Here is a 61,351-nt window from a genome sequence, read left to right on the forward strand (position 1 = left end):
TATCAATCAGTTTAACAGCCAAGCAACAAAATTCAAATTCAAAGCAGGACAACAAGAACAGCAAATTTCGGCCAGATCCCTCTCACGGCTTTCTTCCAATTTCTCTCCACTATCAAGCCAATAACAAGCTATAATTCACATAAACAACAATAATCAAGCAATAACCTCAAGTCAGCTACCTCATAGGTCACCTCGAGGTCACTAGCTTAGAATATAAAATAAGATAAAAGTTTCCTCAAGTCCACTAGCCTAGAATCTTGATTAGGGTTTCAAACCCATGAAATCCAACCTATAATCTTGGTAAAATTTGAAGAGCAAAGGAGGGATGAAGTGGTTACCTTTGAAGCTCTTAAACCTTAGATGAAGGTAAGACTTTCACCAATTTTTCACCAAGAAACAGCACAAGCTTACATCTTTCTTTTAGCTAGAGCCAAATTTCAAGAGGTTTGATGGTTAGATGAAGAACTTGAGCAAGATTGGAACAAGAAGATGAAGCTTTCTCTTCCCCTTTTCTTTCCTTAGGTTCGGCCGAGCATGAGGGAGAGTGAGGGAGTGAATTGTGTTGTGAATCTTGTGGAGGAAGAATGAAGAAAAAGTAACCATAAGTGTTGTGCAAAAAGTCAACTTTCAATAGTGCTCAATAGTGTCGTGCACTACCACTTTCCCTCTTGTTTGATACACTTATATACTAATCCTCCAAGATAACTCCTCTAACACTGTAATCACTCATACTTACAAGTCTAGTATTAAATTTTTAAATCTCCAATTAGTCGTATCAGCGCGACTTTCGAGAAACTTTCGACGCGAACGCGATAAAGTGAAATCTAAGGGAAATTCATGCAATGCTAGTATAATTAAATAACACTAAGGCAAATAATAATAAAAATGACTAAATTAAGAATAAAAACATGAGTCCTCACAGTCAAGACATTGGCTGCTAACACCGTGCAACTCTAGCAAAACACCTAGTAATTCTAGCAAAATACCTTGCAGTTCCAACCAAAGACAGAGGCGAGTATACAAGATCTGAAAAATCAGATGACTCAGATGGCCTCTGCGATAAATCATCTGGAATCCCGAGGGAAAGGAACAATTTCTTTTCAACCTGAGATAAATCCAAAGAATGTCAGTGCCATGACCCTCAGAAGTGGGACGAATATTGAAGGACCAAAATTCATAATTCCAAGGGATAAAAGTGACTATCAAATTGAAAAGGAGATGAAAAAAGAGGGATTCATCAAAGCAACTTCTGAGATAACTTCCAATCCTGTGATTCAAATTAAATTTAATCTGACTCCCTTTCCTAACAGGTTAGAGAAATCGAAGAAACAAGATGAAAAGAGGGAGATTCTGGAAGTGCTTCAGAAGGTGGCAATCAATATCTCTTTGTTGGACGCGATCAAAGAAGTGTCAAAGTATACTAAATTTTTGAAGAGCTTCTGTGTCAACAAGAAGAAATTGAGAGCCGATGAGAGAGTTATGATTGGGGAGAATGTATCAGTAGTGTTACAAAAGAAACTTCCACCCAAATGTGGAGATCCAAGTATATTTTCTATCCCCTGTCAAATAAGAAACACTAAGATTAAAATGGCTATGATATATTTAAGAGCCTCCATTAATGTGTTGCCCAAGAGTATTTATACCTCTTTGAGTCTAGGACCACTAAAGGAAACTGGTATCATAATTCAATTAGCTGATTATACAAATGCATATCCCAACAGGTTAGTTGAAGATATTTTGGTCCAAGTTAATGAATTAGTGTTTTCTATTGACTTCTATATTCTTGACATGAATGATGAACGCTCTCTTAATTCATCACTTATTATATTAGGAAGACCCTTTTTTAGTATAGCTCGCACAAAAATGATGTTAGTAAGGGTACTTTGACAATGGAATTTGATGGAGAAGTAGCTCATTTTAATATTTTTGATGAAATGAAAAATCCTGTTAACTCTCATTCTGTGTTTGCGATTCATGTTGTTAATCCCTCTGTGTGAGAATTTTCTGAGTTTGATTCTAGGAGTCAGTTGGAAGTTGATGCAAACAAGTAGTATGGGTTGAAAACAACATATAATGTGAAAGCAACAAAGTTGAAGAAGAGGGTTACACTCAATGGCAATTTGGATCCTGGAGGAATGGCAATTTGGATCCTGGATGGTTCACGTCCAGCCAAAGATGTTAAAGAAATGTGCTTATTGGGAGGCAATCCAATTCAATTTTTTTTTTGTTCATTTTTATTATGTGTTTCATTATATTTATCTTAGGTTTTTCATATTTTGTGTGTGTAATTTCCATTTTCAATGTTTCAATGGTTAGAAGACTTCCTCCCGACAAAACATGCCCACGTCTTAAGGGCACATTATAATGCGCAAATACCCAACTCCACCATCAAAAGACTACCACCCAACATGACGTACCCACGCCTAACTGACTAGAGAATTCATGTTCAATTTCAGAAATTTTAGCAGACAACTAGGCAACAAGACATGCTCACGTCTTAAGGGCACGTTGTAACGCGAAAATATCCAACTACACGATCAGAAAACTACGAACCAACAAGACATGCCTACGTCTTGTTCTAACGAGGAGGAAGTAAAAAAAAAAAATTTTTTAAATGACAAAAGATTTTTTTCTTTCTTTCGTTATCGTTTTTTTTTCTTTCTTTTTCCTTTCTTTATTCTTTTCTTCTTCTTTTTCTTTCCTTTTCTCTTTCTTTTTCTTTCTTTTTCCTTTCTTTATTTCTTTCTTTCTTTTTTTCTTTTTCTTCATTCTTTCTTTCTCCCTTTTTTCTTCTCGTTCTCCTGCCGCACGACACACTCAACTGCAGCTTAGGGTTTCTGCTTCTATTTCTGTCACTGCTGTCCCTCTGCTGCCGTTTCTTGATTGTGTTTCCCCTTTGCCCCACTTTCCTGAGGACATTAGCTTTGCCGAAGTGGCTGTCATCATCTCTGTCCATCGTTTGACGCCGCTCCATCTTCCGTTCCTCTATCGTACTAAAATGGCCACCACCACAAATCGTCACCACTGCTGCCGTTTTGTGATTAGGGTTCCGTTGTCGCTGACTGCTCGCTAACTCACGGCTCTATGCCAATACCTCTGCTCACCATCGTTAATGGAGACCGGCTGACCATCATCGGCTCTAAGCTAGCTGAAACCTATCACCATAGTGCCACCACTGTTCGGACGGCAGCATTTGCTAGGTTAGCAATCATGAATTTTTGGTCGTTTCTGGTATTTAAGCCCTAATTTTCTGATTATCATTTTAGGACATTCCGGCCAACATTTTCAATTTGATAATTAATTTGATGGTTGGTTAATACTGATTACAAGGGCCGTTGGTATTGAGCTTCGCACTGGTCTTCTTGACTAATTCACTGTTGCTGGGGGAATTGAATGTTGTTTTTCCCTTGGGTTTGTTTGGATTGGCTTGATTTCAAATAAAAAAATTTACTTCACAAATTTCAACCATCTTTTTATCTTCCTAACCACCTTTTTATCTCACGTACATCACATCATAAAAAGTGCTACAGTAATTATCTCAAATAAATCATGCAAATAAACTCTTATCCAAACAAGCTCATTGATTGAGATTACTTGACTACCTGTATTTAGCCTTTGCTAGCCCGAACTTGTTAAGCATTGGTGCTTGTTAAATTACTGAATGACATCGTGACTTCTAAGTCTATTTTTATTGTCTATAATGGGTATTGTTGGTCAGTGTCAGGTCTCTTGGTTCATTATTATTAAAATTTGTTTTGAGATTGCTTGGTTGTCTTGCATAGTTGGGAGTCCATTGAACAACTATTTATAGCCATTGAGTGTGAAACCATTAACAATTATTGTTTATTGCTGTTCTCAATTGAGGGGTGCTTGTTTCATAGACTGGAATCGAAAATGGAAATGGAATCATAGACTCTGATTTGGGAATTAAATTTTTCATTCCAATATCTAACTTGGTTCACACATTGGAATTAGCATCATTCCAATTCCTGATGCTTGGTTTGATGAGTGTTTCAAAATTAAATGCAATTAAATTCCAAATTTAATCCTGATATAATAATTCTTATAAAATAAAAGAATAACACATACGACAAATTAATATCTCTATAATTGTAACTACAATAGTTATTAACTTTTTGATAAAACATAAGAAAATCATAAACCATAAAAAAAATTAATATCAGAAAATAAATATAGTAGCTGCATTAACAATGAGTAAATTCTCAAAAAAAGAGAGTTTTTAAACTAACTTCTCAAAGGGTGGCGATTTTTGAGTCTCTTCCCAAAGGGTGAAAAACGCATCAAAGGAATGCGTTCTTCTAAATAAAAACACAACTTTCAAATATGTAATTTTAATTTTCATAAATTTGTTTAAATATGAAAAATTGGTTAAATAGCGCATAACATACCAGCTTTTTATGGAAAACTGGCATGTTTAATAGTATGTTTTGTACCAACTCTTTATGGGAAACATACCAGCTCTTTATGGAAAAAATTGGTTAAATAGCTTCGAAAGGAAAACTAGTATGTTTTGTATTTAATATAAATTGAATATGTGAAAGTTAAAATAAAAAAAAAAAAAAGAAATTGCCCATAACATACTAGCTGTTTATGGGAAACTGGCAGGTTTTGTATTTAATGCGCTATTTAACCAATTTTTCATATTTAAACAAATTTACAAAAATTAAAATAACAATTTACATTCTGGAACCCAATCTTTTTGTTTACCACCATTTTACTTCTTTCTTATTTTTTTTTACTGTGGCTTCTCCAATGGAAACTGCTAACCATTCTGGTGAAGATAAGGATTGTTGTGTGAAAGTCGCAGTCCATATTAGGCTACTTATAGGAGATGAAAGGCTCTAGGGTTGCAAAGATTGTGTAACAGTGGTCCTTGGAAAGCCTTAGGTACAGTCACACACAGTAATGTGGTTGCTGCTCTCTGAGTACTCTGGACTGAATTGTTGAAAAATCAAGATTTTCTGTAATTGGAAACTTTAGGTGATGATTGGAATGCATCGTGAGATCAGCTTCTTTTTTTCAAGAAATTTTGGATAACAGATGAAGATTATATGATGAAGAAGAAGAGATAGGAAATCTGATGAAGAAAAAGAACAGAAGGTGCGGCGTATGATGGAGAGAAAGAGAGGGTAGGTCTGTCATAAATGTTGTCTAAGGGAATAAGTTGAGGGTTTTGTCCAAAACCTCTCAATTTACTCGAGAATGGAATAAGGCCGATTTTTTAGAAATGATTCCAAAAATTGCATTTCAATAAGCTTAACCCAAGTAACAAATAAGGGATTTATTCCATTCTGTAATTCCCAAACTTTTTAATCAAGCAGCCCCTGAGTGTGTCAATGGCCAAGGAAAAGACACCTACTAAGTTTAAGACCACCCGTCTACATCCACACCTCCCCCACCATCATTTTTTGATGTTGAGTTGCAGCACCTCTGCAGGCAATTTGACCAAATGATGGCTGATTGGCCAATATCAAACTCCACATGTCCAAGATGACACAGAATTTAGCAGCATAGTTTTAACATATGGGCTTCACGCCTTTTTTTGCCCCTCATCCATAGCTGTCCATAGCGTTCCCGCATCTTTCAGGAAAGTTTCGTTATCCCCATTTCTTTTTTTTTATTCTTTATTTTTTATATTGGGAACACTGTAATATTTAGGTGTAAGAGGGTAATATATTGAAAAAATGCAAGTGTAGGCATTTTTGTTGAAATTTTTTTGTTCGACTTTGTCACATTTTATCCGATTTTTGTCACTTTCTATACATTTTTATGGTTATTCCTGATAAAGGATGACTAGATTTTCAAATTTGACTATTGTCAAGGTTTATTATCTTAATGAGTCAAGTATGACATGATTAGGTCTAAGGCTATCTCTTTGATGAATATTTGAGATTTTATGACCTTCGCAATTTTGGTTAGCTTGTCTAGTATAACGACCCCCCCTTTCCTTAGAGCATATTCTAAAGGTTAACGGACCGCCTGTCTGACTCGCGCCAGGGTTCATTCACTTATATTAATTTCAGAGATAACATTTCTCATTAAACATCCAAAACATTTATTCTTAATACTTCTCCAACTAGTAAGACAAAATCTTTGTCCATTACAAAATACAAAAGCAAATCTTAACAGTGATATATATACAATATTGGACCTCCCAAAACATTCTAACCCAACTTGATCATTCTTCAAACTTCAACTCCTGTAAGAAAAACAAAACTAAAAGATTGAGCTAAAGCTTAGTGAGCTTCAAAAAGTGTAAAATCAAATAACAATATAAGACATTCCTTAAACATAACCAATCAAGAGAACAAATTCGAAAAGGCAAACATTCACTTAAAAGGATACGAATTCTTCTCACTCCACCATTCTTTCCCCTTATAATCTCCAAAACAATAAACAATCTCCGACATTCAATAAACAGTTCATTGATCTCCAATCTTCAAGGTCAAACTCGACTATACCATTTGATTGCTCAAGGTAGTCGACCTAATCGACCATGTCCTTTACCGGCTTGACTAGATCAACTTGCCAAGGCTTAGGGCCCGATTTGGCTGATGTGATAAAGTATACAACGGCTTACAATCATTCATGCACAATCCAGTCAATAATCACTATGATATACATTGCAGTTCATTGAGGCAGTAGCGGTAAAGTACGCTCTAGTTTTTTATCAGTAATTTCAAAACCAAGCAAAGTCTCAAGTCATTCATTCAATTCGCATCATTTAATAGTACACAAACAAGTCACCAAATAAACAAGTATAAACAGCTTAAGAACACTCACCCTAGCCAATATAAGTTACACTTGAATCTCGGAGTTGCTTCTTGACTCACCGCTATCTCCCGAGACAAGTTCATAAATAATTATTGAACTACTCTTTTGGTGAAGTTTTTAAAATAAAAACAGCATTTTCACTCCACTTCTTTTATAGCTTTAGATTTAATGCACTAAAACTCAACATTAAATTTTAGTAACGTAAGTTTTAGAAGTAACTACCTTTAAGGTATTTTCTTGTCCCATAAACCCCTTTTTATTAATTAAGATCATGAGCAAAACTAGTTTATTACTCTAAGGTGAATATACAATTCGTATAAAGCCACTTAAATAATCTTTTAGTTGAATATCTTTTCATATAAGTTTTAAGCCTCTCTAGACTCCTATAGTTGATATAGCAACCTTTCCCCTCCATTTTAACCATTTAACTTTATTTCTGGCCATAATCACTCACCAATTTAAGGTTTAAATTACTAGAAACCAAGTTCTTTAGCTTATCAAACAAGAGGTGAAATTCTAGCAAACCTTTCTTACATTTCTCTTCAAGATTCATCAAGTTTATCTACTCAAAACAAGGGAAATATACACATACCCCAAAATTAAGGTCTTGTGAGGTATCTAAGCTAAGATTAAACCATTTTCAACCCAAAATTTAAAGATTAAGGCTAGTAATTTTTCATTTCTTCCCTCTAGGCCAAACCAGATTCCAGTCAGCTTATTGTTTAATTTTTTTTTCACAAATTTCACCAGCTTTTCAAGTGTTAAAATCAATAAAATGTACATGAAAAACAAGGACAAGATGTTATAAGATGTTTTACTTGAGATTATAGCCAGTTATCATGGAATTTTTCAAAAATAACATGAAAGTTTCAGCCCCCACTCTCTCCGCCAGCAAAACAGATTTTCCAGCAATGTTACTTCAAAATTTTCAACAAAGTTCCCATCTTTTGCTCGCTTAAAACACCAAACACACAACATACATTCTATCCATCATGAAATAAAGTAAATAGCATATAATTTCAGCAAATTATTCCACCAAGAAACCTCAAATAAATCCGTCATCAGCTAAACATAATTTCCAGCAATTGGCAGTTTAAAATACGAAAATTTCTCTACAATCTCTTCATTTTTTTTTATACTCAAACTCAGCATGCAGATGGTGATTATCATGCTATGAGCTATTTTAAGCTGCAATAGAAAATTTGTAGCCAAGGATTCAAAGAGAAAAACTGGACAATGCTCTATTTCCCTCTCTCAGCTAAAGCTGGAAATTTCCAGCAGCTTTCTTTTAACATTTCCAACTAAAACTGCCTATATGAGTTTCACAGCTAATGATCTTATAAAACTTGAAATGGATATATTTCATGCGTCTGCTAATATTATTCTCCACGGAAATTTTGGTAACAAGCTAAAATTCCCGCTCCATTCCCTTGGTTATCCCAGAATTTCTTCCAGCACTTAGTCAGTCATTAATCTAGATTTTCTTCAGCCAAATCTCTTTATTTTGTACTCAAATCTAACATGCAGCTTAAGTATTCAAGTATACTTGATAAGTAAGAGATTGTTGTAGAATTTTACCTCCCTTTTCCCTTAGAATCTGTAATTGCAAACTGCACTTTATTTTCTGCTTCGGTTCCTCAAAATTTTTGCACCAAACTCTCTCTCTCTTCTACCTTGCTTCACTCTCTCTCTCGGTTGAGGCTGGTAGGGAAAGAATGGAACCAGAGATGCTCTCACTCTCTCACGGCTTTTTTGAATGAAGAAGGAAGAAAGCTTCGGTTCCTCAGTCACTCTGTTTCCTTTCCTTTTGTTTCCTCTCGGTTGAGGACATCTAAATGGCAGAGATTTTCTTTCTCCTTTTTCCGGTTTTAACTCAGACAAGTTTAGTTATTAGGTTGTATGGTAAATCCAAATAAGTTCTAGGGTTAAATGGTCATTTGGTTTTTAGTTTTATTTACTTTCCAAGGAGTTGCACTTGTATTAATTTCATGTATTGTCTCGAAACTTTTTCTTGTTCTAATTGGCATACCCCTATAAGAATTTTCATGCATTAATCTAGGGTATCTCCTTACATTCAATTATTAAAAGTCAATTAAACATATAGATTGATCGACAATATGGTATATGCAATATCTTTGATAATATACGAAGATAAAAATAATATATATATATATATGTAATTTCTCGAGCTCTCACATCTCTAGGCATTGTAAATATTTGTCTAACATTTTTAAATGTAAATTTGTTCAACTATTAATCTTAGTTCTCCATGTTTGGGAAATGAAGCGAGCTTGTGTGGTCTTTAATTTTTATTTTGATACTTATTTGTAAAGAGTATTTGGTTATACTCCGGTAGTTATCGCTACCTAGTAATTGGGGATTTTCACCAAAAGTATCAACTTTCACGTCAAAAAGTAGTGATAGCTATGAGTATATAATTCTAAGGTGGTGAGAGTTGAGTAATCGGATTCCTTCATTTGGTTGATGTTGGAGTTCGCGGCAAAGGGCTTGAATGGCTAAGGACTAGGCATTTTCTCAAAAAAAAAAATGAAAAAAGAGAAAAAATTGAAGGAGAGAAAAATTGTACTAATAGTGAAAAAAACGAAAAATGTGCAAGTGTGTGACTGGTTGTATTAGCCTACTGATCCATAGGTTTAATGTTAAGATTTTGTTTAATAGTTGAACCATTTACTGACAAATGCTGGTTGAATATTTTATGTCCTTAGATTAGTTAGTTAGGAGTTGGAAAAGTTCTTGATTTTAAAAGTTAATTGGAGAGATATTTCTTGAACTTAACCACTAATACTTGACTTTTTTTTAATTGCATGTTGGCAATAGAAAACTAGAGTAATAGCCATTGTTGAACTTAATTGTTTGATATGTTATTTCTCATACTTGAGGACAAGCATGGCTTAGGTGCGGGGGAATTAATAGGTTCCAATTTGTTGCTAAATTTATCATTATTTTTTCTTTAATTTTAGCCAAATATTATTTTAATTGATTGATTCTATTTATATTTGGTTAATGGTGCCAATTATAGGAAAATGAGCGAAATATGATAAAAGGGCAATTTTCCAATATGTCAAGAATTAATTTGGTTGTGACACATTCGGGATCTGTTTTCAAATCCAAAAAATTCGGAAATTTACTGTACATGGAGGTTTCCTAATTTGAGTCAAACTCTGGATATCCTTTGGTGGAAGATTTGGAAATAATCTTTATTATATTATAGAAATTAATTAGGAAACATGGACATTATCTTTTGTAATTTCCTTTTCATTTAGGAGTTTATTATTAAGTAGTATGCACGAAGTACGAAACAGAGGAGGGGAAGTCGGCTTAATCCCGTGTGATTAGTACTTCGGCAAGCGGCAAGACAGAGATACCGGGACTCTTTGCATTGAAAAAAAAAAAAAAAAAGGCAGCCGCTAGGTTCTTTTTTTTTCTTGGGTTTTTCGTCGCGAGACTGGAAAATCACTTCAATGAATTTGTGCGACTCTTTCCCAATAATTCGCGACTAAATTTTTATTGTCTAGCCGAGAAATAACAAAGAATTTGGTTCATCTATATCTGTGAGATCTAATTGTTTTTATTAATTTCTTTATTCATTAGTATTCGTATGTTTTCTAATTTAATTTCTCATGGTTATTTTGTTGTTTGAATATCAATGACCCGATATTTAATTTAACCTAACAAACTAATGCCAGTTAAGATAGTTAAATCCATAATTGTTTAATTGCCTTAAATTAGTGGCGACCAGCGTGATCGGTTTCATATTAGGAAAACATATGATCTAATTTAAATAAACCCTGGTAGTATGTTTATTAATTAGAACAAGGTTTTTTTAGTTTCTAATGCAATCAAGAAATTAAATTTTACAGGCTTATCTAGGGTTATTTCTTGGTTAGGGAAGTAGTTAATGGACATACCTTAACTATCAAAACGGTAAGAAAAAATTGGTTGTAATCACTTTTTTGGAAACTATAACCTGTTTATTAACAAATAGATGAAATAATTATTGCGTCAATGATCAGTTGTATAAATCACTTCCAAAATTATATCTTTGTCTAGAGCTTGTTAATCCTTGATTTAATTTAATTTACTTTCGTTTAATTATTTTTTATTTTCATTAAATATTTTATTTTAATCTTAGTTCTCTAAAACCCCCCTAATTGGCTTCGCTTGGAAAGAAACAGATTTATCCCGTAATCCCTGTGGAGATGATCCTACTTACCATTATACTCGAATAAATATTCTTGTGAATATGATATATTATTACACAAATTTGACACCTGTCAATTTTGTTGACATTTTTTTAGATAATTGTTAGGTGGATATTTTGTTACTTGTAATCATTATAAATCCAAAAGAAGAAGTTCATTGCAAGGCTAATCATCAGTTTCAGAGTTTCTTACAAGAGTCTTGTCTAAAACAAGATTCAAAAATTTGAGAAGACAATTCAAAATCTACAGCAAAAGTGGCAAGGAGGAGTGTTGAGATATACTAACTTTTCCTACAAAATTTACTAGATTATGTTTGGTATCAACATAATTTAGTTAGTAGAAGAATAAGGATATTTGTTGACCAAAGATTATATTAGTTTGTTAACAAATATTTTAGCTAAGATTTGCTAGTAGAAGATTATGTTTTGTTGATAATTATTAGGTGAATATTTTGTTACTTTGTTGCTTTAATCATTATAAATAGTGAATTGATGAATGAATAATATAAATTTATTTTCAGTTTCAATACAAGTGTCTTATAAGATTTTTTTTCACAATATTCAGGTGTTGTTTTTTAGTTTATGCCCCAAAAAAATCAACAGTAGCATCCGCTAATTAAAGGACACAGCTCCTTGACTAAAGGATGCAGCTGAGAAAAGGAATCATAAACCTTATCTAAGGCAAGAGTTTTTTTTTCTTTTTTTTAAGGAGTTAGGTGTACGATTCCCTTATAAAAGCAAAACTATCATCTATGAAATGAAGGAAACCTAACTTACCTAATGTAACATAGTTTTTTTTTTAAGTGTAAATGGGAAAACCTAACTTATCTAATGCAGCATCCCCTAACTAAAGGACGTAACCTAACTTATCTAATGTAACATTGTTCTTTTTTTTAAGTGTAAGGGGAAAACCTAAATTACATAATGTAACATCCCCTGATTAAAGGATGTACCTGAGAAAAGGAATCATGTACCTTATCTAAGATAGGAGTTAATATTTTTTCTTTTAGGTGTAAATGAGAGGTCTCGAACCCGGGACATCTTATTTACAATTTGTTCCCCTGTATCACCCAACCAACTCTTCTTCCCTCCTAACTAGTTGTATTTACTACAAAATAAACTAAAACCAGTGTTTTGAAAATCGGACTGGACCGACCGGTTCGATCAGTTGAACTGCGAACCGGCCATGGGCACCGGTCCGATTCTATGTTAGAGTTGACTTTGTCAGAAAATCGATCAAAACCGGTCAACCCGTGAAAAACCACTGAACCGGATTGAACCGGTGGTTTCCGGTTTTCAAGTTTCCCCTCTTTTTTTTTTTTTTTTAAGTTTTGCTAAATGCAGCTATCAAGATTCAAACTCAAGACCTTTGTAATAGAAAACCAATGTAGTAACCATTGCACCATCACATCTTATTAGTTTTTTTTTATAACTTATTTATATAAAACAAATACTCATATTTCTTTTTTCCATTTTTTTTTTACAAAATCTCATCTTCTCATGACTCTTTCTTTTTAATCTTCAACTCTCTCTCTCTCTTTCTCTATATCTCTCTCTCCTCTTTTCTTTTGTCACTCCCTTTTTAATCAAACCTCTTTAGTTTTAATTTATTGATGTTTTCTTCCATCTTTTAATTTTTTTTTTATCCATTAAATTGAAAAAAGTTAAAAAATAATTATTTTTCTTTAACCCAAATTATTTAATGCCACAACCACTTACTTTTATTTCATTTTTTGTTTCTTATCAAATTTACATTTCTATTTTTGATTCTCTTGACTTCCTTCAAACTCCAAACTTCCTTTTTCAAATTGCAATCTCTAAATCTCAAAAACATAAATTAAAATTTAAGTTCACAATGTCTAAATTCTCATAGACGTGAATTTTGTATAATTTCAAAATATTGTGATATTTTTGGGTTGGATTTAAGATTTTTTTGGTAGATATAATTGAAATTGAGATGAAATTTATTTGTTTCAACTTATAATTTAAAAAATTTATTTTTGAAAATCCATGTTATTCAAAAATAGTAAACTTTTCATCATATAAAGTTTTAAATTAGTCCATTGAATGTCTTATTTTGTGCATATATATATTTATATAATTTATTTTTAAAAAAATTTATTGAACCGGGGTTGAACTGATCCGACCGATTGAATCTCGACCCTTTCATTTCACCGGTTCAATTGACATTCCGGGTTTTAAAACATTGACTAAAACTGAAACTATAGCAAACACTATTTTGTTGCCCCTAGTTTTGCAAGTAGTGCCAAGTTGGTCATTGCACATAAATTTGTACCTTGCTTTACCTAATTACCTTGGATTAAGAATATCTTCAATCAAGCTTCAGCAATCATACATAATAAAGGCTGGCTTCCATGACTAGCAAAAATCAGCCTTTAACTGTTTCGAGACTTAATTTAGCATACTGATCTGATAAGAATTTTTATAAATTAAGCTATTTGTATTTCTTTAATTCAATATCTTTTCATGAGTGGTTGATTACGTGCATCTAAAATCCCAGTAAATGAACCAAACTACCCTCCAAAGATTTCTCACCCTTCGAAGCAAAACCATGTCCATATATATTGGCATTGGCAAAACCATTTTCAAATACAGTCAATAAGCTTGAAATATTTTTCTCCCACAAAACATCTTTTTAATTGCATCACAAATTCCTCTTGTCATCGGTAATACATGATGGTTCTGTACTATTTCCTCATTGGGTTATCACTTGAAAGTTCTACAATTGCCATTCCTCTGCGACTCTGTAACTGCAGTGGCACACCTAGGATAATTTTGCAGAGAAGGCATAAATAAGAAGAAGTAGTGACAAATGAATTTAGGGATAATTTCAGAAACCTCTCTTGAGCTTTTTCATAATATTACTTAGCACCTTTAAAGTTTTTAAAATTTTACTTGGCTCCCTTAAATTGACATTTTCTACTACAGTTTAGCCCCTATTGGGAAAAAGCAAGAGAGATACAATTTTACTTCCAATACTGCCCTGTTTACTAAACTTACATCAATAATAAAAATTAAAATAAAGATAAAAGTAAAGCTGAAAATTATCTAGAAATTCCTTGTGTTATTTTTACAAAAAAAATCATAGGCAATTTGTTGATATGATAATTTATCATGAGATCATTTTTTATTAATCTTTTTAATACTGGCTTATTTAAAAAAAATTATATAACTGGGCTTTACCTGCAAACCATGCATATAAAAATGATTATTTTAATTTTAGGTACAACTTGAATTACATCATGTATTAAAATCTATTTCCTAAAAAAAATTGCTTGACTTCCTTAAATCTGTCTTGCAAAATTTTCTAAGGGGTAAATTACATATCAAAATCATTTTAACTGGTTGTCATTACTAAATTTAACTTAACCAATTCTTTTGTTGCCCCACTACCAACTAGATACATAGAAATATGGACTACTATCGGATGGTTATTTGGTTATTTTGGGTTAAAAATTCTCTTTTTATTTGGGACTTTTGGTTTAATAATTATTAAGAATGCAAAAGTAATATCATCAATTTGTGACCATTGAAAGAGGCATCTAGTCTTGTTAAGCTAATAGGGGAAGTAAGTGATATTTTATAAATTTTTAGAGTGTTAAGTGATATTAAGAGAAACTTTAGGGGAGGTTTCAAAAATTATCCCAAAAGAAATAGTCCTTTTTGTTTTTGCAATTTGCAGAAATGTCAACACCCCATAGTGGCAATGTTTTAAAACCCGGACCGTCAATTAAACCGGTGAGGTGAAAGGGTCAAGGTTCAACCGGTCAGACCGGTTCAATCCCAGTTCAATGAATTTTTTTAAAAATAATTTATATAAATATATATATGCACAAAATAAGACATGCAATGGACTAATTTAAAACTTTATATGATGAAAAGTTCACTATTTTTGAATAATTTGGATTTTCAAAAATAAATTTTTTAAATTATAAGTTAAAACAAATAAATTTCATCTCAATTTCAATTATATCTACCAAAAAAATCTTAAATCCAATCCAAAAATATCACAATATTTTGAAATTATACAAAATTCACGTCTATGAGAATTTGACATTGTGAACTTAAATTTTAATTTACGTCTTTGAGATTTAAAGATTGTAATTTAAAAAAGAAAGTTTGGAGTTTGAAAGAAGTTAAGAGAATTGAAAATAGAACTGTAAACTTGATAAGAAACAAAAAATGAGATAAAAGTGAGTGGTTGTGGTATTAAATAATTTGGGTTGAAGAAAAATAATTCTTTTTTAACTTTTTCCAATTTAATGGGCAAAAACAAAATTAAAAGATAGAAGAAAACATTAATAAATTAAAACTAATGAGGTTTGATTAGGGATGGCAATGGGGGCGGGTGCCCGCGGGCAACCGCCCCGCGGGGGGCTCTCGGGGCGGGGGTTGGGGCGGGGGATGGGGCGGGGGCGGGGGGGAATTTTTTCCCCCCGTTTAGAAACGGGGCGGGGGGCGGGGGAGTATACCCCCGCCCCATCCCCTGCCCCGTCCCCCGCAAAAAAAAAAATATATATATATATATATAATTAATACACAGAAGTAAGTGTAAGTCAAGTAACAAAATCCCTAATTATCTATCCCCATTCGGCCATTCCCCCATTCGGCCGTTCCCATTTTTCCCTTCTTCGCAGAATGGCAGCCACTGCTGTCACCTCCAATTCCCCTCAATTCTAAGCAGTAATCAGTCACTACTCACTCAACTAAACCCATTCTCTGTCTAAATCCTTCTAACATTTTACCCAATCGAGAATCCCAGATCGAGCAGAGCTCATCTCTTCGTCGGCAAGTGAGAAGAAACTGATTGACAAGTTGGAAGTTTCCAATTCCAGGTTCTACGTAATTTTCTGTTGATTTGTTCCTTTGCTTTGACCAAATCTCCACTACTGGGCTAAATATTTTCCTGCATGACTTTTCAATTTGTGTCAAATACGGTCATCGTATCAAGTGTGTAGAAGGAAACCTTCTTACCTCCCCAAACCAAAAAAAAAAAAAAAAAAGTATGGAGTAGGAAATTCAAGGTTGATGATGCGGAAAATTGTGTATATATTTGCCCTTAAATTAGTGCACCAAAGCTTGCAATTACAGATTACGGCAGGGGATAATAACTGGTCGTCCAGTCTTTTTCTTTCTTTTTTGTTTTTTTTTTGGGGTTGGGTAATAATCGTCCAGTCCAATTAAGCTGCCATAGAACTATAGGATTTGTCCTCGTGTGTCTTGATGCTGTTGTCTATAGTTGAATATAAATTTCAAATGGTTGATGCATACACGAATCTGCTCATCATTGCTTGTGTTATTTATGATAAGTTAATTTCCTTTTTCGCGGGGGACCGCGGTGGCAACGGGGCGGGGCGGGGGATGGGGGGCAAGGGGCGGGGGACGGGGGGAGTTATTTGACAATGGGACGGGGGACGGGGGAAGGATCCCCCGTCCCACCCCCGCCCCATTGCCATCCCTAGGTTTGATTACAAATGGAATGACAAAAGAAAAGATGAGAGAGAAAGAAAGAGTTGAAGATTAAAAAGAAAGAGTCATGAGAGGATGAGATTTTGTAAGAAAAATGGAAAAATGAAATATAGATATTTGTTTTATATAAATAAGTTATCAAAAATAAATAAATAAGATGTGATGGTGCAATGGTTACTACATTGGTCTTCTATTGCATAGATTTTGAGTTCGAATCTTGATAGAAGCATTTTGCAAAAAATTAAAAAAAATAAAAAATAAAAAAAAAAAGAAAAACTCAAAAACCGGTTCAATACGGTTCACCGGTTTTCACGGTTTTGACCGGTTCTTTGGCAAAGTCAACCAAAGCATAGAACCATTACAAAGGTTTTGAGTTCGAATCTTGATAGAAGCATTTTGCAAAAAGTAAAAAAAAAAAAAAAAAAAAGGAAAACTCAAAAACCGATTCAATCCGGTTCAATACGATTCACCGGTTTTCACGATTTTGACCGGATTTGACCGGTTCTCTGGCAAAGTCAATCAAAGCATAGAATCGGACCGGCGCACCGGTCGGGTTTTCAAAACATTGCATAGTGGTTAAGATACTGACTTGGTGATAATTGAGTAGTTGCGCGGACCTAAAATGACTTTGGTTGTCACGGGAGTTCAAATTTTCTTGTGTCAGCAAGTCAGCTGGCTCATCTGCAAGTCCGTCATTTATTATCATGAGCATGGATAATCTGATAAACAAGCCATTTAAAATAAATCATTGTGGATAGCTGTTGATCGTTGATCCAAATTGGTCCTCTTGTCAAAAAAAAAAAAACTCAAATTTAAGACTGAAATCCTTCATCTTTGCTTCCTCTATTCTTTTTTTTTTTTTAACTAATTTATGTTATCAATTTATTAATGACAGTAAGAGAACTGTTTTAAAGGCCAACTTGAGACAAAACCACTTCCATTAAATTTTTTACTTTTGAAAACTTATAAGTAGTCTTAAGTAGGGGTGTGCAAAATCGAAAAATTTTGATTTACTGACCGAATTTGAATTGAATTCGGAATTTTGAATTCGGTAATTAGGAATGGAAATCGGAATATCCGATTTCGAATTGGTCGAATTCGGTTATGAGATTTTTCAAATCGAAAATTTCGATTTCGAATTCACAATTCAAAATCGAAATCGAAATCGAAATTGAATTCGGAATTCCTATTTCGATTTCAAATCTGTTTTTCATATATATATATAATATATATAATATAACATTTATATTATAATAATAATTTTTATATTCATGAATTCGGTGAAATTAGAATTCTTATTTCGATTTCAATTTCGTTTTCACACATATATATAATATTTATATATATATGTAATATAATATTTATATAATAATAATAATAATTTTTATATTCATGAATTCGGTGAAATCGGAATTTACCAAATTCCGAATTGAATTTGGAACGAATTCGAATACGGAATTGGTGAATTCGAAATCGAAATCGGTCGAAAATTCTGATACCAAAATTTCGATTTTAAAGTTCCGAATTACCGATTTCGATTTCGATTCACACCCCTAGTCTTAAGCCCTAGTTAAGCGAGGTTCAAAGTTTTAATATTTCAAAGAAAAAATCAAATTAAATCAAGATTGATAATGAATGTAAAGGGGCAATAGGTATTTATTTATTTTTAAAATGCTTAATAAGGAAATAAACCATGAGTGAAATTCAATTAAAGAATGGGAAATTTGCACCAAGCATCCCTTGCCTATTGTATATATGAAATTTTAGTCCTCGGGAATGAAAATGAATAGCTTCAGTCCCTATCATAAAAAATATGCTCGTCTTTTTATTCTTCGACGGCTTTTGAGGCCAATTGTAGCCAAACTGAATCGCGGGCCCATTCGCGATTAGACAACACCGACATGACGCGTCATTTTTTCAACAGCCTGAATCAGACTTTTGTTGTTTTATAAACCTAATCCCAGAATTAACCTCAAAAGCCGGCAAATAGAAGAGAAAGCCGATGAAGATGGACAATAAAGATGAGAAATGTAAATTGCAGGCTCAAGTGATTTAGGGTAACAAAAGTTTTTATCGACTGAAAGGTGGATCATTAGGGACAGAGGACTGGAAGAAGATAATGTGGAACTGTTGACTAGGAATTGAAGCGAGAAAATTTCCCTCTAGAAAATTATAATAAAAAATTAAAGAGAAAAAAACATATTATTACTAGATAGGATAGTCTTAGACTTGTACATCTGATCTATGTGGAATGAGGACTGAAAGGTGGATCATTGGGGACAGAGGACTGGAAGGAGATATGTGCAACTGTTGACTAGGAATTGAAGCGAGAAAATTTCCCTCTAGAAAATTATAATAAAAAATTAAAGAGAAAAAAACATTACTAGATAGGATAGTCTTAGACTTATACATCTGATCTATGTGGAATGAGGCTGTTGGATCTAGTCCCATATCATTGTGATTAATTTTAACTATAAGAAGAGTAAATTTTATAAACAATGTCAGTGTATATACTATCATGATTGAATAGATGACATATAAACAAATTTTAAATTTTAAATTCAAATTTTGCGCATGTGTCATATATCTAATGGTGATAGTGTATACACTGACAGTGTATATAAGATTAATCTATATAAGAAAGAGTAAATTTTATATATACTGTCAGTACTTATAATCTTTTTCTACATCCAAAGAAAATATTATTTCAATATTTAGCTATCAATTTACAGGGTACACAAATATGGTTTGACTTGAAACATACACAATTAAGCCTCTTTACTTAGAAAATGGTAGATGAGTATTAATTTCTTGAGAACCTATTTGTCTCTTGAGTTTTTCTAATAGATATTTAATGAGCTCTCATTAACATATTTAAATCCCACCCAATTTATCGTGTAAATACATGCACTATTAATTATTATCCTCATTTGCATTTAAATAATTTTTTATTAAAATTATTATTCTTCGTTGCATTTATATACTTTTTCTAATTAACTTTACTTTTTTAAAAATTTAACACCTAAAATATATTTTAACGGTTGTCTGTCGGACACCAGTTTAACAGACCCTTATTTTTTCTATCACAATCCATTTAGATTAGTGTAAACTAGCAATTATAGTTTATGTAAATGTTTCCTTTAATAAATATCTTAAATTCCTAATACCTATATCTTTTTAAATTGCTTACACTACATATCTTTAGAGATTTTTTTTTTTATCTACTAACTTCTTTGTTTTGTATTTTTATTCTGATCTCCACATAATAAAAATATCTAAGCAAATGACTATATCCAAAATGACTGGTACAATCCTATGTGCGTAATTTGTAATTTTTTTTGTAAGTGGCTCCTATTTTCAATCCCTCGTTCCTTACCGTTCAATCTAACCTTCCCCAATATAACATGTAAGTCATTGTACATTATATGAAGTGAGGACGTATTCAAATAATACTCAAAGAAACGAATTGAATTCTTGTGCAAATGAATTTAAAGATACTAATTGTTTGTTTGGATGGCGATATTAAAACCATTTTTTCAAGTTAAGGGATCAAATTGAGACATATTTTCAATTAATTACCCCAATAAAAATGTTCTAAGATAGTCAAAGTAAAAGAAAGAATGATAAGTGGACGACCAAAATGGGGAAAAAAGGAATGAGAATGTGTTGTATAGATATTAAGACATTGGACAATCATTTATTCTTCCTAGACATAACTCTCCTTTCTATATGTTTTTCTTATACAAAGTCGAACCCAAATCATATGGGATGGATACATAAAAAGAGGTGCATTAAGTGTTAATTTTTTTGAAAAGTTAAATAAGAAAGAGACGTAATTAAATGCAAGGCTCGATGAAAGGCAAGGAACAGGAAAGCTTTTGATGAAAAAGATGCAGATCCAAGGAAGTCAGATAGAAGCCCAAAAAGATATAGCTGGAGAGTTCATTCAACGACAACAAACTCAAGCAGAAGAGAGAAATGGTATCCACCATCAGGAGGACTGATAAAGATCAATTCTGATGCTGCTTTTTCACAAAATATGGGAAGGACTGGCATAGGTGCTGTGGCTAGAAACGCAGAAGGAAAACTGATGAAAGCATGGGTAAGAGCGGAACAAAAAACAAGCGAGCCACAGGTGGAGGAAGCAGCAGCAATTCAAATCGGAATGCAAATGGCCCAAGAAGCTAACTGGAAGGCAGTAGAGTTCCAATCTGACTGCAAGGCGGTGGTGGACATGATCAACAAGGAAAATGAGCAGGACATCAGAGTAGATACCATCCTTGAGGACATTGCAAGTATGAGATGTTTGTTTGAAAAATGTACTTTCTCTTTCGTCCATAGAGCTGGAAACAGTTGTGCACATAGCTTAGCAAAGTTTGCGGTAAAGCTAACTAAAAATGTTGAATGGAAAGAGTGCTTTCCCATGTGGCTCCATGAGAGTGCACAAAATGATTACAAAGGAAGAAATTCTGATGTATCCAATCTTGTAATATCAAGTTCATGACATAAAATGAAATTATGATGTTTGACAAAAAAAAAAAAAAGATGCAGCAAGTTCATGTCATGAAATTAAATTATGATGTTTGACAAAAAAAAAATAAAAATGCAAGACTCGAGAGTGTCTAAATTTATTACTTTATGTATACAAAATATACTTGTTAATCGTCAACCATTTCTTAAGATTAGACACAATTTGTATATAGCATATTTTTTAGGCTAGCAGATTCAGGGCTCTTTGGAATTGCAATGCTGTTACTAGAAAAGTACTTTGGGCATAAAGGCATAATTCTAAAAGTGTTTGATAGGTATCCTTTCTTAAATTTATTAGTAGACCTTTTGCCCATTAAAGCAGTTTTACCGAAAGTTCACAATTTTTTAACAATAGCTTTTATGTTAATAAAAAATAAGAAATTAACTTTAAACATGTCATCATAAATTTTAAAGTTAACAACGTTTTATAAATTCAAAATTATATATTATCAATTAAAAAATAAATATTATGCAAGTGTGCACCCGAAATAATATGATTAAACATTTAATTAAGTACTTTGACTAAAGCTCTATTGGATAAATTGCCACATTCCAAAGAAGGCACTCGGTGGCTTATTAAAAAGGCATTTCATATAATAGAACTTTTGGTAAAAATAGTTGTTAAGTGTTTAATCATATTGTTGGATGCATATGCGCATAAGTGCTTATTATGGTAGATAACATGTAACTTTGAATTTTTTAATTTAATGATTTCTTTTACTATCAACATTTAATTATTTTTTGAAATATAAAACTTATTCTAAAACCACCAAAATTTTAGCTTTGGCTAGAATTGCTTTTGAGACCAAAACCTGTAGTCCTAAAGTTACAAAATAATGTTTACTAAACACCGAAAAAGTACTTTTATCACAAAAAAAATACCTTTTTTCTTAACATCACCACTACAATCCCAAACAAACTCTTAAGCGCTCAACGCATGAGTACTTTCTAAAGATAATTTCACAAACCTACCATGAGGTTTTTAACAATTACAAAGAGCTCCCCTTAGGTTTTAAAAATTACATATATCTTCCCCATTTTTACTATTTAGTAACAACATAGGTTCAACAAAAAAGATTTTCTCACAAAAAACCTAAATTGCCCTTTTGTACAAAACTAAGGAAGAAAAATATAGAATAATCAATCATTTTCTTCTACACTTTGAACAAATTAACAAGTCTAATCTCTAACAATCATCTAAGTATAAGTTCTAAAACCAAATAATCATCCAAAAGATTCCAAACTGCATATACAATATCAATACTTGTCACAAAAAAAGGATAAAAACGCACACAACCTTCATTGACAACCAATTTTATACCCCAAAATTAAATATCAATGCTTAAATACCTTTTCAATACAAGTTAATCTGACTTAGAACTACCATTACAACCTTCTTATGACCTTAATAATATTAATGTCTCAAATGTGGAGAATAAATTCTACCTCCATAATAAAATAATAATAAAAAATTTATAATCCAATGAAAGAAATCCCTATGTAATTATTGACATTTTATATAAGGTTTTCTTGTCAACAAACAAAATATGACAAATTCCACATCTTTAGTTTTTCTTCCTATTTTAATCATCAATTTCATTATTTATTTCCCTATCACTACGGTCTCTTTATTTCTTTCTAGTTTGACAGATAATCTACTTCCTTTGTTGATTTTGTAATTTCAATTTACTAATATTCACAAAATAAAGATGATAAAAAGAGGTTATATTAACTAGAAAAGAGAGGGAGAAAATAGACAAGAGACGGAAAAATAGATTTTTTTTGGGTTTTGTAAATTTATTATCTTAAATTTAAAATTGTCTACCAAGTGGAGGGCATTATAGGTATTTTACTATACCAAGGCAGGTAAGTGTAATTTTTTCTGAAATTATCCCTACTTTCTAAGTAATATGGATTATAATATCATATATGTTGAAGATATAAACCACTTTTCTTTTGACTGATGGTATATATACTATAACAATTTCATTTGTGCCCAAGATCTTTAATAAGTTTGTGTTTGTGTAGAAGATTATTTGGAATAATTTTTCAAAAAAACACTATAGCACTTTTTGTAGTATGATGTATGTGAGATAAAAATATGATTGAAAAAAATAAAAAGAACGTGTTTATGATGTAATCCAATAAATTTTTGTTAAAAAGAAGCTACCCAAAAAAATGGTTTACCAAAAAAATAATCTAAGGAAAAATACAAAAAAAGATCTAGTTTAGTATTATTACTTGAATCTGAAATAGAATAGTGTAAGGAACAAACTAAAAGAAATTTGTTTGAAAAAAAAGTAAAGAAAATTGGACATAGCGGAATTCAAGAGCACTAGATTCGCCTCAAATTCCAGCTCATTTAATGTCTGTGTTGCCTTGGAATCATGAAATCGTGTTGTTCACTAACTTCAGTTAATATTGCCATATACATCTTGGGCTTAAATTCAAGAAAATTCAAATTGTTATCTCAATATCTAAAACACGAGAAATCACTTGTCATGAAAAGTGTTTTTGGATAGGAGATTATTTGAAATATTTTTTAGAATATTAATTTAATTTTTTTATAATGTGATATATACGAAATAAAAAATAATTAAAAAATAAATTAAATACATTAAAAATATCTACCTATTATATAAGAAGAAATAAGAAGAAAGTGGAGTTACTATAGCAACTCCAATGATTGCCAAGTGGATCCCTCTCATTTTGACATATGGCCCATTCCTTTTCTTTTCTTCATTTTGCTTTGTCTTTTCTTTTGTTCACTTTATTTCCTTTCTCCTTTTTAATTAAAGATAATTAAAAAAATCTTCATGTACACTGCAGGTTTGTTATTTAGTTTCCACTTTGTACTCCATTTTTTTCCCCTATCATTCTAATTAATCATTTATTCTATTTTTTCTCTATTGGATTAGTTGATGCATTTTCTTTCATTTTTGTCCATAATTAACTAAATGAATGATTTCATTATCGGAGATCAAGAATGGGTTTGATATTTTCTTTCTTCCATAATCCAATAATTATGATTCATAATCTTCTACTTTTAATGTCTCTTTTTGGTATATACTATTTGATTTTTTTTTTGTCATTTTTTGCGTCTTGATCAGCAACCTTTGCTTATTGTTTTTCTCACCTATTTCTTCTTCATCTGACTTTCTTTCTGCCCAAAATAGGTATGTGATGCTGTGAATATTTTTCCCCAAATCTAAAGAAACATTTTTTTTAGTTTTTTATATTTTATTTATTCTGAAACTACTTTTTGATCTTTTTATTTTTGGAAAAGGCTGACAACAAGACGGGTGGTGATTACATGAAGAATTTTTAGGCTAACAATGAAAGAATTGTAACTACTTTTCCCTCATAAAGTAAATAACACCATTATGCAGATTCATTCTAATTCTAATTTTTTATATATTAAAATTGTTATTTGATAATAGGGTGATAGTACTACAGTAGAGGAGAAAAAAAATCTAATAAATGAAAATCCAAGGTAAACGATGATCAGGAAGAAAAAAAATGATGCCTATTAAGTTAAAAATTAAATAGAATCTCTTAATTTATGGATAGGTAATTATGTTTTAATTTATATAAAGTTTATTAATTGTGAAAAGTGCTTATAAACTGGATAAGATGGACGACGGGTAAAATAATTGTTGGGGTTAGCAATTTAGAATGTGAAGATAATATTTTATATCTCTTCATTCAACATTGTGAATGACTACTGTATCCATAATAGGTAGTTTATTTTCATGGTTTTAATTTTAGCAAATGATAGTTTGGAAATAAAAGAAGTGCAAAATTAGATTTCAGAATCTTTTACTTAAACTGGTTCTATATGACTTTGTACTCTTATCCCTTTCTATTGCCCATAATGATAGATAATATAATTAGAGTTTGAGATGATTGTTAGGCATAGAACTGGACATATCATTACTATTTGGCTAAAGAAGTTAATAATATTTTGTCGATTTGACTAGCTAAAACAATTGCAGTTTTCAAAGGAATGCATTTGGTGGGAAGTTAGTATTGAGACTTTTAGCTTAGAGTGTCACTCTACAAAATATTATTAGAAAATTCTATTTTGATTAAGAAGACATATTTGCAATCAAACAAATTGTTGGATTCGAATTTGCATATGTAGATTTACAAATATGGCAATTCATGTTTTTATTTAAATTTGCTATACGTATTCTATAACTATTTGGTTAGATAATGTTTTTATCTATTTGTAATGCTATTAGACATGATTTAAATGGATAGATTAACTCGCTCTTTCTCTCAAAAAAGAAAGAAAAATATGCAAGTTTGTATTTTTTTTTATTGATGTTGAAGATAGTGACAGGTTTTTGTGGCTTTCTATATTTTTTCTAATTATTAAAATGTTAGAAATATTATGACTACTCTTTATTTAATTACAACTAAAACTATGCTGCTATTAAACCGATAATGCACTCATAATGGATTTGCTTTCTTTTCTTTTTTGGTATCATTACGTACACATAATATTGGTTAAAAATTCTTTTTCCAAATCACAATAAATTGGGATTAACTTTATATATGAAATTTCTTTTCACAGCAAATTTTAATTATTTTTATACTTAATTTTTTTCTTATATTTCTATTCATTATGTACTAAAACATTTGTTACTATATATTTAACTAATATTTTAGAGAGCCCTGGCTGTGCAACGTACAACCGAGGTACCTCTAGTTTATGATACAAATAAATAATTTTTTTTACAAATAACGTGACATCAACCTGGACGCGCGGGGAAACAGTAAAAAAAAAAGTCCATTCTTCACTGTAGAAGTCAAGTTGTCCTTCTCCACTCAAAAGACCGGTCTCCATATTCTTGGATCGTTTTGGCTGACGTGCTATACCTCCCATCTAACGATTACCAAGGTCTCAATAGAGGATGGACGGATAGGATTTATCAACGTTTCAATAGAGTATGGACGGATAGGATTTGTTTGTCTGTTGTAGCCGAAAGCCTCCCAATTTCTGCGGATCCGTAATTTTGGACCGTTAGAATTCAAAACCCAAAAGTAGACCGTTTGGACAAAAAAATCGCCCGCTCCTCTTTACTCCTCACTCTGCTTAATTGCCACCCTCACTTTTCTCAGTTCATATCTGCAGATAATATTTTACCCACAGCCTTCTCTAAGAAAAATTTTCAACAATGGTTGATCATCAGAGCAACACCTCGTCAACTTCAATCATGGAATCGAAGCCCCTTCACCCGCTTCACCAGATCGCCGAGACCCCAACTCACAAGCTTCTCCTCAAGCAATGGCTGAAGGAAGAAGAGCTAATCCTCCACAGAATAGCCCTCAAGGAGACTCAAATTGACTCCGTCCGCAAAGAAATCACCCAACTCTACTGCTTCTTCTTTTTCTTCCATTCCACAGCCCTCATCCTTCTCTTCAGCGCTGCCTCCTCCGCAGGAGGCCGGGGCCCCTTCTGCCGCAGGTCTTGGATCCCATCTTTGTGTTCCCTCCTCTGCTCTCTTGGGATCATATGGGCTGTCAGGTACAAGACTGACGTGGAAGGCCATCTGGAGAAGCTTCTGCAGAGGGAAAAAGAGGACGGCAAATTGCTGGCCAAGTGCGTTGAGGAGTTGAAGAAGAAAGGGGTTGAATTTGACCTGTTGAAGGAAGTGGACGCGCTGAGGAGGGCTAAGAGTTTGAGGGTTGAATCCTCTAAAGCCGTCAGGAAATGGTCATCTAGGGACTTTGTTTCTTTCTTCTTCTTCACCGTGGCTTGTTTGGTCATTGCTCTCACGAGAGTCATTTTGTGCAATTACTAATTCCAAGTTTCCAATCCGAAGCAGGGCAGGCGAGGGGGTGCCATAAGAGGGGGAAGAGCAGGACTGGATCAAGAGCTTCTACAGTCTACTGCCAGATTTTCAGAATACGGAAATGACCCCCCCTCTCTCTCTCTTCTTTTTGGTCTTTTGTTTAGTATCTTTCTTTACTTTTCCTTCAACTTTGGTAGTGTAGATGGAATATACGTTAGAAGCTTTAGAAACCAAAAAGTTATACCGCTAGAGTTTTGGCTTGGGTGGTGTGGATGGATGAAAGCTGCAGAATCCTCCGTTCTGCTTTCTGTTAATTTGGGATTATTTGGTTATATTTGCAGAATAAATCTTTCTTGTGCTATCCATTTCCAGAAGTTACAGTTCAAGCAAGGCCCAAAAACGAATTATCTGAATATTAGTTCTCTACACTAACAGCATTTAAACATGGAATATCATTTGGGTAAGAATTTCAATCTTGAAAACATTCAACATTGTATACATTTTGAAGAAGCTAATACTAATTCTCAACTTTGTTACTAGCTAATGTTCTTTTGGAAACACAAAATAATCATTTTATCTTGTAGAACTTGTAAGCTTCATTAGTTTGAATTCACCTAAATTTGTGGTTGAGTCGGACGAATTTGACATCACAACACGCACACACAGAAAGCTAAAGCCCAAAAAGGAAACAAAAAAAAGGAAATGGAATTTGAAATAGTCTGGTTGAAAATTAAACTCAATTTTATCACACGCTAGAATGAATTTCTGTATCTATTGCTCCTTTCAATAATAAATGTACCACCGGAACTGGTATATCTTAGTTATTTACTTGGCATCACGATGCACAACGAAGATCTCTAGAGGAAAGTATCAAGGTCCCCGGAAAAGCCCATCCAAACTAGGAAAACCAACCCGAAATGCAATCATATGTCATCAAAAACACAGAACAGTCCATTCATTTTCGAAACGCTGATTTAATGAATGGTGCTAGCATTGTAAACTCTTTCTGCCTCTCTCTCTCTATACACACAAACAAATACATATGTCATTTCTCATCTGCCATCACCAAGGATATCAGAAATCATGGGTTCTTCAGCATTTCCAGGGGAATAAATTTTCTCAGCTCCCATGCTGCGGCTATTAGATCCTGATGTTTTATCATTGCTGCTGATGAAGCTTGTTGAATCCCTAAACTTCCAATCAGTCAAGTATCCAGGCCGCGTAGTGACTGTGGTTACCTCAGTATCCCCAGAAAGCATTGCCACCACACGTGACATAGAAGGCCGTAAAGCTGGAGATGCTTGTATGCACAAGAGAGCCACACCTATCACTCTTTTAACTTCATTCTCATCACATTCAACTACTTTACTGTCAACCAACTCGATTTCAGAGTCATTTTCATGTAAGTTCCAGGCCTGAAGGAGTGAATTATGCAAAAACAACCAAAGCAAATTCAAGAAGTGCAGAAACAAATAATACTAAACAAAAAAGCCAAGGGTAATATGTATAGTAGTAATGCCTAAAATATGGTTTTAATGCAGATGCTTGTGAGACCCTCAAGGCAGCAGTCACAGTTTTAGAACCCAAATTGTGTTGTTTCCTGACAAAGCCAAAATTTCAGTTGTTGGACAAGTTATATTCAAACTTTGACAGTAGTTGTCAGTAAACTTCATGATAGACATCCAACAATTTAGTTAGTTTAATGGCTCTGATTCGTGAATCGAACACCAATATCATCTATATCTTCTGTATATTTCAACATCAAACTGTTTCTAAATGTTTGGGGTTGCAGGAGGAATAGCACACAACCCTTACCAACTAAAGCAATATGAGTAGAGTTAGAATGTTCTAAAAAAGATCAGTACCCATTCTAGAAGATATATCTTATTTTCCTCCAAATTCGAGTCAGAGTTTGGCCTTCCACTGACAATCTCCAAAGCAACAACTCCGAATCCAAACACGTCAGCCTTCTCTGTGAGGTGTCCACGCATGGCATATTCTGGTGCCAGGTAGCCTCTACATTCAGCCATAAAGAGGCATTAGTAGTTAACATTGAAGTACAAATTGCTGAAAACAACATGAAAGGTCATTATGAATTTACAATCTCATACATTGTGCCCGCAACACGCGTGCTTATATGTGTCTTTGTGTCGTCATAAAGTTTAGCCAAGCCAAAGTCTGAAATCTTGGGGTTTAGATCAGAATCAAGTAGAATATTACTGGCCTTTACGTCTCTGTGCACTATTCGAAGTCGAGATTCTTCGTGAAGGTAGGCTAGACCCCTTGCCACTCCAAGGCATATGTCAAATCGGGTAGGCCAGTCAAGGTGTAGATTATTAGTTCCTGCCCCCCATTGAAGCAAAACTGTTACGTTCGAAAAGTAAAAGCACTTAGGCAGCAATTTGCATCAACACAATTTCTCTTACGCACCAAATAATGCTTGATCAAGACTCTTGTTCTCAAGATACTCATAAACGAGCAGTCTTTTATTTCCCTCAATGCAACAGCCATATAATTTCACAAGGTTACGATGCTGCACTGCAGATATGGTAGCAATCTCTGCCACAAATTGACTCTTTCCTTGGTGGGATGCCACAGAGAGTTGTTTAACAGCGACAACTCTGCCATCTTCAAGTGTTCCCTGTTGATCACCACAAAGTACATGGCTAATCTAATAGATTGGCATATGACGTTCTTTTGTTGGGCAAGATTAACAATTACTTGAGCTCAAATTGTCTTGTAACTATTGAAAACGTAATTCATATTCAATCATATATGCTCTAAGAGCTAACTTTTCTATTCTCTGATACCTAATTATACCAGTGCGCCATTGCCTGCCTTCATTTATCTGAAGTAATATGAGAAGAGCATGTTAAAAACAACAAATGTTTGGGGCAGCAGCTATTGAGCAGCAAGAACCAGACAGGGCAGCAGATTCTAGGCAGTGCTAGCAGCCAACCATTCAGCTTCCTCACCCTGTCCCCTTATTTTATGGATTTTTACATCGGTAATATTTGTTTCATGCAATTTGAAGTGCTCTAGCTTTATCATGGATTTAATTAGAAGAAAGAATTACCTTGAAGACGGGACCAAATCCTCCCTCTCCAAGTTTGTTACTAGGATGGAAGTCATTTGTCGCAGCTCTTAGCTCTGCATAACTGAAGGTGTATGGCCTGGCTTCCATCCCCAAGAACTCTACAAATTTAACAGAAAATTTTTCTGTCGTTTATAAAATGCCAAGATAAACAGTTTCAATTCATAAGCATCAAATTGCTCAAGCATTTTTTGTAATGACATATAATAGTGATATGTTATGGTTCTTAATATTCATATAGATGACGATAATATGGCTATATAGCAGAGTTCCCACGGATACGCTTTGAAATTGAACCACATTTTATAATTTACGCAATCTACGCTAACGGCCAGTGGATACAGGCTTTTAAAAGCAATGCAAGCAAACAAGAAGATGTCTTCATACTTTAAAAAGATACCCAATCAATGGCTTTCTTTCCTTACCTTCTTCCTCAAAAGCCTGGTGCCTTCTTCTTCTCTGAACAAAAAAGTACACAGCAAAAACTGACAAAAAGCTTGCAATTCCTATGGGAACTACGATCCCCACAATCAGACCAGTGCTTCCAGTGCTTTTCTTCTTTCTAGTGGGAGGATTATTACTGACGGAGGGATTGAAATCTGTAGAAACAGCATGATTTTTTTGTGAATTGGATTCAATACTTAGAGAATCAAGCAAAATGTGTCAAAAAATCTCACAAATCACATTTACCTGGGGTTGCACTGATTGCAGAGATGAAAGGTCCATATGAACCTTGAGTAGGAACACAACAAGTCCCCTTTCCGGCCCAAAATAGATGGACTTCAAGATAGTTTTCAGACACATAAGCTGTGAATTCCCTTTGAACGGCAGTGAAAGAACGTCCTCCAGCCTCTTTTTTTATGTCAAAATCTTTCCACACTCGATTCCCCTGAAATCCGCTGACAGCTTAAGTCAAAACAAATCAACCAAAGTTTCAAAAGGAAAGGAAAATTTCATGTACAGAAAAGAATAATGCATCACAAATGAACCATATATATCACTTCATAAAAGATGTCTGCAGCTACTGAGCGCATGTGATACTGTGAAACATGTTATTGATCAAATTCATAACCCAGCTAACAAAGGCATTGAGAAGGAGTTGCCCCATCAATTATGAATGAAGTTTTTGAAAGGTATATCAGTTAAGATAGCAATGTTGAACAACAAACTAATAATGCACTACACAATTAGAAAAAGGAATAAAAAATAATTCTATGTTGAATTTGCTTAATCGTGGTTTATAGCTCATTTCTAGCTTTAAAGTAATGAATCCATCCTCCTTGCTAACGGTACAATCTAGCACCCCCTTCAGGCACAACTTATCCATAAATACTCTTTTTAGTCTTTGGAGTTCAAGCGCTCTGAGCCGATTGAGGAGAAGCACACCCCTAAACGGAAACCAAGGACGGTTAGTAAAAACTTTTGGATATTACACAATAAGATAGCATGTAAATCATAGATTCGGTACATAAATTGAAAGTAATGATCCAGAAGTTAATCATTAATATTTGGTCTTGTCCGGAATTTCGATGGATAATAAAAGAGCACTTTTATGCTGAAATTAAAAATTAGAGAACTTGTCAAACAATGAATGATACGTGATGAAGTTCAATGCATATATTAGAAAAGATGGCTCCAGAATACAGATGTCACACTTGTGCCCATCGACAATAACACAGTAACAACCACCCACGCCAAATATAGCAATCAAGATCATTCCATATTTACAAATGACACAGCCACAGATGCATGGTAAGAGTCAGGCTTAATGATGACTGTTGACCTTAGACTCACAAGTATAGCTGAACTTGTAGGATTATGGTAACAAGAAGCATCACATGCTTTGCTCGCTGGTGATGATAAATTAACGTACATTGCAGGTCTTCTGAAAAAATCTAGTTACTGTACTTTTAATTCCAAGCATAATAAAATACAGACCTGGACATATATATCAAAATGACGCCTTCCAAGACTCATCCAACTTTTAGTATCTAGAATTTCTGACTCTGCAAACTGGAGTTTCACTGTGTAGTTACCATTCTCCAGGCCCAAGCCATAGTATCTCAGCGATCCGGCTGACATACGTGCAGTCTGGAAAAGCTCTGAATCCAAAGTATTTGTGAACTGACTTGAAGAGGAGGATCTGTATTCTGGATTTTTGCCATCAGCGGGCAGACCAGTATTACTGACCGCCCATCTCTGTGTATTCGTTGTATAGTAAGTTGCTGGACCAAAAGTTGCATTATCTGCCTCGTACAAAATCCCATTAGCAGACCTTATTGATGGACCTCCACACCTGATTGAGAAGTTGTAATCTGCGAACCAACAAAGAACGATTTCCAAAAGTCTGATAATTGATTTGTAATAATTCACAACATCATTCAGATTTTACTTACAGATTGGAACTCCTCGGTTGCATGGGAAACTCCGTTGAAGACAGTTCAATCCTGATGGCAGACTACTGAAGGAAACACAAAGATGATGGTCAGATACAGCAACATACCAAAAGATACACGGAATAGAAAACGGTAAGGTATAGCATACCCATCTAATTAGTAACTTACTTCACACTAATTACCAAACACCCAATTCTTTTTTTTTTTTTGGCCCTTTTTTTGGTTCTTTCTCAGGTTTCTCAAGTTGATCACGTGTCAATCAGTTATGAGTTATAAATTTAAAGTCATAATCTGTTGAGACGAATGCAATTTGCTTATCATGGTATTAACACACTTCCTCCAATATGGCATATTTTTGCAATTCAAGTCCAGAAGACAGATTGAATGCTAATTCATGCAACCAGTATCCCTGATAAGTGATCAAGCTCATGCCAGAAGTGTTAATAAAACTGGACAGTCGGTGTTCATGACAGATGTATCTTTTTAAACATCTACCAGTCAGATGTTAAAAGATGTCTCGACTTAATACAAATTTACTGCAAAGACTTACGAGAATTTATACAGAAACATAAGTTTTCAGTCATGATACTTCATGCTATGCTAAAAAGTATCTAATTTTTTTTAAAATTAATATGCCTATGACTACAGTGATTTCCTGCATTCACCTGCTGTTTGAATCTGATAATGTGAAGTTGTTGGCCACCAAATTACTACAATGAAAACCAAACACACTTTATGTTAGTTTGATACTCAAAAACTAAAACAGAAATATACTCCTTCTTGTTTATATGTATACTTACAGTTGTAAGTTTTGACCACTGACCCAAGAAGGAAAGCCCCCAGATAATTCATTGTATGACAGGTCTCTGAAGCAAATAGTTCATTTTGTGAATGTTAAAAACATATAGCTTTGTGTAGCAGACAGACACTTCAGATCATTTCTTGCAAGTATGATCATAAAAGTATCTTACAGTATCACATGAAAGCTTTTGCAGTGCACATGCTAATTGAGTATAACTAATGTGGTAATGTAATTTCTTTCTTTCATTCAGACTATATGGTTTTAATCAAACATTGTGTTGTTACTCTTGGAGTGGGAAACTGGAGCACATTAAATGCCCCAGAAAGCATTAACTAGAGAAGTTATAGCTAAACTAGAAAAGTTAACCTCCTTCCTTCCTAATTTTGTTTGGTTTGAATAACAATTTCTCTATTCCCAACAAGGAACTTTGGATATCTCCTCAACTGGAAAAGAAAAATGGAGTGAAATTCAAATGGCCTGCAGAAGAATGAAAGCCAACAACACCCCATAAGGAGTATTACTAGTGAGTAACAATAGTTTGAAACTTTAATACAATTTTCCTTCTTTTTAGCTTCTCAATTCCGAACTTGATTAATTTATGTTATTACATCTTTACAATGAGTTCTCAAGGAGAGTGAGAATTTTTACTCCTAATTGGGTCAGCTGGTTCTTTTACTATCTTTCAGATCTATAGAAGTAAGGTATTGGTCCGAATACTAAAACTAATCCCAACAATACTTTTGTTTTCAATTCCTTAGAAACATGAAGGCTCGAAACGGACATATAAATACAAGAACACATTGATTGACCTATGTAGGACCTTTTACCCGAACTGAGAGTATAAACAAATTAGTTGCTGACTAATCTAACAATGCATCAGGTCTAAGTACTAATTTCCCCCTAAAAACTTCTATTATTTGTAACTCTGAACTTTGAGATTGCAGCTATGTATAGGACGCACGCTTTTGAAGCAAATGCTCAAAATGATTTTCAATGCGACTGTTCAAAGCCAAAGCTTCATGTATTTCTTTTTCATCCATTGTATACCGCCATACTATTGAGAAACGTTGACAACTCAAGAACTATTTCAGAAATAGCATAAGAATTGAGTTTATAAAATGCACTGCAATTAAGAGTACTTACATATTGTGGAGAACCTCACTCTTTTGTGAAGGCAGGGAGCCAGTAAATTTGTTATTACCAAGAAATCTGAAGATGATAAAAGACGATACTCAGGGAAAACTTTTTAGATAAAGGGACTCCAAAAATAAGTAAGATTGTAAGAATTAGGGGATGTATTACAAATGAGTGAGAGAACTAAGATTGAGAAGTGAGTCTGGAATACGTCCACTCAGATTGTTGAAGCTCAAATCCCTGAAAAGTATTTAAAATAGAATGGCAAAATAGTATGAATATTTGGCAAACAGTGTCAACTGTATGATAAACTTCTAAATCTAAAGAGTTGCCTCTTGAGTGAATCTGGACACCCTACCCTGTTCAGGGCTTTCAAATAAAAACATCCCAGGTTCAACATTAGGTAAGCCATGTTAAGCGCATAAACTGCCATCTTAAAGACTTGAAGATTCAATTAGCAAAAGATCTTACAGCCTTTGTAAGCTCAGATATTCTCCAATGTTGGAAGGAAGAGAACCTGAAATATTGTTGTTTCGCAAAATTCTGCAGAGCAAAAAGCACAATTTAGAGTACACGAACCTCTAAAACTGCAAACCAGAAAGTCGTTAAAAGAAATTCTTGACTTTTCATTAGATTCGACAGCTGTTTTGTATTTCTTACAAGGTGCTTAAAGACTTCATATCCCTGATAAAGTCCAAAGAGAAGCTTGCATTCGAGAGATCACTTATCCTCCTGCATGTCAGGTACACGGATATTTCAATTGTTAGTTCAATAACAAAGAGTATGAAAAGTTAATCAAGGGTGGAAAATAACAAAACCGTAAACTCACAAGTCCGTTAAGGATGTCAACTTGGAAAATGACAATGGAATTCTACCGTGAAAAGCGTTTCCTTGGAACCTTCTGCAAACATATATTCCCGTTTGGCTCATTAGACATTATCCAACAGAAAACCCACAGATACATACAAAGTCAGACTTGACGCTGTATAGCATCCTTTCATAATGAAGATTATATAAATACAAATTAAAAATGGTAAAAATTGAAGTGCGACCAGTTAAATGGACAAACGAACTTAAATGTTGCCTCACAAGGTAGTAAGCTGTGACCAATTTCCTATGAAGTCAGGTATCTGGCCAGTTAGTTGAGCATCAGAACCCCACCTAGAAACCAGAAAGACCTTCTAAGAATTGATTTGATCATAAAAGAACAAGTACAGAGCACAGAGCATGCGAAACAGGAGCTTCTACACTGTAACAAGGCTTTGCAATTTTGTGAATGTTGGAGGTATAGCACCGCTAACTCCAGAGCTATCAAAATAACTGCACAAGATATGAACTCCATGAGCATGTCAAAAATCCGGTTTCATAGTTCCAAGAATTTTTGTTTCTCTAGAGCTATCAAAATAACTGCACAAACTAGTTGCATAGTGCCAATAATTTTGGTTTTTCCATGATAGGATCAAGGTCATCTGGAAGGAATCAAGATTTAGGAAAGCAATTGCTATTGAGTAGAAGTCATATGCCAAAACATTAAAATCACTCTAAAGAGCTCCCTTATTGTTTCATGTAAAAGGAGGGGATTTGCTTGACCCGGAGGGCCCATTACCCTATTGGGGGAAAAGTTGGTTAAATGTACTATACATGGAGTTGATTTGAAGGGGAGAAACAAGTTTCATGATAAATTTTGCCACAAAATGATATAGATTTCAAACTTAACAACATGATACGCTGAAATCTGGAGAGATATATATAAATTTTTTTTTCTCGGTATTGTAGTGCTATGGGACATGCTAGACAAACTATTTTGTCAATTAATTTCTATCAAAATGAAGCATAGGAATCTATGCTCACTACTGATCCACAAAAACTTACAGTTGTGTCAGCCTCGTTAAATTCCCAAGTTCATCTGGGAAAGAACCAGAGAAGTTGTTTGTGCTAAATGACCTACAAATGTCAAACAATTCATGCTCAAAGTTCACTAAATAGATATACATGAGTGAACATGCTTGCTCAGAAACACAGTGATTTTGGGAATGTCTTACAATGATCTTAAGTCCGTTAGCATCCCAAGTTCTTTAGGAAGCTCTCCAGATAATGCATTTATGCCAATACTCCTAATGACATCAAACCAGGCGAGTCAAAAATATTAACCTGGATAACATGGCGATGGAAGCTTAGAACAGCAATAAATACACAAGCACAAGAATTGGCATAGACTTACAGGTATTGCATCCTAGTCAGCCTGCCAATGGATGGAGGTAGCGGACCTGTAAGATAATTTTGTCCCAAATTTCTGGAATATAAGAGAAGGAAAACCCGTATTGTGTAAGGCGCCAAGTGGGCGGGGACTTGTAAGTTGTGACCCTCTTGAACTAACACTATGAAGAATAATACTAGTATACTTCAAGTGGTCAGCAAATATAGAAATGAGAGTTAACTCACAAATCTATAAGGAAAGTCAAATTCCAGAGCTCATCTGGGAGATCTCCGACGACATCCAATGCATAAATCTTCCTGCATGCATGATTAACAGTGGTTACGTCAATAAAAGAAGAATTCAACTGGAACTAAAAGAAAGAACGAAAGAAAAACTTGTTTCGAGCATTAAAATTCTTTAAAAAATATATGGTTAACAATCAAGTGCTTGAGGACGTACAAATTTGGGTTAGGATCATCTCCATTGAATTTCTCTCCTGGTCCCTCCATTTATTTATATATAAATTTATGTAATGTTAAAAAATTATGTGATTATGTCATTAGTTTTCTTTTCATCTCCGGATCAACATACTAAAAAATGATATTTTTTGAAAGATATTTTAATATTCAATTTACACGAAATATTTGAACAGTGCAAAATGGACAAAATTGTAAAAAATTTGCAACGATTAATCAAACAGTAAAACTTGATCAATTTCTAATGAAATTTTGTATAGAACTAACACAACTAATGAAATATATTCTGAACGATGTTGATTTTTGAAAATAATTTTTAACTTAATTTTATTGGAGTATAATGGAGAGGAGATCTCTACAATACAATCAAAAGAAGGCTAGTCCCACAAAATTAATTTCCTTGCCAGTATAGTAGGATAATGAGGTGTCACTCACAATCTAGTGATGTGGCATAGAGTACCCTTGTTGTAAGAGCAATCGCATTTGATGCCAGGGTTGAAGGTTTGGATGTCTGTGTTGCCGATGGCCACTCCACTGCATAATTCGCCGCTAATATTCCAATCAGTGGGTGCTGGTGCCCCCAATTTCTGAAAGATCGAATTCACAGCCATTGCTGCAGTGCAGATCACCATTTATGTAAATTTGCAAATTCTAAGCTTAATAGCTAGAGTTTGGAGCGGAAATTGAAGTAATCAATTCAAGCATTCAAAAAAAAAAAAAAGAGTTTTGCAAAGGTTACTTAGTTCCAGCTAGGATCATACAGGGAGAAGGGATAGGTTTGATGGTTCTCATAAATGAGAGGTCTCAAGTTCAATTATTTAAGTCCTCCCACTTACACTAAATAAGAATCATTCATGAATCTCTAGCAATCCTTCAACATGTTAGGACATAATAAAAACTAGTTTTCTTCTTAGAAAATATACCCAAAAAAAAAAAATCTAAAAAGGGTGCAAAGATTTCACCATACGAAAGAAGATTGCATGGTCTACACATGCAAATGTATATTTGAATGAAATTATTGCATATTTGTAGTCAGTCTCTCCCAAACAAACAAACTCCCCCAAATAAAAGAAAACTAAGTGGCAAACATTTAGTGTACGTCTACACCAAAGCATAGAACTTTTTAAAAGTGGCATACAAACACTATTATTAGCATAATAATCAAAGATTGCTAGTATAATTGCGATAATGGGTCCACAAACAATTAAGCAGGAGGTGGTGACGATCTCCTGTGCCTGGGTGGCAGCATGGTAGGTTAATGACTGAGTGGAAAACAAGATGAGACTGAAAAACCGAAGTTGTCCTAATTTTCTACCTTGTGAGCCTTCGGGGTCAGTTCAATAGTCAAGACAAAATTCTTAAGGTCTGCTGTCAGGCTCATAATTCAAATCTTGGACTTGATAGTTGGAGGAAGGAAAAACATGAGGAAGGATGAAAGGGTCAAAAAAAGAAAAAAAAAAATCCTGAACTTGACTATTGAAGGTAGAATAGATATGAGGAGGGATGAAAGGATTAAAAAGAAAGAGCATGAGAGTATTTGTTTCTCACGTTGTTTTGTAACTCATAGATAGATTTATTGGATAGATGCATATTTTGAAATGCAGACACTAAAGTATAAAAGAAACATAATTGTTGAGGTTGGATCAACTTGTGTTCTTTGATAAATCTAACAATTATTGTGTACGAATTCTCTCCCTTTTGCTTTTCTTTTCTTTAGTAGTTTTGTAATTCAAGTACCCGTTAGTTTTTGTATATATTGATTCTAGACATATTGACCCAAATGGAAATATGACGTCATGTTTTGAAATAATGTAACTTAGCATGTTTTGATTGGACAAATCCAATCAATTATTTGTTTGAAATTTTTACAAAACATTTATATGACTACTGTTTCACTTCGTGCAAAAGAAAATAATAAAGTGACTTTAGAATAATACTAAAGAATCAAATACATGATAATTTCACATAAGAATTTGGAAAACCATACGTTCACATTGTCACATTAGCCTATATTCAGCACATCTAGTACAATCATTAATGCAAATTGTACAAGATATTAATGCATAAAATGTTTAGATGAGTAAAGAGGACATTAGAATTAGCCCTTCTTTTACATCTTAATAATTTTATTAGAGGGTATAAGACTATAAGTCTATTGTTTTTACTTAGAATGCTAGTGAGCTTTTCACGGATTGAGCATAAGAATCACTTCCTATTTTTCCCTTAACATGTTTTGTAATTTTCATTTCACCTTTGTTAAAGAAATCAAGCCCAATTCTTATGTTCTTGTTCTCATTCATAGGACGTAGTAACGCAAATCAATGCACATTTGTAACTAACAGAGAATACCTTAATTTATACATCTATGTTCCTCTTTGAACGCATGACCGCAACACCAAAATGAAATCAAGCTATTACACATTGAAAATTTGAACAGTGTAAAAACCTGGGGCCATGCCCAGTCACCTCTTAAAGCATTTAACTATGTTCAGGTTTAGATTAAAGCTTTGATTATATGAGTCCACAAATTACGTATGATGTCACATGCCTAAATCACTAAACTACCAAATCAAAATGGCATTTAATATATTCATGACTACAATGCTAAAATGACTTGTCTATCCATGAGTTGCCGTTTCTATCTATTTCAATGATGTGGTTTCTATTTCCTATACATCCGATGCTCAAGATATATAATGCACTACGGATTAAATCTACTTTGCACTCCTGAATTTGTGTATCAATTTCTCACTTTGCACTTCTGAACTTGTGCATCAATTTTTCACTTTGCACCCTAAACTTTAATTTTGGAACACTTTGTATTCTAAACTCTCAATTTTGGATACTTTATTTCCTAAACTCTCAAATTTGTCCCATTAAAATCCAATCAATGATAAATTTAGCAAAATTAATGGCTTAGAAGACTCAATATATCAATGACAATGTGCCGAAAGTGGTGAAAAGGTACCACAGCTTTATACAAAAAAAAAAAACATTGTCATTAATTTGTATCATCTTTTATCTCATTAATTTTGCTAATTATATTAGTGATTGAAGCCATATAAAACAATGCATTGAAAGTGATTAAAAAAAGCTAAGGTATTGCATAATGGTACACTATAATTAATTTGTACTATTTTTTATCTCGTTAATTTTGTGAATGTAATTATTGATTGGACTGAAATGGAACAAATTTGAGAGTTTAAGATGAAAAGTGTCTAAAATTAAGAGTTTAGAGTACAAAGTAAAAAGGTAATACAAATTTAGGGGGTGCAAACTGATGTTAGTCCAATGCAGTGTGGCAATAGTTAGTGAATTCAGGGAGTTGCCGTTTCGTTTCTATCACCATGGTTCCTTTCCAAATAATAATGAATTAATCTTTCTTATACTGATAGTGTATCAGCGCGTTAGATGAATGACAACTATGTAAATTTTGAATTTAAAATTCAATTTTTACACACATTTTAACTTTTACACACATTTCATGAATCGAACGGTAATAATGTATATATTATCAGTGTATATAAGATTTACTTTAAATTAATTATGTTCTAATTCCAAATCTATGGATAGTGGATTGCTTGTCTTTTCTTATTTGTTTACGTTATCAACACATTTTTCAATTATATTTTTATTTGACATATATCACATCACATAAAAAAGGGTGTTGAAATTTTTGTTATCCTATTGCTTGAAGATTTCTTTTCCATACAAACAACAACTTTAACCTAATTCCAACTTAAATTTGAATGTACTCCAAATTCTTTCCTTATAACAAACAAATACCCTCAAAAAATCAAGAAATGACAATTGAATTTGGCTTCATAATATATTATTATTTATTTAATGGTGGGGATATCATTGGAAGGTAAACACTAAATTACTAAATCACCATATTATATTGATATTTTTATTATAGTATAGGTTCATTTGAACGGTGAATTTTTTGGATGTTCGTCCAAAATTTTATTATAATATACAATTTAGAAAAAAATAATTATTTTATTTTCCTTTTTTTCTTTTTTTCTCCTTTCCCTCTCTTCTCCCTCCTCGTTATCGCTGCCACTACTCCAAGCACCAACCACCGCTGCCAAATTCCATTTGCTACTGCCACCCGTCGATGCCGCCGGAGCTTCTTTATTTTTTCTCCTTCTTCTTCTTTTTTCTTCCCTTACCCTCCCGTCCCGTGCTCGTTCTGCGATCTGGACTAGATCCAGCCAAATCTGGTCCAGATCCGGCAGCGAAGGAGGGATGAGGTCGCGGGAGATAGGGATGGAGGAGGGAGGAGAGAGGAAGAGGGGAAAAGAGGGAGGAGGAGGAGAGAGGAGGGAGAAAAGAGGGAGGGAATGGAAGAGAAGGAGAAAAAGAAGAAGCTCCGGTGCTGGTACCGGCTGCCGGCGATATCTGCTGGCAGTGACACGCGGCGTTGATGACAAGAAGTGAAAATGGTTAGGTGGTAGTGATAGAAAAAAAAATGAGTGTGCAGTTTTAAGTGTTTTAGGGTGTGTATTTTAAAAACTTTGCAGTGTTTTTGAGAATTATTTGTAACTATATAAATTGTTAAAAAGCTTATATAATAAAAACATGCCAAAAAACATTGGGTGCCAAATAGAATTATCATAGACAGGAGAGATTTCATGATTCAAGGGGGGAAGTGGGCCTTCTATGTTATGGTCAGACAAATCCGGATGATAGACAACAAATAGCAGGCTGCAGCAGTTACCAGAAGCATACTCTGCCACTCCAATATTAAATCTTGATAAGAAAAGAGAAGTAGAGATGAGATAATCGATTGCAAAATTTGCAAGTATTGGACTTGTGGTAGTGTAATATGTATCACCAATACTCGTGACAAGAGACAAAACATGACAATAGTTATAATCGATCACCTTCAAAAGGATCAGCTGTGGGACTTGTGGCATTAGTCTGCGTTTGATTCGTCTGGGCTCTTGCTACCGGATTTGTAACCGACGAGCATACAACAACAACAACCACAAAAACAGCAGCCGCTGACGGGGGCGCCCTCGGCCTCCAAAACGGTACTCCTTCATCTGATCCCATATTCAATTCATACAACTTATAGACCAAACTACTTTGCTTATTGTAGCAAGTATATACTCCTTCCTCTTTGGCAGCCAGAATCCTGAAGATTGAACAAAAGTTGAATCTGCACTTGTATTTACGGTTACGCAGTTTTGGGGAAGTTGGGGAGGGAAGGGAAGACTCTCTACAGTCTGTGATAGTAGATACAAATTCCTTACTAATATGGAACTAATATCTATAGAGTAACAGTAAAGAAAAGGAATCTTCTGGTAAGAAGAAATAGCAGCAGCAGCAGCAGCAGGTCATCCTGGATTATTTGTGTTGGGAAGCGGCAGAAAACGTCAATTAGTCATAGGGAAAAAAATTTGTCAAATAGTTAGACAAGTCAAATACTTTTTTTTTTCTTTTTATTTTGGGGGAGAACAAAAGTGAAATAAATACTCATGTAATGCGTTCATCTTGAATTTGATCTTATCTTCAATGGTCACCAACTTCATGGCTGTCATGGTGAAGTCGTCACAGCGGCGACTACCATGCATGACGCAATGTGCATGCGTACGTGTGGGTAATGGGATTGGGGGTTCGGTTAGCAATTTCATATAATTGTTTAGTTTTGTATTTTTTTACATTATAGGAGGATATTTACATAATTTTATTGTTCTCACAAATTTTATTTATATACACCATATCAATACATTAAATACACCTGTCTCTGTAATTGTAAACTCATATTATATATACTATAAAAGATAAATTGCACCTAACTAGATCTAAGTCAACCATATGTCACAAATCCAAGAACGGAGTTGGATACAGTAGGAACGGTATGGTGTTCCTATTGTAGGAACGTCAATCTAGTTGCATTTAAGTACGACACTAGCTGAGTTCTGGAAGGTCACGGTAAACAGCTCGCGAAGAGCATCAGCTCGCTTTACTCACAAAACTCTGCTATTGTTTTTTGTTTTTTTTTTTGGGTTGACATTTGATAAGGAAATTTGTATTCGCTATTCGAAAGTATGTACCGGATAAATTTTCTTCCGTGTAATAGCTTACCAATCAAATGAAGGGATAAGAAGCAATAGATAAATCCTGTGTAACGGACGAATATTTCAAAAAGGATTCGAAATCGGATTAGCAGAAAGGTAATAAATAAACTACTATTGTTTTTTTGTCAGGACTCCAGCAAATTGACGCACAGCCAGTGCAGGTGAAATTGCCATTTAATCTATGTTTCTAAAAGAAAAACATGAATGACCTCCAAATCACCAAAAATCCAACTAATTTTTGCTTGAATTCAAGAGCATGCTTCCATGTCTCCATCAAAGAACTTTCATGCGCCACAGAAGTAATTCATATAAACTCTGGGGCCGCACCTCAACAAAAAATAGATCTAACCACGTATACCCTTAAGAAATCAGGCTAGTCAGGTTATGTATGGGTGAAAAATATATTCACAGTTTTAAGTTGGCAAATACTTCTATAGTTTCATGGGCTCTTAAATCTATCCATTTTCTGTGACGGGAGTGCTTGGAAAACAAAAAGAAAATTGGAGTTGGTGATGGCTCTTAGGGTGTATGAGATGAGAAAAAAAGTATTTTGCGCAACGGAGGGATCAATCACGAGCTCCCGTCAGTGAAAACATGTGAAATGGTTTTAAAAAAATGTAGCAGGGTATTGGAATATTTACAGACGAGAAATTCAAGACAAATGAACAGAAAAAGAGGGTATTGGAGTTGGTGATGGCTCTTGGGTGTATGAGAAAAAAAGTATTTTGGGCAACGGAGGAATCAATCACGAGCTCCCATCAGTGAAAACATGTGAAATGGTTTAAAGAAATGCAGGAGGGTATTGGAATATATATAGACGAGAAATTCAAGACAAATGAACAGAAAAGAATGGAAAGTAATATGTACTCCGAAGAAGATGATGAATAGTCACAATTTATTCTTTTTTTTTTCCTCATCCTTTTTCTTTTTTTCTTTGTCAACAGTAATCTTTTGTTTTGGGTACTTTTCTTTCCCTTAATATACATTAGTTCATTTTCTTTTTGTTTTAATGTTTTATTGTGATATTATGTCTCTTTCCTTTCGCATTTTTTAGCTGTTTAGGCTGAGAAATTCTCTTTTATTGGGTTGTCAATTTATTTTATGATCTTTTACGCTCAATTTTTTTTTGTCATTTCTCCATATATACATTGACAGAGTTTAGGAACCCTGTAGGGAACATAATTTGGTCTCTATTTTGTAATATATACAAACCTCAAGGGAAATTAATATAGTTAACCTGAATATTTAGGATGAAATAGAAGAAGGCACAAGTATATAACTTGAACATATGTACTTTACAGATGAAAATGAAAGGTAGTTAATCCAGAACTCACATGCGGCTAAAAGATCTCACAGAGTTTATGGAATAAATGCAAAATTTTCTAAATTATTTGTATATAAAGCACACTATTTGTATTTTCTAAATTATTTCTTTAAGTATCGTTTCACGATTAAGAGAATCAATCATACGATATTTGGCATGAAAGAAGAAAAAAGAAACAAGGAATGGAAGAGAAAAAAGTCGCACAAAGGTTACGAAAATTATGATTAAAATCACTTTGTCAATAGTTCTGTAAAAAATGTGATGGCAAATGAGATATAATCAGAAATTTGACAATATCAAAACAACGCGGAGTTATATGACCATACGTGAAATACTTGTTCAACACAAAGAAAGGATATTTCATTAGAGAAATAAGGAAACACAGTACAAATAAGATAGAGTAACATACATAGTACAAATAAGAAAACATGCATTTAACAAATACGATAATCAACGCAAATAAGGATATTTTGTCATAGTGGATTTGTATAATCAAGACAAATAATTACGACTACTAATATCTCATTTTGTCCATCTTCTCATAAACTCTAAAAAATGTATTTTCCCTAATGTAGAGATTTAATAACATAAATATGTAAGTACATATGTGGTTTAATCAATGGGCATACAAGCTAACACGTAAATCTAATTATTATATTTTTCAAGAAATCTAGTAAATCGTAACTTTTAATAGTAACCACCAATTCTGCATATGTATCATGCATTCAATCATAATAATATACACATTGTCAATGTATATAAGATTAAGTTTTTATTAGCATAGTCATTTCTTATCCATTTCAATTCTTTTCTTCTGCATATTTTTGTGCATAAGTAATTCTTAAAACACCTGAGGTAACATAAAACAACAAGAAAAATAATGGGGAAGGGGAGCTCAACTTAAGTGAAAAAATAGTTGTTAGAATAGCCCTTTTTTATGAATTTTATATTCTCTCTTCCAATTTTTTTTTATCTAAATTATTATCTGAATAGCAAAGGTAACTTTTTCCTTAACGTAGGATACCGAATTTTTTTTAAATAATGAGAAATAGTTTTTTGAATAGGCATAGGTTAAGGACATCTTCTGCATAGTTTTTGCTTAATTATTCATTAACAATTTAAAATGACCTGATCCAATTTTTTCAGTATCTAGAGGAGTAAAAATTTAACGTTATTATCCTTTAATTATGATGGCTTTTATGAAGTTCTGTAATATCAAAAAGTTCGCTCTTATCAGAGCACCTTTCGAGTAACACCCAAATTTACACACAGCCACAGCACACAAAGGAAGCACACGTTCCTATCGGGACTTAATGGCGGGGGGCCAAAAAAAAATGACAGAAAGAAACAGCCTATGCGTGAAAAGGATTGGCGAAAATGCCAGAATAAGGACTAATGATTTTGGAGAAAAGTCTGTTGCAGGCCCCACAACTATAAACATCAGTATTCTGATTTTTTTTGAGGGAAATAAATATCAACTGACGGGAAAGGATTCGCGAAAATGCCAGAATAAGGACTAATGATTTTGGAGAAAAGTCTGTTGCAGGCCCCACAACTATAAACATCAGTATTCTGATTTTTTTGGAGGGAAATAAATATCAAATTCGTGTTTGCGCTCAAGTGGCTACAAGCATTGTTTGAAAAGAGATTTACTATCAAAAAAATCTGTACGTTTTTTGTGATATATTTTTTAATTATTTTTTATTTTATATATATCAAATCAAAATAATATTTTTTTATATATATTCTAAAAAATTACAATCCAAACGTAACTTTAATCCTTCAGCCGATGTGACACTCCATTGCGTATCGGTTTCTGCCTTTCTGGCTTCTTCACAGAGTTCGCATGTTAGGAATCGTCGTACAGTTTCTACCGCATAATGACCTGTCAAATAGTCATAGGGAATAAAATTATCAAATAGTCAGAAAAGTTAAACACTATTTTCCACTTTTTCTTGAGGGAGAACAAAAGTCACAAACTCATGTAATGCGTTGAAATTTAATTGATCTTATCATCAATGGTCACCAACACCATTGTTGTAATGCAAATATATGGTGAAGTTGTCACACCATTGTATTTTCTGCCCATATGTGAAGCTTAAAGGTTAGTCATGGTTTGCGGCTATGTTGGTAATTTCCTACGACTATTCGATTGTTGTGAAAAAAGAAAAAGAAAATTGTTTTTATCGTACTCATAAATTTGATTCATGTATATCATGTGAATACACAAAATATATTTGTCGTCGTACGCATGCACTCGCATTGTAGGACAAATTCTACTTTATACCTTTGAAGTTGTATCACCTTTTCACTTCGCACCTTAATGTTCAATTTTGGACACTTTGTATTCTAAACTCTCAATTTTTGACACTTTACATATTAAACTCTTAAGTTTGTTCCATTTAAATCCCATCAATGACAATTTTTGTTGTTCTATTTAAATCGTATCAACGACAACTTTTGTAAAATTAAAGATGTAGAGGATCCAACAGATCAATGATAATGTATTGAAAATAATCAAAAGATGTCAAGGTATCAAAACAAAAATAAAACAATATATTATCATTAATTTGTAATATTTTTATCTCGTTAATTTTGCTAATAATATTAGTGATTGAGACCGTATAAATAAATGATAATGTGCTAAAAATGGTCAAACAAACTAAGAGATCATAGTTGGAACAAAACTGTACATTGTCAGTAATTTTCACTGCACTTTATCTCATTAATTTTGCTAAAGTAATCATTGATTAGATTTAAATTGGACAAACTTGAGAGTATAGAGTACCAAACGTCCAAAATTTAGCGTTTTAAATGTAAAATATCCAAAATTAAAGTTTAGAGTATATAATGTAGAGGTGATATAAGTCAAGGAGTGCAAAGTGGAGTTAATCTGACATTGTACAAGCCAACTGTATGTCCCATGTCCAAGAACCTACCTGATCCATTGGTCATAACTCCCTCCACCATGCATGCTCAAGCTCTTCTCTTCCTCCTGTAGAGATCAGTCAAGAGTCCTGTATCCATTACAGCGTACATCAATAAATAGTACTGCTATGTCACATAGCTACATATATGTATGATGTGTGTGAAATTGTGCATTGCAACTTGCAAATAGTACGGCAACCCAATAGTAGTAGAAGTAGAAGTTAACAGAAGTTGTTTGTTGGCTTGCTGGGTTTCAATTATAGTTGTGGAATCGGATATCCTTTTCAGTTTCTTATGTTAGTAATTCATTCGCGGACTTTGTCTAAGTTGTGGATTTTTCCTACTACACATGGCCCAGATGGGGTGTCACATGTATTTTACCTTTCTTCAGTGGAGTGATCATTATACTTATTCCATTTTCAAAAAGACAAATGACGAAAAGAATAAAATGCAGACGAAATAATACAATGGAAGAAAAAGTCGGTCAATACGAGATGACAATAACAGATGGCCGACACAATTTAAGTCCGGTCTAAATCAATCTCTCCAATCATTATGGCCCTGTTAGGATTGTTCTTTCGAGGGCTAAATTTTAATATATTTTTTTGTAAATATACTCAGAGGTGTGCATCGAATTCAAATTCGGTAATTCGAAATTTTTCGAAATTTTGGCTTAGGAATTACCAACCAATTTCAATTTCGAATTCACCAGTTCCGATTTCGATTTCGATTCCGAATTCAATTCGGAATTCGGTAAATTCCGAATTCACCGAATTCGGAAACCCTTTTTTCATTTTTTTTCTTTTTTGTTAGATGTATTGTTGTATAATATAAATTTTATATTGCATATATTATAAAAATATTATTATATATAAATATCTTATAAAAAATATTATCATATATATAAATATATATTAATATACATATTATAAAACAAAATTGAAATAAAAAATATTATTATATAAATAAATAAATAAATATTATTATATATATTATAAAACGAAATTGAAATCGGAAATTCCGATTTCGTTTTCCGATTTCGAATTATGAATTCGAAATCGAAAATTCCAATTTCAAAAACTCCATTACCGAATTCGAACAAAATTCGCATAATTCGAAATCGAAAATTCCGATTTCAGTGCCGAATTCCGAATTACCGATTTCAAAAATTTCGAATTCAATTCGAATTCGATCGGTAAATCGAAATTTTTCGATTTTGCACACCCCTAAATTATATACTTCTAGAGGGTCACACAATTTTTTCAATGCCAAATTTAAGTTACATGGCACACAAGGTATACCCGTAGCCTTATATGTGAGGATATTTGAATTCGCTAACTCCCCAACAGTTATATAATTACTAGCATTGTTAGTGATAATATGAACCACCTTGCTTGATGCAACCTCTTCTATTGCATTGATGAATACATTGACTACAAATTAGCATCCTTTACATGTCCACATGCATTAGGTGATGATATAAACATGGCACCATTTTCAGTTGTTGCCTTAATATTGATTGGAGGTCGTATTTGTAGATCTGTTGCAACTCCCCACACTTAGACTCTCTAGTTTTACTACCCAAGAAGGGTTCGTGATATCCTAAATTCTTAATTATATTGTTAGCAAATTATAATTATCCAAAAAGTGACTATAGTGAAGAAAACTATGAATTAACAATGTGGTTAAGTTTGACCAATCTACAGAGACTAAGTACCTCAAAGAATGAGTATTTGAAATACTAGGAAAATAGGAATAAAAAATGCTAGTAATTATTCCCCATAATTAAATTATGTTGAAACCAATTTTTTTTACAATTTTTCCAATCACTGAACCCTACTAATTAGACTTCTCAAGATTAAATCCTAAGTTGCAAACTCGCAATTTATTCTTTGTGTGAAAAGTTCACTTTTTATCTATGAGTAAAGCTTTTAACGAATTGAATCGAATTGAATACTATCTGTTTATGTTCTGTTAGTATAATATATGAACAGTATTTGAGTTCGTTTGAATATTATACAGACACAATTTATTGTTCGAATTCGATTGAATGACATTTGAAAAAGAATCAAATTTGAATTCGACTTCAACTCGTGAACCTTGAATGAGCCGTGCTTGAATTAGAGTTCATATTCAAAAAAGCTAAAATAATACTTTCTTGAAAATACAAAGAAAAATTAACATGTTAAACTAAAATAACAAAAAAACCAGCACCATCTAGTTGTATTGGTCTTTAATACCATGTATTACTAGCATAATAACAATAGTCCCTATATCCAGTAGCTAGCTACATTTCCTTTACAAAATATCCAGCCCCATTTACAAAAACTAACAAATCTAGTAGTTAGTTACATCTCCTTTAGAAAATGTCCAGCCCCATTTACAGCAACCAACAGAAAATATCACATATCCACAATTGATTTATCAACCTTTTGGGTACTACACAAAACTAACTAAAAGTCCAAAACTTGGTGAACAAAAGTTAATATAGCAGCCAAACAACCACTATTTCTTTACAAAAACCAACCAGAATATAATAACATGATCAGAATTTACAATAGTTTATCCACTTCTCATTGACAAAATGTAGTTGGAGCTTCAAAATAAGATTCTGAATCAGTTTTGGATATTAATCATGTAGTAGAACCTCTTGAAAAGTAACTTTTTTAGCAACATCCTACAAGAAAGAAATATTAGAATCCAATCATAACTTATTTAAATTTCTACTCAAAGTCAACCAAGATACCATCACTTGAATGAATAAGAAAGACTTACACAAGAATGTTTCTTGAGTTCATGAAGACCTTGTACCCAATCAGATGCACAGAGCAACATTTGGATTGTATCAATGGACAAAGACGCACGTCGGTCATCAATTACTCTTCTCCCTGCGCTAAGAGTCGCCTCTGAAGCCACAGTGTTAATTGGGATAACTGACAAATCACTAGCCATCTTAGATAGAATTCAATTCTTGACTTGGTTTGCTTTCCACCATTCCAATGCATCAAAGGATGCATTAGGTTCACTGATAAAAATATTTTTCCTTCAAGTAACAATCCAATTCAGACACTTCAGGTTGAACAAAATCTGACTTTCTAACAAATGACTCAAATTTATCTTTCCTTGTAATAATATTCATTCCAATAACATGGCCATCAATGGACCTAATTGAAGAAACCAACCTATTAGCTTGCTTTCTTCTTTGTTCATGCACTACATGAGATGCATTATGGGCAGCAACATACTCGCCATAAAGATCATACAAACCTTTCTTAATAATAGCAATAGTGTTCTCAACATCAACATTATGTTTGACTAACTATGTACATGTGAATGTACTACGCAGCGAAAATTTAAATATACTTACCTCTAACCATTGTTGTCAAGTACAAGTTGATCTCTTCTTGTGTCTTTCACTCCTTCTTGTATATTCTAACAAAAACAAAATATGTAGAAGAAGGAAAAAGTAGAAGGAGAATTTAGAGTAAGGATCTTCTAGCCTATGCCTAATTCAAAAGTGTACAATTGATGGAATACCACAGGCTATTTATAGGCTAGGCTAGGGACCCTTATTAGCAAATACAAAAATCCCTAGGGTTTCCTTCCATCAAGGAAATCTTGCCAAAATTCATAACTGGAGATAATATCTTCTGACTAATTGATTGATTTGATTGATTAAGATATCAATTAACAAAGATATCAATCAATCATTAACAAATGAGAGATACTAATTAATTATTGACAAAATGTCAATCAATTAATCAGATATCAATCACCAATCATTATCTAATGGGAAATGCTAATTAATTATTGACAAAATGTCAATCAATTAGTTATGATATCAATCACTTTAGAATCAATCATGTGGCCATAAACCTTGTTTGTCACTCATCAAATTCAGCAGTTATGTAATAGTTGCTTAATTAGAAAATAATAATACATGAATCATGGTAGTTATGCTCTCATGGCAAACACTTTTTTCCATGTATTACAATGTATTATACTTTCTAATCAAGTGCTTTAAAAGAACTTTATGAATAACTTCATATAAGTTATTCAGGGTTCAACTTTATGAATCACATGATCCTTACTTTATACATGAACAACAATGTGCACAAAATCATATAAATATAAATATATCGAGTGTCTAGACAATAACAATAGTTTGAGAATAATAACAAAATACTAAATGAACTATTGAGTTCCATGTGAGTTATTTGATCATTAACAACTCAGTCGGCAACCTTTAGTTGTTTGATCAACAACAATAACTCCTTCCTGTATACTCAATAGTTACCTTTTGCTTTTCAAATAACTATTGAATACCTTATGTCGACTTGCCTATTTTGTCTCCCACTCTTTCATGTATACATAATGAAAGAGTATAGTCAAATCAAATATCTATAATGGCTACAATATAATATCGACAAACTTTATGCCAAATAATAGATGCCTGTGGTATAACTTCATAGCATCCTTGGTGAATTTATATTCATTCCAATGCATGATGTGAACATTATGTAATTGTTCACTATTATTACTTAAAAGTAATCAAAGAACTCTTGCATGAAGGTCTTAAGATAGATTAACTATCTTTTACATTCTATTTTGTGAATATCAATAATAGAAGGATTTCACAAATATCATGATTGAGAAAAACTCTCATAGTATTACTCTCATTAACCTTAATGTATATTAATTTACTAGAAATATTCTTCTAAGATCAAATGAAGAATAAATTAATATACTATTGGGAAGAAAAAATTTAAATTGCATTCTCTACAAATGTATTATGGTGACACATGTGTACACCTAATCATCAAGGGTCACGTTAAGGACATTTGTTTTCATATTTAATGTAACTCTAATAGTGAGTTACTAGTGTCATAATTACCCTAAATAAAATCTCTCAAAATTTCGTAGAGATTTTGTGGTAATTTGTTACATTATTCCTGAATATGGAGATTTCTCCATTTGTGCCTTATGAAAACATTATCCAATTCATCCTTAAACTTTTATAGGGATACAACATAATAACCAGAGAACTTCAATTATCTATAGAGAACATTTTGCCTCCTACTGCGTCAAAGATAACTCAACCAGTAGGTTAAAAGTGGATTTATCTTTATGTGTTTGTTTGACAAGGAGTTTTTCAATTGATTGCTTATCTAAAATAATTAAATAATTATTTTGAGAAAAGCTATCAATTTTTCATATGCAAAGGAGTCAATATGAATCCTTACCATTTCAAAACTCCATTCTAGAGTCAAAACACCCCCACTTACTTCATGTTCTTAAGAAATTTAAATCTCCAGTTCTAATGATTCTTGAAGTGTAAAATGAATCTAAATTTTTTGAAATAAGCTAGCCTTGTTTCCTTTGTACAGCTTCTTTATGTGTAGGTTAATTACCTTCACAAAACTAAACATAATATTTTCAACTTGATTTCCATCCATACCATAATCAAAGTGGTGTTTAAACAACATTGGAGGAAATTGTTTAAGTATATACTTCAATTTCAAGGCATTACTCACAAGATATAAAGATTTGTCAAAATGCTATATCCACAATTATCTCATTATTTCCTTAAGGTACATCATTTGGATGTAACTAATCAAGCATTGTTTTACTCATTAGCAATGCTTCATAATTAAGGAATTTATAAAATGAGTACATATAGGATTGTCCTCTAATTTTGTGTGCCTTCATTTTATTTTCTATCTCTCAAATTTCAAATTTCCTTTCTCGTTTGATCACTTACAGAGGTATCAATATTGATCCTTTATCAAATAAGAAAGGAACTTTATATTTGAAGAATGGCTACCTAATAATGAGATAAATATCTCTCACCAATCAAAAAGGATAGAAAAATAATTCACAAAATTTAGTGTTATAATGAAACTCTTATGGCATCCATAATGGTTGAATAGTCTGCTTTACTTATGCAGTCTACCTGAAATATTATAGTCAATAAATCTAAAATCTTTAAAGATTTATGATTTATCAACTCTTTATTTCCTTATAGAGATATATCTCAATCTCTTATGCCAAAATTTAAGGAGTTTTCCCAATGATAAACATACTTGCTGCCAATATAATTATTGTGGTCAAGTACAGTATATTGTTCAATTCAAAGGATGGTACTGAAAACTTTAGAATTAATAACTTCACTATTTTTCAAAATCTACTACTGGATAATGAGGTTCATAATCATACCCAATAGTAATTAATTTGAAAATAGAAATTCTAAAGTAACAAGAAAATAATGTTTTAGAAAAAAATAACAAATTTTCTTAAAATGAGCAATGATACATCACTTATCTTTATGTGAACATTTTTTTTAGTTTCTATAAAGAAACTTTTGTTCACTTTTCATATAATCAGAAACTTATTATGCTAGCAGCGTAAATTGACAGCTTTAGTCAATTCACCAAATATATTACAATTTATAACACTTAACAATTGAGATTTTCTTTTGAGTTACTTTCTCTCAAAGTAGGGTATCAAATATCATTCTCTTACAAACAACGTTGGTCTTTATCGCTATTTGATTTAATGAGAACAAAATTACCTTTCTTTCCATTTCTTCTTTCATGAAGGTTAAGTTTCTCTTATTTCTTAACCTCTTTATCCTTTCTTAATACACATGGTTAAAACAAGTAATTAACCATATAACTTTATGTGTATTGTAAAGGTTTGAATGGTTAAGAAATTTTGCATGAAAGAATCAAGAATGAAATGCTATAGAAATAACTCAATCTCAATTTGATGGGACTTGAATTGATGATACAACAAAATTCTCAACTCTAAGAAATGAGCTAAAATACACTTCAATATTTAAGTGTCACAAAAGAAAGCCTTCTAATGGTGCTAGTTAAAACTTACTGTAGACACCAAATTTTTGTTTTAGCTTTGTTTGTTTAATTAATTTGATTTTAACTTTATTTGTTTCGATTTTAGGGTTTTCATTTCATTTTATTTTATTATTATTATTTATTTTATTTATTGTTCTAGTTTATTTTTGTCTTTATAATTAAAATAAAAAAAAAAAAACACAAAGGAAAGAAAAGGTAAAAATGCCAAGTGGAATCTTGCATGTGGGACAAATGTCCTCATTCTAGTTGGACAACAAAGGGGGTTAGGTGTTACACATTCGGGGGCCCAAGGGAAAATCAAAGAAAAAAAAAGGAAAGAAAAAAAGACAATGAGGAAAGAGGCCGACAGGGTTTTTTGGGGGGCAGGTTACAGAAGCAAAGTGGGGGGGGCATTTTTTTGACGGCAGCGGCGGAAGACTAAAAAAAAAACAGGGCAAGAAAGGCTGAAGAGAAGGAGAAGATAGGAGGACAGCTTCGGCAGGCAGCAAGGAAAAAAAATTTAAAAAAAAAGAAGAAAACAGAGGGTGAGAGGGGCGACGCACAAGATGAAGGCTGGAGCGAGAGAGGGAGCTTCGTGAGGCTACAGAGCAAGAAAAGAAGGAGAAAAACAACAAAAAACAACAAAAAAAGGAGGGAAACGATTTAGAGGGGGGATACGAGAGAAAGGGAAAAAGGGCTTGAGAGCTGAAGAGGACGGCGGCAGAATTTTGGGGACGGAAAAAGGAGAAAACACAAGAGAGGCTTCGATTGAGCGGAAAAATGCAAGGGTTCAGGAGATAGGGGGACTGATTGGAAGGAAAGCCATGGGAAAAGAAGAAAAGAAAAACAAGGGAATCGGGAGAAAGAGTTAGAGGACGAAGCCTGGAGGGGTTCGGAGGAAAAAAAAACAGAGAGGAAAAAGACTATCGGGCAAGAAGAGAAAGAAAAGGGAGGCGACGACAAAAGGAAAGCAATAGGAGGCAGGTAGTGACTTCGTCGGACAGTCCGAACAAACCGGTGGGTCTGCTCATCTGCTCTGGCAACCGGAATGTGTTGAGGAGGAACGCGAGCAGGAAGAAGCCGAGACCGGAGCCGCGACCAGAAGCCACTGTCATCCACGAACCTCCACCGTGAGAAATCACTGTAAGTTAATCTTCTCCTTTACATTTCAGTTTTTCCATTCGAATACAAGCTCTGAAAATTTTCAGAGCATGTCTGCCGATGAACATGCTATGCTCGCTGTTAGTTTGATGTTTCAAATTTCATGTCAATTGTTCATTGCCTTTTCTGGGTGTTGATTGGACTGAACTTTTTGGGTTTGCTGAATATTTTGGGGTCAATTGTAGCTTCAATTGAGTAAGGAAGTAGTGAAATTTCCAATTCCCCCCAATCTGTTCGATGAAATGCCCAACCGGGGGTTCAACTTCAAAGACAAATTAATTTCTGTTTTTAACATTCGGCCAGACCACGTTTGTCAAGACAGTTTATTTTCATGAAAGAAATGAAAGTTTTCTCTTTGAAAAATTCGGATGGGCTTGCTTGGCATCTGTGTGTTTGGCGTCTTTTCTGCTGCTCTTTTATTTGGCGTTCTTGTTGAATGAACTCCAATTGATGGCATGAGTTTGTATGAGAGGAGATTCGTGTGGATTTCATTTCTGGAGATGGGTTTTCAGTGTTTTTATTGGCTGCATTTCTCTTGTTGTTTGCTTGTAATTTGCTGAACGTACATGCTTTCATGGACTGATTCGATTAAAATGTCCATGTTCTGAGTAGCTTCTGGATGCTGATTTACAGCAAATTGAGTGAGAATTGGCTGAAATTTTGATGTTCATTCGATGTTAGATGAAATGTCTAACTGAGAGTTGGGTTGTTTTTGGTGTTTTGGGTCATGCACGTTGTCTCATAAACCTCTCTTTCATCGCTGTTTTTCCTTTCGGTTGGGTATATTTGGGTCCTAAGAACCTATTTCTCTTGTTATAATGGAAGGGGGGGATAACTCCGTTGATTTTTTTTTAAGACTAGAGGGCTGCGTTTATGTTTTTTTTTTTCTTTTCTTTTTGATTCATCGAGAGGGCATGCTGTCATAGTCTTTCTTTATTTCAATTGCCGTACTTCGTCATTGTGCAAACACGTAAATAGCCATGAGTTGCTGTAACCATATTAACCTCGCCCCTGTGCAAATTTTGTTGTTAAGGCAAGGCCGATACAAGCTCCTTCATTATGTCTCTTTGCTACGTCTTCTTTGTTTTTAAATTTGTCGGGATGTACTTTGAGGTAATGAAATCTGGTCTGTTTAATGGATTGCTCAAGCAGCTCAAAGCTGTTTCTTTTAATTCCCTTTGTGCGTAATCCAGGCTGCTAAAATCATTGGGAATGCGGAGTATAGTATTGGGTCTTAATGATAGAATGCATGGTTGATTTGTTTTGAGTGAAAGAATGCTGTTTGTTTGGTCTTCATTGCTTACGTCTGGCATGACACTAGAAGAATGAAGTTGTAGGATAAATGAAGAAGAAAGCAGGCTTTTCATATGCTTTGCCCGGGAAGTTCTGAAAATCGAAGTTTAAATGTTTTAATCATCTAATATGGCCCAAAATATGGAAAAGCTGAATTTGTTTCATCCCTTAGATTTAATCATCTTTTAATCGTTTCAAATATGTCTTTTGGGTGGATTAATTTTTGATTTTAGGCCATGTTTGTGGTTTAATGAGTTTGTTGATTTAATTATGCTGGTTTTAGTAAAGTAAATGATTTGGGTTAAGAGATTATTTTTGTTTGGGTTTCGGGAATGGGTCATTGATTTGTTTTGATTGAATTCTGATTTGGGTTTAGGAGATAAAAGTCCACTCTTTTGATTGGGCTGGCTTGTTTGATGAAAATTGGGCTAATTCGTCTGTTTTGCTTGGATTTCTGGCCCAAGAAATGAATAAAATGGCCCAATGGCCTGACCTACCAAGAATCTGATTACCAAATTTGCAGATCAGCCCCTGTACTTTTCTTTAATTTCACTAGGGCCCTACAAACTTTCAATGCTGTCAATTGGGTCCTTAAATTAATTGCAAATAGGTCCCTGAACTTTATTTTTCTTTAATGTTGACCTCCAAACTTTGTTAATTATTGCAATCAAGTCCTTCATTGTTTTAATTTCTTGCATGTAGATTGTTTATATGATTTAATTCATTTAATTTCATGATTCATTTTTATCTTTTGTGATTATTTTCTTGATTAAAGTGATGCCTTGATGCTTTTATTATTTTGGAGGGTAAATAAGTTGATTTCACTCCATTAGAGCTTCATTTCAAGGGAGGTATAATTTCTTTTATCCCTTTTGTCTCTCCTATGTGATCCAATGTGCTAAGTGTGAATCGCATGCCTAATTTGCTCTCATTACCATTCTTTAGTTCCATTATTTCATTCATTCTTGCTTTTATTAAATTATTCTTTTAAATGGGGTATGTGTACACCTCTTGGCTTGTAATAGATAGGGCTGTGGCGAGCAATTTGGTCCATTTTCCCCTTCCCCTTTTTGTTTTAGTTAGTGAATGTAATAGGTTCATAAGTTGGTTGCATGCCTACGTGTTAAGTGTTTAATCGCTTTATTAGGTCCTTGCATCTAGTCGAGCATGCTAAATGTTACGTGCTACGTGTTTATGAGTATTTAATATGTCTACTTGCTTTCCATAGTGTGGATGAATGGAATGGATGAATGTACGTCACCACACTAGTCCAACGCTAGTTGTGGCTTCTTTTATCGTTTCCACTAGTCCAACGCTAGTCGGAATTCATAGAACGGGCTAGTCCAATGCTAGACCCTTAGGGATTTTCCCTCGATAGTACATCATTTGCTTGTTCACCACATATCACGTATTTTCCTTAGTTTTATCATTTGGCATGATCCTCAAACCCCTTTTCCTCTCATTTTAGGTTTTGCATCCCATACTAGCTATAGGGTTTATTTTGCTTGAGTGTCCCCTTCCGATAAGGGAAACGAGCGAGTGTGGCTACTCGATAGCCTTAGCACGCTAGTTTTGCCTTCTAATCAAAGGGAAAATCGAAGTCGAAAAAGTTAGGAGTCATTCCCACACCCGACCTGATGCATTCCTTTAGGTTCATTCATTCTCATTTATCACTTACTCATTTTTTTTCAATTCACATTTCCTCATCACTTTTCCTTTCCTTATTGTTCATTTTGATTTCTACTTCACAAAATTGCACTTAATTACACCTATATGCACTTATCACTATATTTTATACACTTGCACACAAACACTTGGATTTTTCATACAAATTCACACATGCACCTTTCCATACACTTGCACACAAACACTTGGACTTTTCATACAATTTCACACGTGCACCTTTTTATACACTTGCACACTTGCACTTTAGCCATCATTTGCATTAATCGACCTCTATAAGGTTTTCCTTTATTGGCCGCCACAATTCATGTGGTTGGGATCAAAAACCTTACAAGAGACATTTTAGAATTTAGGTTTGCATTTTTTTTTCTTTCCTTTTGCATTCATGTAGTGCATCCAAATGTAATAAATTCTTTGGTTAAAATAAGAAAAATTTTGATTAAATCACGCAACTAGCCTTGGCTAGGTCGAAGGGGTGCCTTGGATTTTTATCCTTGCCTTCCCCTTCGTCAAATGTGACTCCCGAACCTTTTTCATTGGTTTACGTGGACTAGGAGTCGTTTAAAAGGGGTTTCTTACAACTTTTTCCTAAAAAATTCATTTTTAGGTGACTTGGTACACCTTAACTCATTACCAAGTGGCGACTCCCATTTTTTCAAAAACCCTTTTTAAACTATAATTTTGGGTCAAATTGTCGCATTTTCAAACCCCCATTTAGACCCATTTTTCTTTTAAATCACAATTCATTTTCCAATCACAAATTGAATCAAAAAATACATTTTTTAAACCATTTATTTATTTATCAAAAAATGGGGCGCGACACTTACAACAATTTCTTTTATGGCTTTCATGCAAGATTTAACTATAAATAATTAGGGTTTGAACCCTAATTTATATGAATATGAGACAGAATGAGCAAACTCTTGAATTGCTCCCAATTCTCATACTCAACCTCTATATTAGCACATATATCCACATTATGAGAATGGTTTGTTCATTCTCGTGAAAGTGCTAATTTAAAACTTGCACCAAAAACAAAAGAGAATGAATTTAAAAATCAAGCTAATAAGAACCATAAAATCATTCAGAAAATGTAAAAGTTCATGAGCAATGACCATTAAGCTTGATATGTCTAAAGCTTATGATAGAGTGGAGTGAAAATTTCTTGGTAGAATTATGATGCACATGGGTTTTTGTCCTACTTTTGTTCAATGGATCATGACTTGTATTTCCACAGTTTCTTACTCCTTTAATTTGAATGGACAAAAGGTGAGATGTGTCAAACTTTCCAGAGGGATTAGACAAGGAGATCCTCTATCTCCTTATTTGTTTATCATATGTACTGAAGGGCTCTCAAATTTACTCAAGAAAGCTGTGGATAATAAGCATCTAACTGGTATAAAAATCTGCAAAGACAGCCCCATGGTGTCTCATTTATTTTTTGCAGATGACTCCCTCTTATGTTGTAAAGCTAGCAAACAAGAAGCTCAGAAGATCAAGGAGATAATTCAGCTTTACGGCCAAGCAACTAGACAGGTGGTAAATTTTGACAAATCTACCATGTTTTTTTACTAGAAATACTCCCATGATGCTTAGAGGGGAAATTAGTGAGGTATTGGGACAATATGAGGGAAGCTCATAGTGGTAAATATCTAGGTTTTCCGATGACCATTGGGAGAGCTAAAAACCAGGTTTTTGGGTATTTGATGAGTAACACTAGTAGTAAACTTCAAGGATGGAAACAAAAGTTGCTTAGATACATACATTATGTATCATGGCTATGCCTACATACATTATGTCCTGCTTTAAAATACCCAAAGGTTTGTGCAAAGCCATTAGTGCTAGAATCGCAAGGTACTGGTGGGGTGGTGGGGAATCTGAAAAAAAAGTACATTGGGTTAGGTGGAGTAAACTTTCAGAGGTCAAAGGGAAATGGGGGATGGGTTTTAGAGACCTGGAAGCCTCCAATATGGCTCTGCTTGCAAAACAAATTTGGAGAATTGTTACTAATCCAAATTTGTTAGTAAGCAAAGTCCTGAAGGCTAAGTATATGAAAGAGGATGCCTGGTTAGGACAACAACCACCTAACAATGCTTCTTGGTGTTGGAAAAGCATGCATAAGGGGGGAGAACTACTTCAACAGAGGCTATGGAAGAGAGTGGGAGATGGAAGGTCAGTGAAGATTTGGCATGATAGATGGATACCTGGCTTGGTTGATGGAAGAGTAACAACGGTTAAACCAATAGGATGTCAGCTCCAGTTTGTCCATGAGCTAATAGAGGGAGAAAAGTGGAAGAATGATCTCTTGAAGCACTGGTTTAATGTTGTTGATGTCGATCACATTACTAATTTCCCCCTTAGTTTATATGATAGAAAAGATAGATTGTTTTGGAATTATAGCAAGTCTGGGATTTACACTGTGAAAACTGGATATGTTGTTGCAAAGGAGCAAAGTGAAATGATGAATCGAAAACTTGCATCTGATCTGGAAACTAGCTGGGAAATTAGAAAGCACACAGTATGGAAAAGATTGTGGAGCCTAAACGTTAAGATGAAACAGAAACATTTTTTATGGAGATGTCTGCAAAATGGAATGGCCACAAATGAAGTTCTCTACAAGAGATTTGGAATCAGTAACATGATATGTCACTGCTGTGAGGAGGAAACGGAAACCATTGAGCACATTTTCTTCTTCTGCCCAAAAGCTAAAGTGATATGGAAGTTAGCTCCTGTAAGGTGGGAGGGCTTAGTTACACTACAAGGTAACTTGTGGAGATAGTGGGGAGCTATGACGCAATCATCAAAGGAGAAACAAGGAGCAGATAGAATCAGGCTTACGGTGAACCTCTTATGGCAAATCTGGAAAGCTAGAAACAAATTAACATTCCAAAGTGAGTTAGTGGATGCAAAAGTAATAATAGACAAGGCACAGCAGGAATGGATCGAGTATGAGGTAGTGTATGAATCAGACACAAGAACAAATTCAAGTCTAGAAATAGAGAGACGGGTCCAGCAGTGATGGGAGCCTCCTAAGGAAGGGACAATGATGATCAACACGGACGTAGCAATTTCAGCTAAAATG

The 61,351-nt window shown here is 33.6% G+C and overlaps 2 protein-coding genes across 4 annotated transcripts; one reads left to right on the forward strand and one right to left on the reverse strand.

The window, feature by feature from the left end:
• The first annotated feature begins 26,126 nt into the window (after positions 1-26,126).
• On the forward strand, positions 26,127-27,199 carry LOC113690163 (uncharacterized). Its single transcript, XM_027207990.2, has one exon. The coding sequence runs from the start codon at positions 26,221-26,223 to the stop codon at positions 26,845-26,847; it is 627 nt and encodes a 208-aa protein (XP_027063791.1). The 5' UTR covers positions 26,127-26,220; the 3' UTR covers positions 26,848-27,199.
• A 392-nt stretch (positions 27,200-27,591) lies between these two features.
• On the reverse strand, positions 27,592-42,391 carry LOC113691103 (probable LRR receptor-like serine/threonine-protein kinase At1g56140). Of its 3 annotated transcripts, none has more exons than XM_027209304.2 (24): positions 41,827-42,383; positions 37,373-37,550; positions 36,707-36,778; positions 36,486-36,557; positions 36,307-36,378; positions 36,137-36,208; positions 35,513-35,584; positions 35,354-35,425; positions 35,094-35,165; positions 34,925-34,996; positions 34,736-34,807; positions 34,433-34,504; positions 34,274-34,339; positions 33,129-33,194; positions 32,994-33,038; positions 32,329-32,390; positions 31,871-32,247; positions 30,623-30,821; positions 30,358-30,531; positions 29,915-30,033; positions 29,269-29,479; positions 28,950-29,181; positions 28,704-28,854; positions 27,592-28,253 (listed from the first exon to the last, which is right to left on the reverse strand). In XM_027209304.2, the coding sequence occupies exons 1-24, from the start codon at positions 41,996-41,998 to the stop codon at positions 27,891-27,893; spliced, it is 3,135 nt and encodes a 1,044-aa protein (XP_027065105.1). In that variant the 5' UTR covers positions 41,999-42,383; the 3' UTR covers positions 27,592-27,890. The 3 variants fall into 3 exon arrangements, 2 of the variants coding, with proteins under 2 accessions (XP_027065105.1, XP_027065104.1); XM_027209303.2 differs by having other exon boundaries at positions 32,329-32,393; positions 41,827-42,382; XR_011815025.1 differs by having other exon boundaries at positions 28,183-28,253; positions 28,940-29,181; positions 32,329-32,393; positions 41,827-42,391.
• Between the last annotated feature and the right edge of the window lie 18,960 nt (positions 42,392-61,351).

The sequence above is a fragment of the Coffea arabica genome, chromosome 5c (assembly GCF_036785885.1).
Source record: "Coffea arabica cultivar ET-39 chromosome 5c, Coffea Arabica ET-39 HiFi, whole genome shotgun sequence".
In the NCBI taxonomy this organism is placed as follows: Eukaryota; Viridiplantae; Streptophyta; class Magnoliopsida; order Gentianales; family Rubiaceae; genus Coffea; species Coffea arabica.

What these genes read in the sequence shown, in the direction of transcription:
- LOC113690163 (XM_027207990.2), top strand. Translation starts at nt 26,221, where the DNA reads ATGGTTGATCATCAGAGCAACACCTCGTCAACTTCAATCATGGAATCG.
- LOC113691103 (XM_027209303.2), bottom strand. Translation starts at nt 41,998, where the DNA reads ATGGGATCAGATGAAGGAGTACCGTTTTGGAGGCCGAGGGCGCCCCCG. An exon ending in CTATGCCACATCACTAGATT is followed by an intron (nt 36,779 to 37,372) that starts GTGAGTGACACC and finishes TCATGCATGCAG; the next exon opens with GAAGATTTATGCATTGGATG. An exon ending in TCTTGATCAAGCATTATTTG is followed by an intron (nt 29,182 to 29,268) that starts GTGCGTAAGAGA and finishes AATGGGGGGCAG; the next exon opens with GAACTAATAATCTACACCTT.